The sequence below is a fragment of the Enhydra lutris genome, unplaced genomic scaffold (assembly GCF_002288905.1).
Source record: "Enhydra lutris kenyoni isolate GAN:26980312 unplaced genomic scaffold, ASM228890v2 scaffoldscaffold8, whole genome shotgun sequence".
Classification (NCBI taxonomy): Eukaryota; Metazoa; Chordata; class Mammalia; order Carnivora; family Mustelidae; genus Enhydra; species Enhydra lutris.
The window spans coordinates 2,044,173-2,113,788 of record NW_019154092.1 but is presented as its reverse complement, the minus strand read 5'-3'; the positions used below and the strand labels follow the sequence as shown (position 1 = coordinate 2,113,788).

At 53.1% G+C, this 69,616-nt stretch overlaps 3 protein-coding genes across 3 annotated transcripts in view; 1 reads left to right on the top strand and 2 right to left on the bottom strand.

The window, feature by feature from the left end:
- LOC111142396 (phosphatidylinositol 4-kinase alpha) overlaps positions 1 to 5,538 on the top strand; it is a 118,299-nt gene extending 112,761 nt beyond the window's left edge. Inside the window, exons 48-55 of the mRNA XM_022495456.1 lie at positions 377 to 486; positions 911 to 1,015; positions 1,113 to 1,238; positions 1,669 to 1,789; positions 2,272 to 2,431; positions 3,228 to 3,317; positions 3,817 to 3,900; positions 5,036 to 5,538. Coding sequence (XP_022351164.1) covers positions 377 to 486; positions 911 to 1,015; positions 1,113 to 1,238; positions 1,669 to 1,789; positions 2,272 to 2,431; positions 3,228 to 3,317; positions 3,817 to 3,900; positions 5,036 to 5,087 — 848 coding nt within the window. The 3' untranslated portion in view covers positions 5,088 to 5,538. The remainder of the gene's footprint in view (positions 1 to 376; positions 487 to 910; positions 1,016 to 1,112; positions 1,239 to 1,668; positions 1,790 to 2,271; positions 2,432 to 3,227; positions 3,318 to 3,816; positions 3,901 to 5,035) is intronic.
- Positions 5,539 to 16,228: 10,690 nt separating this feature from the next.
- On the bottom strand, positions 16,229 to 18,579 carry LOC111142375 (transmembrane protein 191C). The gene is made up of 10 exons (XM_022495397.1): positions 18,425 to 18,579; positions 18,035 to 18,158; positions 17,857 to 17,907; positions 17,631 to 17,708; positions 17,413 to 17,469; positions 17,228 to 17,287; positions 16,986 to 17,050; positions 16,829 to 16,901; positions 16,540 to 16,580; positions 16,229 to 16,433 (listed from the first exon to the last, which is right to left on the bottom strand). Exons 1-10 carry the CDS (start codon positions 18,577 to 18,579, stop codon positions 16,229 to 16,231), a joined length of 909 nt encoding a protein of 302 aa, XP_022351105.1.
- A 16,082-nt stretch (positions 18,580 to 34,661) lies between these two features.
- On the bottom strand, positions 34,662 to 39,270 carry LOC111142594 (HIC ZBTB transcriptional repressor 2). Its single transcript, XM_022495889.1, has 2 exons — positions 39,245 to 39,270; positions 34,662 to 37,465 (listed from the first exon to the last, which is right to left on the bottom strand). Exons 1-2 carry the CDS (start codon positions 39,268 to 39,270, stop codon positions 35,641 to 35,643), a joined length of 1,851 nt encoding a protein of 616 aa, XP_022351597.1. The 3' UTR covers positions 34,662 to 35,640.
- Between the last annotated feature and the right edge of the window lie 30,346 nt (positions 39,271 to 69,616).

Below are 69,616 nucleotides of genomic sequence, written 5' to 3'. Positions count from 1 at the left end.
AGACCTTCCACGGCCTTCCCTGCACTCTGGCCCCCAAGTCCTCCCCGGTACCCTAGGGTACAGATACATGCACTCCTGCCCCCTAGTTCCCAGTGCCCACCACTGGTCCTGGACACACCTGGGTCCCCTCTTCCTGTGAAAAGGGGGCTCCATCTTCAGTTCCATTTAAGCCTAAACATTCTTTGGAAGAGACCCCTGACCCTGTGGCTCTCCCTGACTCCAGGTGCCTGCCGGGCCTCTTTGGTCTCCTTAGGCTTTGCAGAGACAATCCCCAAGGTTCCTAGGGTCCTGGGCCTGTGAGCAGGGCTTGCCCCAACCCCCCCAGAGGGCATCTCCCTGCCTCCAGGCTAAAAGGCTGCCTTTCCGCCCCGTGCAGGTCTGCGGTGCCGCTCAGACTCTGAGGACGAGTGTGGCACGCAGGAGGCTGATGGCCAAAAGATCTCGTGGCAGGCAGCCATCTTCAAAGTGGGAGACGACTGCCGGCAGGTAGTGAACGGCCGGGCCTGCCCTCCCGGAGGCTGCAGGCATGCTGCAGGGTTCTTGTGCACAGAACCAGATCTTGGCTTCCCACATTGGGCGGAGGTGCCACAGAGGGAAGCAGGGCTTTCTGTCTAACCCAGGGGCCTCTCCAGTAGGTCCCACCCACTGTCCATCTCCTGCCACCCAGAGGGAACTGCCCTGGGACAAAGGCACCCCGATCGCGTCCCCCACTAGACAGCGCGGCCTCAGTTCAGCCCAGTGCTTGATGGTCCTGAGAGCCCAGCCCAGCATGAGGGGCAGTGAGGCCAGACATTCCAGGCTCCTGCCTGGCCATGGCCTCCTTCCCGCCGCCCTCCTCACTGCTGGGGGTCAGGTGGACTAGAGCATGGCAGGTGGCCCGCTGACCACCCCATGCCTCCCTGGTCTCCAGGACATGCTGGCTCTGCAGATTATTGACCTTTTCAAGAACATCTTCCAGCTGGTTGGCCTGGACCTCTTTGTTTTCCCCTACCGGGTGGTGGCCACCGCTCCTGGGGTAAGTTTCCTGTGCAGGAGCCCAGGGGGAGCCCCTGATGCCTCAGGCCGAGAAGAGTCCCACCTGCAGGCCTCGGCACCTGGCCCTTCCTCCCCAGTGCGGAGTGATTGAGTGCATCCCCGACTGTACCTCTCGGGACCAGCTGGGCCGCCAGACGGACTTTGGCATGTACGACTACTTCACGCGCCAGTACGGGGACGAGTCCACCCTGGCCTTCCAGCAGGTGAGCGGCAGGGCAGCCCCAGAGCTGAGATGGCTTGCACACGCCATCCCGCCTACACCCAGCACTGCGGGTGGGCCAGTACCCTGCTTTTCTGAGTCTTTATACATTTGGGGGTAAAACCAGGGTACCCCATAACCTTCCTTGGGATTCAAAGGAACCTTGAGATAGACTCCTCAGGAGAAAGCAAGTTCATGGGTGTGGGAGAAAGGGTTTGCTGCTCCTGAACCCCCAGATGCAGTCACTTGTCCCTTCCGTTTCCAAGATCTGGCTTGCTGATTTGGTCTCTGATTGTAAGGCTGGGAACAAGAGCCCAGAGAACAACTCCCAAGCCTCGGGGTCCCAGGCAGGGAGGCAGGAGAAAGCCCGCAAGGCCCCGGGAGGTGCAGCCCTGGGGGGACCATCTGTGAGCACGTGGGCTCTCTCCACGCAGGCGCGCTACAACTTTATCCGGAGCATGGCTGCCTACAGCCTCCTGCTGTTCCTGCTGCAGATCAAGGACAGGCACAATGGGAACATCATGTTGGACAAGAAGGGCCACATCATCCATATCGGTCAGCTGGGCCCCAGTGCCGCCCTCTTCCTCTCCCTTCACCCCTTAGAGGCCAAGGCAGGACAGCAGTCCCCACCCCCACAGAAGAGCCAGACATGTTGGGGTCACCCAGCCAGGAAGGGCCCGGGCCAGGGTTTGAGTTTAGCTCTAAGGCCCAAGCTATTGGCCACCAGGCTGTGGGGGCAAGTAGCAGCAGCAGGACTGCAGGGCGTGGAGTGCTCTGGGGTCAGAAACCAGAACCAGGCAGAGCACGGCTCACCCAGCCCCAGGTCCAGCGTTTCTGCTCCAGCCTGGCTCCCCAACTCCACTTCCTCTTTTCTCTCCTGCCTGCTTGCCGCAGCCTGCCCCACCTTCCCCAAGAAAACACAGCCTGGGGCCAGCTCATGGGGTGTGGGAGCCAAAAACTCCACCCCGTGGCTGAAGCATGCCCACATCTTGCCCTGGCACCGGATCCTATCAAGAATGGCTTTGGGGGTTTTGCAGACTTCGGCTTCATGTTCGAAAGCTCACCTGGCGGCAACCTTGGCTGGGAACCAGACATCAAGCTGACCGATGAGATGGTGATGATCATGGGGGGCAAGATGGAGGCCACGCCCTTCAAGTGGTTCATGGAGATGTGTGTCCGTGGCTACCTGGCTGTGCGGTGAGCCCCAGGGAAGGGCCATTGGGGTTACCAAGACCACAGGGAGGAAAGTGGCAGGCTGGCGCTGATCCTAGTTGCCACTTAATCCCACAAGGCCAGCCTTTGGAGGTCCCATGGGCCCTTCTCAGGCCCCTTTGTGGATGGAGGGCTGCAGTTCAGCAGAGCAGGCCAGGTGCTAGGGGCTGCCTATTGGCCTGGGCAGCCTGGGCCTTGCCTTCCTATCGCTGCTCTGCTCACGTGTGCCAGTGGCTTCTTGCTCTGAGCGACAGTGTCCTGCCATATTCTATAGTCTCCAGGCGTGGCCTTGCCTGCCAGCACCTTGGGCTCCCTGCTCTGAGTACCTCATTCACCCCTTCACCCAAGCCTGAGATCTGCCATCCCCCGGGCTACATGCTGAAGACTTAACTGTCCTGGCTTCAGAGTATCACATGGCCAAGGCCACCCAGCAGTGTTGTGGCACCTGAACTCCAGTCCTGAGTCTGTCGGAGCCTGCATCATGGTTGCTCAGAGGGTCAGGCTGTGTTCACGCTGCACGCCTGCACTTCCTTAGCCAGGCACAGAAACCACGGCTGAGGCCTGGGGTGGGCGGACCAAGGCACGAGGCTCAGCCCAGTCCAGGGTGTGTGGACAACCCCCGCCCGGCCACCGCGGGGGCTGCCCCACTGAGCCGCAGAGGTGTGGGTAGGTGGGCCGCTGTGTGCGGCTGTCATGTGCGGGCTGCGCTGCGGGACGGCGGTGAGCAGGGTCAACCTGCTCAGGCCAGCCTTCTTTCCCTTCCTTCCCTGCCTCTCCCCAGGCCCTACATGGATGCAGTCGTCTCTCTGGTCACTCTCATGTTGGACACGGGCCTGCCCTGCTTCCGTGGCCAGACAATCAAGCTTTTGAAGTAGGTCCTGGGCACATGCGCAGGCCATTTGGGGGGCAGTTGTCCCCTCCGGGTGGGAGCCTCCTTAGTGCTGGTGAATGTGATCATTATCAAGGCCACGCACTCTCTTGGGAACCCCAAAGCAGACAGGGTTCCTAGGTAAGGCCCTCTCACCACACCGGGGCTGCAGACATCCCAGGAGTCCCTTCATTTCTCAAGAAACAGGGCCGGCCCTGCCCCCAGGCCTGAGGCTGCAGTAGCTTGGCCTTGGGCTGGTCCTCCCCCAGTGCAGGGGCCACACAGCTGAGGTGGTGCTGGGGAAGGGGACAGGCCCTCCAGAAGCAGCTGGGGACAGTGTTCATGCCCCTTAGAACTGTCCCCAAGAGGGAGCATTCCCTGGGCCAGCCCTCACCTGAACAAATTCCCACAAATGCTGAGTGCAGTCTCTTAGCAAGCCCTCATCCCCACGGGGAGGGTGGCCTCGAGGAGGCGGCAGACCTGACACGGCCCTGGCCCCCAGGCACAGGTTCAGCCCCAACATGACTGAGAGGGAGGCTGCGAACTTCATCATGAAGGTCATTCAGAGCTGCTTCCTCAGCAACAGGTGAGTCCCCTTTCCTCTCCTCTCTCCAGCCTCCTGCCGCACAATAGTGCTCTCTGGGCACCTGTGCAGGGCCATTACGCCCAGGCTAGGTGGCAGGGATGCTGCTGTCCCAGGGGACTCTCTGTCCCACAAGTCCTGAAGGGAGTCCTTGCAGAGTGACAGGGTGCTGGGAGAGGGGCCAGGGATATGCGGAGGGGAATACCTAGCAGAGGCCCCAAGGCCCAGTTTCCTGTCTGCCACCCAGCCTGTGAGGCCGGGCGAGCTCTGCGTGCAGAGGGCACAGGGGGAGTAGGGAGGTGAGCACAGCCCAGCAGGCTGGATGAGGAGCAGAAAGAGCTCGGGGGGGGCCTCAGCCCCACCCCTGCTTCCCCACACCTTCCTCAGGCTGCTGCCTGGGCCCCAACAGCAACCCCACACCGTCCTCAGGCCTGGGGGCAGGGGCTGGCCAGTTGGCCATTGTGACAGGGGAGTGGAGAGAAAAGGTGGTGGTTCTGAAGGCAGAGCGGGGGCTGAGCACCTGGGCGGAATTGGAGCTGAGCTTCCCCACCCTGACCCCCTGGAGGGGCAGACGTGGAATCTGAGAGGAATGCTGAGGGCCGTCCAGGGTGGGCCTGATGGCCGCAGAGAAACAGGAAGTGGTTCAAGGGCAGCATGGGGACCTGACCAGAGGGGTTTAGAGGGCAGGACAGGGGAAGTCTCTTCTGATTGTTTTGTTGGCAGAGTAAGGCATGTGCTGGGAAGGATGACAGGGGAGGAGGACGGAGTCTCACTTGTGTACCACAGGCCAGGCCAGGGACCACAGTGGCCCCTGACACAGGGACAGCTCCTGTCGTTGGATTCCCAGGCCCAGGACAGAGGGCAGGCATCTAGCTGAGGAGGCTGGGCAGGAGACAGAGCAAAACGGGACTCACACAGCCTTGGTCCCTGTTGGGGGAAGGTGTGTCCCCTGCAAGAGGGGCTGGCAGGAAGGCCAGAGGGTCTTCGATCTTGCATTTGCACCTTCAGGGAGGGGAAAAGGGACACCTTCTAAATGCAGCTTTCCAGGCGGTGGTGAAGGACTCGGTGGGGTGAAGGGGCCCAGAACTAGGGGTCTCCTAGAGCCTCCCTCCACTCCCTCCCTCTGCTGTCCTTCCAGGAGCCGGACCTATGACATGATCCAGTACTATCAGAATGACATCCCCTACTGAAGGAGCGGCGGACCAGCGGTTGAGGCCACCCGCCCCCCCCGCCCCGAAGCCATCTTGCGGTTGTGGAGCTGAGCGAGCACACCCCCACACCCCGGCTGCTGCGTGTGGTCGAAGGGAGTGAGCTGCCGGTGGCCCCGTCATTCCATCCATTGGAGTTATTTTTATAGGATAAATAGGACAAATGTACACCATGCAGAGCCTGGCAATCTACTCCTTCCTGGCATGACCCACATGTGACATGTGAGGCTGGAATGACAATCATCTGAGGACACCTTAGGCATGGGTGTGAATACATTTGCACTGGACACATTCCCAGCACATTCCCTACCTGTCTTACTGCATAGGTACATGAAGTATTTTCCTGTGTATAAAAAATTGTATTCAACTTAAGATTTAACCAATGTGAACAAAATAAAAACCAGCAGAAGTGTGGTGTCCAGGGGCACGTTCAGCCGAGGGGTGATTCCTGGATATGCTGGGAAGGGAGCACGGCAGTATAGGGACAGGGGGATGAGTGCGGCTGGCCAGGAAGCCTCTGGGGGCCCAGGCGCACCAAGAACACTGTTCCAGCTTTCCCACCTGCGTCTCCATCTCTCGTCAGCACAGGTGGGGCTCCGTGTCCTGCCTCTGCTCCGGCCTTTTCCTGTTTCCAAGTACTCTGCTCTGAGACTCCGAAACCCTCGTGCAGCCACCCCCAGCGGCTATCTGCCCCCACCTACCACGGCCTGTAGTCCCTTCAGCGGACAGGAAGCAAAGACCCCAAACTAAAACAGATGACACAGAGCAACTAGAAAAAAGTCACCAAAGTTAAAAATGCAAAAGAGCAGTTAAATACAGCAGATAGAGGTGAAGAGAAAAGCAACCGAGAGAACAGAAGTACCAAAAATGAAGCAAAAAGGAAAGTTGAAGGAGAAGCCCCAGTCAGCTTCCAGCAGGATTCCAGAGGTGATGAGAAACACGAACACTCAGCTTCAGGAAGCACAGCTGAGTCCTGAGCAAATACGAATACAAGTAAGAACAGAATAAAGAAGCCAAGGGGGCCAGGGGACGCAGTCAGTTGAGTGTCCGACTCTTGGTTTTGGCCCAGGTTTTGATCTCAGGGTCTGGTCGTGGTCTTGAGCCCCGAATCCGGCTCTGCGCTCAGTGGGGAGTCTGCCTGAGGATTCTCTCTTCTCCCTCTCCCTCGGACCCTCCCCCTGCCCATGCTCGCTCTGTCTCTCTCTCGAGTAAATAAATCTTAAAAAAAAAAAAAAAATTTTTGTATCAACATGGACGGGACTGGAAGAGATTATGCTGAGTGAAATAAGTCAAACAGAGTCGATTATCATATGGTTTCACTTACTTGTGGAGCATAAGAAATAACACGGAGGACATGGGGAGCTAGAGAGGAGGAGAGAGTTGAGGGAAATTGGAAGGGGAGACGAACCATGAAAGACTGTGGACTCTGAAAAACAATCTGAAGGTTTTGAAGGGGCAGGGGGTGGGTAGGTGGGGGAGCCTTGTGATGGGTATTAAAGAGGGCATGTATTGCATGGAGCCCTGGGTGTGGTGCATAAACAATGAATTCTGGTACATTAAGAAGAAATTTTTTTAAAAAGCCAGTATGTAAGTTTAAAAATCCAAAAGAAAATAAAAATAATTTTTTTTAAAATCCCAAAGAAGGCAGGAAAGGAAGAGGAAGGAATAACAGATGGGACAGAGTCCTCCTGTGACGGCCGACCTTAGTCTAGTTGCATCTTTAATTATGTTACATATCAAGGGACTAACCGCTGCAGTTAAATACAGGATTGCAACGTGGACAAAGGACGAAGAACCACGGAGATGCTGACGAAGAGGCACTTTGACTCTAAAGCCATACCCCTAAGGTGAAGAACACCAAGAAAAAAGGATTTACTGTCTACAATTGTGTGTACAAGTTTATGAAGGAAAATCTGACAGAATTCAAACAATTCTACAGTTAGAGTTGGAAATTTTAACAGCCCTCTCTCCACAGGTGATAGAACTGGAAAGAAAGTGAACATAGGAGATCTGAACATTCCTCCACCTGCCTGACCTGAAGGCCATGTGTAAACCCCACTCCAGCCCCAGCAGCAGGGCTCCAGGGTCCCCTCCGCCACCCCAGGCTGGCTGCCTGCTGAGCCTTAAAGCAGCTCTGAGCATCCCACAGCACGTGTGTGTTCTCTGGTTGCGTGGAATTGAGTTAGGGATCAGTAACCATAAAGTTCTCTGGAAGAACCCTCAATAATTTAGAAATGTAAAGAGTAGAACTAAAATGCAAAGTTCATGGAAGATTCGAGGCAATGACCAGAGCAGCAGGCTTTAAGGCAGTGGCTGGGGTGGATGGCAGAGCTAGCCAAGTTCAAGCAGAAGAGATACCAGAGGGGCAGCTGGCTGGCTCAGCCGGTACAGCATGTGACTCCTGATCTTGGAGTTGTGAGTTCCAGCCCCACGTTGGGCCTAGAGCTTCCTTAAGGGGGGAAAAAAAAATACCATAAAATAGGGTATAATTTGGGGGAAGATCAAACAGAAGATAAGGGTGGGGAGAGCATAGAAAAGGCAGGATAAACACATTATAAAATGGTAGAAATATTTTCAAACACAGCAGAAACGTTTCCAAACCACAATCCTTAAAAAGACTTGTCAAATCGGCATTAAAAAGGAAGTCAGTCAGATGCTACATACAAGATTCTGGCAATATGGCAAATAGTGTATCTGCAAAAATTAGAAGTGCTGTTTATAATACTGGGGAGAAAATTGAAATCTATGAGCTGACAAGAAGATAAGGTCCATTTAGAGACTAAAGACAATGTGAAATTTATTTTTTTTAGAAGATTTTATTCACTTATTTGACAGTGAATGCAAGCAGGGGGGGCAGGAGCAGAAGAAGCAGGCTTCCCTCGAGCAGGGAGCCTGAGTGGGGTTCGATCCCAGGACCCTGGGATCATGACCTGAGCTGACATCGGATGCTTAATGACTGAGCCACCCAGGTGCCCTGACAAAGTGAAATTTTAAAAAAGAACAATAACGTTCCTGTTTTGATGACAAAAAAAATGTTCCTGTTGGTGACAAAAGACCAAGAGCCTGCCTCTGTGGAGCTTACTAGAGAAGCTTGGTCTATACTCGGTGTCGGGTGTACTAAAAATAAAGCCATCCCCAAAGTGCAGAAACTTCCTTGATACATTGCAAAACACCCATCATGCTTAAAGGTGAGATATCAAAGAACAAAGTCTACACGTGTCTGCTCTCATGGCCTCTGCTCAGCTTTGTGCTGGAGGCCCTAAGCAGCCCTGCTGAGCAGTAAAAGGAAACGGTTTCAGAATCTGGAATGGAAGAAACAAAACTCAGAAATGGTATTTGTGTACATGAAAATCCAGATAATCCATAAATACGATCTCTAGTCAAGGTGATAGGACACAGATTCATACAAGAAAGTTAAGTTGTGGATGTATGTGTACTACATGTAGCTCACAACGACAAACAAAATATCATTTACAGTTGGATCCTAAAACATCAAATAACAAGAAATCTGATGAAAGAGTCTTAGGAAATAATGAAAACTACCAGTGTTGAGAGAAGATCTAAACAAACAGTAACATATTCATGGATTGGAAGACAACATCATACAGAGGTTTGTTCTCCCCAGACTGATCTGTAGTTTCACTCTAAATGCCGATCGAAATCCCAGGAAGTTCTGTGGTGGAAATTGACACATCTAAAATTTATAGTCCGAGGGGGCATCTGGGTGGCTCTATGGGTTAAGCGTCTGCCTTGGGTTCAGGTCATGATCCCAGGGTTCCAGGATAGAGCCCTGCGGCGGGCTCCCTGCTCAGCAAGGACCCTGCTTCTCCCTCTCCTACCCGCTCCTGCCCTCTCACTATCTCTCTCTCTCTCTCTCTCTCTCTCTCTCTCCCTCTCTCAAATGTCTTTTAAAAGAATTTATAGGGGCATACAAAGGTCAAAATACAGCTATTTTGATTATAAAGACCGACAAGCCTAAATATCAAGATATCCTCAAGCTACACCAGTTAAAACAACGTGGCTCACGACGGAAGAGAAGTCCAGGAACAAACCCGTACACAGAGACACTGCACGGCGGCAGGGGAAGGATGGTCTTTCCAATAATGGTGTTGCATCAGCTGGATACCACTACAGAGAAACAGATACAACCCTGCCTACCTCACCTCAGACATAAAAATTCCATGGACCAAAGAGCTGTATGTTCAAGGTATACTTTAAAGACTTGGGAGAGGGGCGCCTGAGTGGCTCAGTCGGTTAAGCATCTCCCTTCAGCTCAGGTCATGATCTCAGGGTCCTGGGATCTGTCCCCGTGTTGGGCTCCAAGTTCAGCAGAGAAGCTGCTTCTCCCTCTCCCTCTGCCCCTTCCCCCAAGCCTGTTCTTGCTCTCTGTCTTGCTCTGCTCTCTCCCCTCTCTCTCAAATAAATAAAATCTTTTAAAAAAATCGTAAGAGGAAATACATTTGCAATACTGTACGGTATGTATCAGTAAAGATCTAAGTAGATCTCTCTCAAAATCTTTAGGAAAAAAAAAGACCTTTAGGAGAAGATACAGGAGAAAATGGTTTGATGACCTTGGGATGCACAAAGATTTCTTAGAATCAAAAATAGCGCTAGTCATAAAGGAAAAATTAGTTTCAACTATAGGAAAAGGCATGACAGGGGCTACTGGCTGACTCAGTCAGCAGAGCATGTAACTGTTCATCTTGGGTTCATGGGTTCAAAACCCACATTGTGTGTAGAGATTACCTAAAATGAATAAATAAGCTTTTTAAAAAATATGTGTTGTGGGGCACCTGGGTGGCTCGGTCGGTTAAGTGTCTGCCTTCAGCCCAGGTCATGATGCCAGGGTCCTGGGATCGAGCCCCCCATTAGGCTCCCTGCTCAACGGAGAGTATCCTCCCTTTCTCTCTCCCTCTGCCTCTAACCCTGCTAATGCTCTCTCTGTGTTCGCTCTCTCTCAAATAAGTAAATAAAAGGGGCGCCTGGGTGGCTCAGTGGATTAAGCTAAGCCTCTGCCTTCGGTTTGGGTCATGATCTCAAGAGTCCTGGGATTGCGCCCCTCATTGGGCTCTCTGCTCAGCTCCCCCCTCTCTGCCTGTCTCTCTGCCTACTTGTGATCTCAATCTCTCTATCAAATAAATAAAATCTTTTTTAAAAATAAGTAAATAAAATCTTAAAAAAAAGAAATATGCATTAAGGCACCTGGGTTCCTCAGTTGGTTGAGCGCCCAAGTCTTGATCACAGCTCAGGTCTTTGATCTCAGGGTCATCAGTTCAGCCCCACGCTGGGCTCCATGCCTGCACATGGCACCTACTTAAAATGCGTGTGTGTATTAAAAACAAAAGGAAAAACAGCATGCCACATCCCGGGAAGATATTTGCAATCAGTTAAGGTTCAAGTGACTAATACAATAGACAAAGTCCTGAAGAGGCATTTCACAGGACGCCTGGGTGGCTCAGTTGGTTAAGGGTCTGCCTTAGGCTCAGGTCATGATCCCAGGGTCCTGGGATGAACTCTTTGCTCAGGAGGAGCCTGCTTCCCCCTCCTTCTCTCCCTCTGCCAGCTGCTCCCCCTACTTGTATTCTTTGTGTGTGTGTCAAATAAATAAAATCTTAAAAAAAAAAAAAGGCATTTCACAAAACAGACTACCCAGAGCCGATGAATAATAATAAAATGTGTTCAATGTCATCAGTCATCATGAAAATGCAAACTGAAGCCACAATGTGTCCCCTCCTCACCCGCCTGCATGTCTGAAGCATAAACAGATAGACAGCAAGTGCAGCCGCAGGGACCCCCGGAAGCTGCGGGTGGGTGTGTAAACTGGTTCAACGCTTTGGAAAACCGAAGCGTTCACTAAAGCTAAGCAGCTCCTCCTTTCTGCCCCAGTAATTCCACTCCCAGATGGGTACCCAACAGAGGTACAAAATCTGTGCACCGAAAGACACAAACAGGAATGTTGTGAGGCACATTATTCATAACAACAGAAACCGTAAGTGACCAAGATGCCCTTCCCACAAGAGACAAGTAACCATGGTTACTCATGTTACTCATGTGGCAGAATAAAATGCAAAAGAAGTAAGTGCGCACAGCAGCGGGCAGTATGGACTACTCTTCCCGTGGGTTTTTTTTTTTTTTTAAGATTTTATTTATTTATTTGTCAGAGAGCACAAGCAGGCAGAGGCAGAGAGAGAAGCAGGCTCCCTGCTGGACAAGGAGTCTGATGTGGAAATTGATCGCAGGACCCTGGGATCATGACCTGAGCTGAAGGCTGCGGCTTAACCCTGAGCCACCCAGGTGTCCCGTACTCTTCCCATGTTTAGCAAAAGAATCCAGACACAAAAACATACATACTGTGTTTTTCTTTTCTTTTCTTTTCTTTTTTTATTTTATTTATTTGTCAGAGAGAGAGAGAACAGAAGCCAGGGAAGAGAGAGCCAGAGGGAGAGGGAGAAGCAGGCTCCCTGCTGAGCAGGGAGCCCAATGTGAGACTCAATCCCTGGACCCTGGGATCACAACCTGAGCAGAAGGCAAACGCTTAATGGACTGAGCCACCTAGTGTCCCCATACTGCATTTCTCGATTTGAAGTTCAAGAACAGCATAATTATTGATGGTATCCAATGTCAGGGTAGTAGTTACTTTTGGAGGGAGCAAACTAGGGAGGCATGAGGGAAAATGAAGGCACTGGTTAACATTCTGTTTCTTATTCTACAGAGCTGTTCCCTTTGGGAAAATTCACTGATGATTCATACAATTCTCTGTGTTAACAACAACAATTATTAGGGGTAATTTTCCCTTTCATCATAAAGCCAGGATGGATCTAAACATTTAAGGAAGAAAAATGCCAATGTTACACACTTTCCCAGAAAATAGAGAACACCTCCCCAAATCATTTTTATGAGGGTAGCATAGCCCTAAGACAAGAATATTCTGAGAAAATATAATTATAGCATGGCGTCTCTCTCCTTAACATCCAGCTTCTTAAGAATGCCTTTCCTGGGGCACCTGGATGGCTCAGCGGGTTAAAGCCTCTGCCTTCAGCTCAGGTCATGGTCCCAGGGTCCTGGGATTGAGCCCCTCATCGGGCTCTCTGCTCAGGGGGAGCCTGCTTCCTCCTCTCTCTCTGCCTGCCTCTCTTCCTACTTGTGATCTCTCTCTCTCTGTGTCAAATAAATAAAATCTTAAAAAAAAAAAAAAAAAGAAAGAATGCCTTTCCTGGGGCACCTGGGTGGCTCAGTCAGTTGGGCATCTGCCTTCACCTTGGGCCATCATCTCAGGATCCTGGGATTGAGCCACATGTGCAGGAAGCCTGCTTCTCTCTCTCCCACTCCCCTGCTTGTGTTCCCTCTCTCACTGTGTCTCTTTCAAATAAAAAAATCTTTTCAAAACACGTGTAAGACTTCTACACTAAAAAAATACAAATAAATGAAAACCAGACACTGACATCATGTTTGAGGACTGGAAGACTAAATTCCCTGCAAATTAGTCTCTAAATGCGCTGTACTCACATTCCCGTAAGAATTGACAAGCCGAGTCTAAAACTACTACCTACAGAAGTGGAAAGGATCCTCACATCATAAACCATGGTAAGTCTAAAATAGACTAGAGGTTGAAATGTGAACTAAGAAACCATGCAAGGGGCACCTGGCTGGCTTGGTCGGAAGAGCATGCTACTCTTGATTGTGGGGTGGTGAGTTTGAGCCCCACTTTGGTTGTAGAGATTACTTTAAGAAATAATAATGGGGGCGCCTGGGTGGCTCAGTGGGTTAAGCCTCTGCCTTCAGCTCAGGTCACGGTCCCAGGGTCCTGGGATCAAGCCCCACACCAGGCTCTCTGCTCAGCTGGGAGCCTGCTTCCCCCTCTCTCTCTGCCTGCCTCTCTGCCTTCCTATGATCTCTCTCTGTCAAATAAATAAATCTTTAAAAAAAAATAATGAAATTATGCAAATGTTAGAAGAAGAGGTGGGTGAGTTTCCTCAACAACCACTTAGAAGTGAGAACTTTCCTACCAAAATCCAGAATCAATACAGGAAAGTAAATTGTTACAAAACAATGTATGGATGGCAAAAGAACACCATAAACATAGCACAAGGCAAACAGTAAATATTTACAAAAGATCTCAAAATGCCAACTGAGGGAGAAGAAAACCCTCAATCCTGTATTTTTCAGATAAGCGAATGATATTTACAGAAATAGGCAACTGGCCGTGAAATATGAAAATATCCTTAACCTTGATCATAAGATAAATGTAAATGGGAAGTACACTCAAGGGCCGTTTCTCACCCATCAGACTCCCAGGGTGACAATATGCACCATCGCCCAGGCTGTGGGGAAAGGGGCCATTGTATCCAGTGATGGTGGGAATGGAAAACAGTCCAAGCAGGAGGAGGACCTGGGCAGTATCTAGTGCTATTGTTTGTGAGATTACCCTTTGACCACAATCCAACTTTCAGGAATTGATCTCAAAGACTGGCGAAATGCAAAGAAGGTGTTTGCAGAAGGCTCTTTGTTGAGATACTGCTTGGTTTTTGTTTTGTTTTCTAAAGATTTTATTGTTTAAGTAAACTCTACACCTGATGTGGGGCTCAAACTTACAACCCAAAATCAAGAGTCACATGCTCTACCAGCTGAGCCAGGAGCCCCAAGATACTGTTTTTTTTTTTTTTTAAGATTTTATTTATTTATTTGACAGAAATCACAAGCAGGCAGAGAGAGAGGAGGAAGCAGGCTCCCCGCTGAGCAGAGAGCCGGATGCGGGGCTCGATCCCAGGACCCTGGGATCATGACCTGAGCCGAAGGCAGAGGCTTTAACCCACTGAGCCACCCAGGTGCCCCCCAAGATACTGTTTGTAATAGCAAAGCGTGGGAATCCACCGCATCACTGCAGCTGAGTAAGGACACAGCTTCTCTGACACTGCTCAGAGCCCCGTGCTGAAAGGGGAGCAGAGAAGTCCAGGGGGTACACCCGTGTTCATCTAAGAAACGGAGGAGGTCCTCACTGTATATTTCACTTAGTTAAGAGGGAATAAAGTAGAGTCCATTGCAACAACCTAATGTTCTTTTTTTTTTTTTTTTTTAAGATTTTATTTATTTGAGAGAAAGAGAGAGAGCATGAGAGGGGAGAAGGTCAGAGGAAGAAGCAGTCTCCCTGCGGAGCTGGAAGCCCATTGCGGACTCATGACCCGAGCAGAAGGCAGTGGCTTAACCAACTGAGCCACCCAGGCGCCCCCTAATATTTCTTCTAAGGGAGTGCAGGCAACAGGGTAGAGAGAGCTGGGATAAAAGCTAGATGTCCCTAAAATGTCTTAATTCACAGATTTAATTTTGTAGTTATAGAGTATAAAAAATAAGAAATTTAAATAAAAACTTGGAAGAAAAAAAGTAACACAATGCCTGGGGCACCTGGGTGACTTGTTTGAGCACTCGACTTGGTTTCAGCTCAGATCATGATCACAGGGTCCCCAGCACACAGTTCGCTTGAGATTCTCTCCCTCTCCTTCTGCCCCTCCCTGTTCCTCCCCCAGCTCATGCTCTTTTCACTCTAAAATAAATAAAAATAATCTAAAAAAAAAACCCAAAGTTAATCCAATGCCTAAAGATTGAAAGCAAAAAAAAAAAAAAAAATCACACTCGTGAAAATGGCTATTATTTTTTAAATTTTTTGAAAAATGAAACGGGGGAGCCTGGGTGACTCAGGTTAAGCATCTGATTCTTGGTTTCAGCTGGGGTCAATCATAGTCATGGTGATTTAGTAAATAAAATCTTTTTAATAAAGATTTAATAAAATCTTTTTAAAATAAATAAATAAAAACAGATGTTGGTGAGAATTTGGCAAATGAGAGCCCTTTTGCACTGCCCTGGAGATGTAAAACGTGGAATGCAGTAGAGCCCTTCCTCCTCAAAGCATCAAACACAGAAGTACCAATGATCCAGCAGTTCCAAGTCTGTGTATTTACCCAAAAGAACAAACATTGATACACCAATGTTCACAGAAGCATTATTCACAACAGCCAAAAGGTGGAAACAACCCAAATGCCCATCTATGCATGAAACCATAAAGTGGTTAGCAACAAAATGTTATAATGAATGTATGAACAAAATGTTTACACCAACTAAAGGTATTTACCGTATGTGAGTATTACAATTTCTAGACTGAAATGGATTTTTATAAGGACACAGCACACAATTTCTAAATTTGATGAAATTTTATACACAGGATTACATAAACAAATTTAACCCCAAAAGGACTTTAATACCTACATATCAATAAGAAAACGATTGTTTGGAGACCACAGCCAAAACCTGTGTGTTGCGGGGGGCGGGGGGGGGGGCGTGTCGCTGGGTGTGTGCACGCGCGCCCGCAACAAGGAGGTACACGGAACAATTTCACTACCAAAAAACGTAAAGAATAAAAGTAGTATTTGTATCAGACCCCCCCCCAAAAAAAAACCCACAAAACTCAAGGTTCATCATTTCCACTAAGCAGAAAAGTCTACCTAAATAAAAAGACGATTCCCAACGAAGACCGCAGTGGGGAGCGCGCGGCGCCAGCAGAACCAGCACGTTCCACAAGGGGACCACGGGAAACCAATGCCCAGGCCGGCGCCCTGAAGAACCTGCCGCGAGAAAACCAAGGGATGCTGCGGGGATCTCAATAACCCCCCACGCAGCCGGGGGAACCACTGACCTCCACGGAGAAGACCTGACCCGCCTGCTCCCCCGTTCCCCCCCACCCCAGGCTCACTAGCAGGGAAAAACCAAGTTTAGCAAAAAGATACTGACCAACTTCCGAGATGGCTCTGGTGCGGCAGCAGGCGCTGTAGGAAGAGGGCTCCCGGGAGTCCCTTGGTGCGAACCCCCAGCCCCTACCCCAAGTCGCGGGTGCCGGAAGAGGGCGCGCCGGGCTCCTGCGCAAGTCGCCGGCTCTACCACCTGGAGCCCGGGGCAGCCTCTCCAAACCCAAGAACCGCCTGGAAGGCCTTGCACCCGCTGAGACCAAGATGCCAGGACCGCTGGGCCAAGGGACACATGACCCACCCCCGAGAGTCTCCCCTCGGCCTCCACCCAGGCGCCCAGAAACCACACGGAGACAGAGGTGCAAGCGGCCGCGGCCGGCGTGATGCGCGCTAGGCCGGCAGCAGGCCGCGCGCGCGCAGCTGGAGCAGCGGGGACAGCGTGTAGCGCAGGCGACGGAAGGTGGTGTCCGAGACAAAGTGCCGGAGTCCTCGGCGGAGGGCCGAAGGGTTCACTAGCATCAGGTAGAGCAACGGCAGCACCAGGAAGCCGAGCAGGAGCAACAGCAGCGTCTGCAGCGCGCCCAGCACCCACAGCCTGCGGACCGAAGGACGGATGGACAGACAGGGGAAGGGGGGCGGTGGCGAGTAAGTCGTGGGGTGGAACCGAGCCCAGCGCGCCCGCCGCCTGCCACCTGACTCACCTGATGCCAGCCCTGCCGGTGCCCGTGAAAAGCCGCCTCTCCTGCGGACAGAGGGAGCGGCTTCTAGCTCGGCCCCGGGGCGGGGGCGCCACGAGTTCCGGGTCCTTCATGGAGGGGGCGGGAGTCGTAAGGGACCAGAACCCCCGTCCCCCAGAGTGCGGGTCTGGATGGTCACGGGCCCGTCAGGGGGCAGGCCCTCGAGGGGAGGCGGAGCCCCGTGGGTGCGGGTGGCCCCGGTGCAGAGAGGGTCCGACTCCAGCCCGCCCGCCCCGTCCGGGCCCGCGCTCACACAGTCAGCCTCGGCCACCTCCTCCATGAGCGAGCCCGCGCAGTCCTGCACCCGACGAGGATGGGAGTCGCACCTGCTGGGAAGGGCATCGGGGTGGGCGATCTAACTCAGCCCCACTGCCGCCCCACCCTACCCCCACAGTCCTGGCCCCCCTTACAGCTCCGGGCCGCCGTGCGAGGCGTCCAGCGCAGCAGCTGCCTCCATCACCTTTCCCTGCAGCTCCTGGAGGGAGTGGGAGTGAGGCCTCAGGACTAGGGGAGGAGACCCCCGGGGGGGGGGGGGAGGGGGGGGGGGCGCGGCCCCGGGGGGGGGGGGGGGGGGCCCGGGGGGGGGGGGGGAACTGGGGGTCGCCGCAGCTCCGGGGTTGGAGGGGAGTCGGACGTGAGCGGCTCTCGGTACCTGCAGGACTCCGCTCTGCTCCTGAAAGCTAGCCCAGGCCTCCTCCGTCCGCTGAGCGCCCTGGGATGAGGGGAGCCCTGATGAGACTCAGGGTAGCGCCAGGTCCTCCATCCTCCCGCACCTGCGCACCTATCCACCCACACCCGAAGCCGACCTTCTCCTTCAGGCCCCGGCCCCGCCCTCACCTGCCGCAGGTTCTCCGCCTGCCTGGCGCGCTTGGCCTCCACCAGCTCCAGTTGTTTCTTCAGACGGATCCAAGGAATGTCAGGAATCCAGGACGCCCGGGACTCCCCCGCAAGCCTCCTCTTTGCCCACCCCCGCCCCTCGGGGAGCCTCCGCGCCCCGAGGTCGTTATGGTCCCGCCCGCGCCTCCGCTCCGATCTTGGGGGCCCCACCCAAACACCTGCAACGCCATCAGTTGGGTCCCCAGTCGCTGCTCTGCGCGCTGCTGACTCAGTTGTTCGCCCCCGTAGTAGAAGAGCTAGAGATGGGTTTTGTGAGGGTGGGATTTGCGGGGCTTCGAGGAGCGGGGAATGTCCTGAGAGGAGGGGACAGGGCAAAAGGGGGGCGAGGACGACAGTGGGACTTCCTGGGGGAAGCTAGAGACCGAGGCCGTCTCCTTAATGTACCTGACTCGACAGCTCTTCCCACTGCTCCTGCAGCTGCCGGTTATGTCGCTCCTGCGGAGGGGGTCGAGGAGGCTGCCTGGGCTTCTCCGCAGCATCGAGGCCGGCAGTACCCATCCAGGGCCCCGCCCCCGCCCTCCCCGTCCGCCCCGCCCCGCCCCATCCAGGGCCCGGTCCCCACCAAGTCCTGGTGGCGCCGCTCCGCGGCTTCCAGCAGCCCGCGAGCTCTCTCCGCGCGCTCTCGCGCCACCTCGCGCGCCTCCCCGCGCAGGCTCCGCGCCACCTGGCTTCGCTTCCGCTGCAGGCTGCAGAGGGGAAACTGAGGCGGTGCCACCGCGGAAGGCGGCAGGTGCTCAGGCTCCCGCGGCCCCCGGGAAAGGCCAGCTGCGAATGGGCCCGCACCCTCCCCTTCGTAGGTCCCCTGAGTAGATGGGGATGGGGGTTCGGGCCCCGGCGAAGAGGAATAACCGACGGGCCGGCCGGTGGCTCTGCCCAGGCCCGGGTGCCGCCGTCCGTGGAACCGACCCTCGTGTGACCGCTTCCCCCCCATCGAGCCGCCCTTGCCGCGCACCTGCGCTCGCGCTCGCGCAGGTCCTGCAGGCGCCCAGTGAGGCTCTCGCTCTCGGCCTCCAGCCCGCGCACCAGCTCCTCCAGCTCCTGCTTCCGCAGTCGCCCGTCGCGGTTGTCCTTCTGCAGCTGCAGCAGCAGCTCCTGCGTGTCTGCCATGGCTCCAGCGGCGGTATCCAGCCGCCGCTGCCGGCCTCGGAGATCCGGCCCGCGGCTGGCGTCACAATGAGCGGCAGGGGGCAGCCGAGCGCAGGCCCCGAGCCGCGGCGGACCGGAGTGGGGCAGGATCGCACTTAGTCCCTCACACACAAAAAAAATGTGAGGCAGGAGCCAAAATCGGATCAGTAAAAGGTTAATAAAATACTAATATCTGTGGGCGCCTGGGTGGCTCAGTGGGTTAAGCCTCTGCCTTTGGCTCAGGTCACGATCTCAGGGTCCTGGGATCGAGCCCCGCATCAGGCTCTCTGCTGATGATCAGTCTGCTTCCCCCCCTCTCTCCGCCTGCCTCTCTGTCTACTTGTGATCTCTCTTTCTCTGTGTCAAATAAATAAATAAAATCTTTTTTTAAAAAAATCCACTTGGAGGGGCACCTGGTGGCTCAGTCATTGAGCATCTGCCTTTGGCTCAGGACATGATCCCAGGTTCCTGGGATCAAGCCCCACATCTGGCTCCCTGCTTGGCAGGAAGCCTTCTTCTCCCTCTCCCATTCCCCCTGCTTGCGTTCCCTCTCTCGCTGTCTCTTTATTTATAATAAACAAAATCTTTAGGGGCGCCTGGGTGGCTCAGTGGGTTAAAGCTCTGCCTTCGGCTCAGGTCATGATCTCAGGGTCCTGGGATCCAGCTTGGTGTCTGGCTCTCTGCTCAGCAGGGAGCCTGCATTCCCCTCTCTCTGCCTACTTGTGATCTCTGTCAAATAAATAAAATCTTTTAAAAAATAAATAAATAAAATCTTGTTTAAAAAAATCCACTTGAAACAAAAAGATACCGTGGACAAATGTTACAAATGGGTGACAGAATAGGAAAAGATCTTCGCAATCTTTGTAATCAGATGACTAGTAACTAGAATACATGGGAAATCCAGGGGCCACCATGAGAAAGACCAAATATCAAACATCAAAGGGCAAAGGGTCTGCTGGGCATTGCCCAGAGGGGAGAACTGGAACGCCCAAGAAGAGTCTGAAGAGACACCGCATTTTCCATCAAGCAGAGCAGCCAACAGAAAGACGGTTGGTTGACATCAAATATAAGCAACCAAGTGAGGGAGAAGGAACCCTTGTGCCCTGCTACCGGCACCATCTGTGGGTCATTTGGGGGAGCCGCTGGGGATGAACAGTGACTGGGCATGTTGGTCCTCCATGACCCACAATTTCACCACGGGAGTACACTTCCCAGAGGAACTTTCTTCCGTGTTTGCAAAGCATTAGGAGCAGTGTAAGTGCGCCATTAACGTGTAATTAAACACTGAAATGTAATATATGAGACAATTGATAAAGGAATCCAATGAAGCACTTAAAATGAGCTAGGATCTTCTAAAATCAACATGAAGAGACCTGAAAATAATGTTGATGGAAAAAACAACAACAACAATAACAACAACAACAACAAACCAGCAAGTAGAATGAGATGTGCCCATGATAGTATTTACCTAAACTAAGTATGCAGGGGTGAGTCCCAGGGGATGAGGAGGATGAAGAGAAGGGGGTAGGGGGTTGCAGGGGGAGCTGCGCAGGGACCTGGGCTGACAATGAGGGCAATTCCTGCTACGCCCCAGTGGGAAAGCTGAGAGTCACCAGGAGGCGACACCTTTGCAGATATCAGGGGGAGCTGGGTTGCTTCTCATTAATTCTGAGAAATGTGAGCAAGACTGAAGTCATTTCGAGTTACTTACACAGTAGATTAAAAATGGCCCTGGCTTCCCTGCAGGCCTGCCACCAGGAAGCGGAGCCTGCCTCTCTGGGCCGTTAATCCTGGAGAGGCCATGGATTCTAGCACCAGGGTGGGCCCTGAATGGGGAGAGATGGGGGCACTGAAGAGAGCCTGGGACAAATCACAGGGCCACACGGGGGTGAGGCATCAGTTGGGAGAGTGGGGGTGCCTCTCGTTGGCTGTCTGGCTCGGAAGCCTCTCCCGGGCTGGGGCTTTGGAGAACTGACCGAGCAGCGGTGGCAGTGGCATTGGAGCAACCTCGGGCCATGCTGCCATCCGGCCCTGTACCCTGACCCTCACGTGCCCAGCCTCCCCTACACCCCTTGCAGCAGCCAGCCAGCCAGCACCAGCCCCAGCAGGAAGGCTCCCCGGGAGTGGGCGGGCAGCCTGGGTTAGAGCCCATGAGGGGCTGGGGTGGGGTTGGGGAGGCAGGGGCAGAAAACCCTCTGACTCTGGAATGAGAGAGGAGATGCCTGTCCCCTCCATTCAAGAGCCCTGGCTTCCGTCCTTCCGGGTCTGCGACCTGCAACAAGGCTCCTAAGCCCCTGCGTCTCTCAGTTTGTTCACCTATAAAGTGGGGCTTGTTAGAGACTCTTCCTCAAAGGACGGAGGGGAGCAAATGAGTTCACACACTAAGCCTCTGAGCGCTGAGCCTGGCACCTCCCGGTCCGACGGGCCATCAGCTGGCTCTCGGCACTAGGACTTCTGTCTCCACTTTGACACCTGCGGTCCCAGATGGTGGAGGAGCAGCTGACCCACAGAGCCACCCAGGTGCCCCTATATATTGAAACATTTTGAATGTACTGGGTTGGATAAAACATTAAAACTTGATTTGATTGTTCTTTCTACATTTTCCTGTGGCTCCGAGAGAAATATTCTATTGGAGGGCACTGCCTAAGGTCAGTCCTGCTGGACAGCACTCTGTCTCCAGAGTTCCCACATGGCCACTTCTCCCTTCAGGCTTAGCCCGCCCTCTGTCCCCCCCATTGCCCTATAGGGTCCCAGGGATGGCCACCACCTCCACTCGCTAGGCTTCATGATCCCGGTTTATGGATGGGGTAACCAAGGCTCAATGATGACCATCGCCAGGCAGTAGCAGCGACGGCAGCCCCTGTCCCCACCTATGTTCAGGAGGGAAGCCAGCAGCCAGCGGCCAGCCAGGATGGGCAGGTGACAAGGGCCCACTCCCTGGGTTCCCTTTCTGCCCCGCCCCTGTATCAGGACAGGAAAGTCTCGTGGGGGAACACCCAGGATTATGCCTCTTAGGAAACCTAAGCCACATCCCCTCCACAACCTGAAGGTCAGGAAAAAGGCTCGGGGAACCCTCCTGGCCTCAGTTCCCAAGCCGCGCAGGCCACTGGGGTCCAACTCCTGAGAACTTCTCTCCTGCACCCAGGCCCCTGCAGGAAGCACGTGCCTTTCCTCCCCCTCGTTCCATTTGGCCCATTTCTGTCGTTTTCTTAAAACGCGGGTTCAAAATCTTCCAGACCGTGAGCCTTCCTCCTCCACCAAACTGGGTCAGGAGCCACCTCCTCCTTGCAAAGTCCACTTCCGGGGTGGGGGCAATCAGTGCGACACTGGGCAAGTTCCACCCATCCCAAGGATGGTGGCATAGAACGGGAAGGGGGGCTGGCGTGTCCACTGCACACCGCCCTGCGCCGCTCTTGATTTTTCTTAACATTTTGGTACTTTAGAATTTATAGTTGATTATAATCTAGTATGTGTAGGCCCCATTTTCTCCAACATTTACGAGTTTATGCCCATCTCCAAATATGAAACAGCTGGAAGAATTTTAACATGAACCCCCATGAAGACACCCGCATTCCACTGTTGGTTCCTCTTGCTTCCCCCCCTTCCCACCTTCCAGGGGACGCTGCAGTGTCGCTGCAATGTCCCTGGCTTTCAGCTTCCTGGGCCGCTCTCCTCTCCAGGGCTGAACAGTCATTGCATCCAGACGTGCTAGGAGCTCAGTAAATGTCAACTAAGAAAGAAAAATAAGAAAAGCTACATCTGTTGTGCAGAACCCCTTGTTTTATATTTAAAACTTTTATTTTTTGCCCAATAATCGAAAAAGGATGTAGGTAACTATGGTCTATCAAATAATGAAGAGTTTCCATGGAAACAACTATTAAAAAAAAAAGTTAGGTGGTTTTAAGCAGCCACCACCACAGAAAGCATTCCCTTGGAGAGTACAAAGCCAGAAGTGCTTTATGGCATATGATGTCCCCCAGGGCGTGGGTCCTACCCACCGGCCCATGTGAATCCCACTTTAGTCCCTTGAAAAAATCATCTAGTTCGATGTCTGTTTTTCCTATGCTGTTCCCAACACATGGAACAGCCTTCCCTTGAATCACTGCTCTACTGCCGTCCTTTCCTGTGAAGACTTTGCTGACCACAGGGGTTTCTGTGGCCCTCTTTGACCAATTCCTCCCCTGGCTCTTATTCGTGAGGGCCCGTTTTTTTGTTTTTATTTTTGTTTGTTTGTTGAGAGCCCGTTTTAATGGTTAGCCATTCAGTTAGCTGCGATAGCAGTCACTCTAAAAAGACACAGCAATGAGCTTTCTTATTTGCTCCTTTTTTCATATCTGGGTTTTGAGGGTTTTTTCCATGGTCAACCTTTGTTGCCTTTTTTTTTTTTTTTTTTTTTGGACATTTGTTGTTTTTCTAATGAAAAAATAAGTATTTGTAATTGGCAGAAGAAAAGCATTATGGCATGTAAAACAGGTGAAAGCCAACTACAGCCTGGGGACAAGGATGTGCTCTGCCAGCTGAGGCCCAGCGCGGCTGGTGACAGACTCCCAGCTGGTTTCCTGACAGGGCAGTCAAGTCTCAGATGGGCGCTATTCGAAGACAGATACCTGGCCACCACTTCCGAACCATGCCAACCTGCCCTCCGTGCAGCTCACTTGCCAGGGAAGGCCTCCAGGACTCTCCTGAAGCCAGGCTCATTCTGGGATGAGGGGAGTGGCCCGATCCCAAGGGCTCACTCAAGGAAAGCAGGTCTTGGCCCCCTGGTTAAAGCCCCTTCCCTGCACTGGGCTCTCGTCCTTTTTGGTCCCTCTCCTTAGAGCTGTGCCTCTTCCATTCCCTCTCCCCCTCAGAGATCTCATGCAGGGTCCTAGGGTTGAGCCCTCTCCCTGTGGTGATGCTCAGTGACCACCTTGAGTGGTGACCCCCTGCCTGTGGACCATCACCAGGAGGTTCACCCCCAAGGATGCCCACATAGCCTCTCCAATTAGTCCTGCCCCCTCTCCTCCAGCTGTGGCCCTAGAAATCTCGATGCTTTCCCTGCTTTCTTGACCTCTCCCACCCTGAAGTCTGTCCCCAAATACTGGGGGCTCTTCCATGGCAAATTACTGCCCTATCTGTACCTCCATTTCTACTGTGAATGGAGAGACCACCTATCTCATCAGTGCTGTTATGTGGAATAAAGAAGCTGATGTTTGCACAGCACTTAGAACATGTCGGGGGCCCGGTTAAGTGACACAGAAGCGCTTGTTAAATAAGTTTAAATAAAAAAACAAATTTTCAAATTCTGACCTCTAACCATGTTCAATGCCATTGTTCCAGACTGGATCATTCCCAGACTTTCTAAGAAGTCAGCCTGCTCTCACCTCGTCGCCCCACAGAAACCAGAGGGACAACTCCCCCCTCAACCCAACACAGACAGACACACACTCAGCCCTCTGGCAGCTTCCCACAAGTCCACAGCCTAGACTATCCTCCAGGCAACTGGCCTTGAGCCCAGGAATCTGTCTCCTACTGCTCTTTAGACTCACCTGCCTGCCACAGGACCTTTGCACCTGCTCTCCACCCTGCCCAGTCCCTCCCTCACATTCTTCAGCCCAATTCCAGATTCTTTTTTTTTAAGATTTTAAAAAAAGATTTATTTATTTATTTATTTGAGAGAGAGAGAGAGAAAGAGCTGGGGCTGGGGGAGGTAGGGGCAGAGGGAGAGAGAATCCTCAGACTCCCTGCTAAGGCTCAATCCCAGAACCCCGAGATCAGGATCTAAGCCAAAATCAAGAGTTAGCCATTCAACCAACTAAACCACCCAGGCGCCCCCTCCCCTCAATTCCAGCTTCTTAAGAATGCATTTCCTGGGGCACCTGGGTGGCTCAGTAAGTGGGGCATCTGCCTTTGGCTCAGGTCATGATCTCAGGGTCCTGGGATTTGAGCCCCATATCAGGATCCCTGCTCAGTGGTGGGGCTGCTTCTCCCTCTCCCTCTGTGATCTCTCTCACTCTCACTCTCTCTCAAATAAATAAATAAAATTTTAAAAATTAAAAAAAAGGTACTCAAAAAACAAAACAAAACACCTTTCCTGGCGACTCTACCCCAAACTGCAATCCCCTCCCTCTGGCATTTCCCCTGTGTCTGCCAAGCATGTATTACCTACTATCTTTACCGTGTCCCCCACTGGAACAGGAGCTCAGCTAGGACAGGGCCTGGTGCATATAGAGCTGCTGAGTGGACACAGGAACAGCCTGTCTCCACTGCAGAGTCTTATCCAAGGACAGAAGCCACAATCCAGCCGTGACCTAGAAGGGCTAGAATCCAAACGGCTGGCAGGTGTTGCCCAAGACCACATTCTTCCTCTGACCCCACGGCCTTAAACTTGCAGAGCCTGTAGTGTGAATGCAGACAGACGGAGGGCTGCCTGGGACTCCTGTGCACTCAAGGCCTCACGTGGCACACCCCTGTGCACCTCGTTATGGGTGGAGTTGTGCCCCCAGAATCCCTAGGTTGAAGTCCTCAGACTCAGCACCTGCGAATGTGGTTGTATCTGGAGGCGGGGCCTTGAATGAGGTAGTTAGGCTAGTACGAGGCTGTTAGGGTGGCCCCAAGCCAATCCGACTGGGATCCTTCTAAGAGGAAATCTGGACACAGACAGAGAGCGAGGACAGCCATCTATAAGCCAAGGAGAGAGGCCTCAGGAGAAACCACCCGTCGAGACGTGGATTCAGGCTTCGGCCTCCAGAACCCTGAGAACTTCCTGTTAAGCTTCCGAGGGTGTGGGGCTCCGTTATGGCCGCCTGAGCGCACATGCACACCCCTTTCCATCTCCCGAGGAGGGCCCAGGCCCACCTGCAGACAGGGTGCCAGGGGTGGGTGTAGGCCTCAAGGGCAGGCCCCCTTGGGGAGGCAACGGCAGCGGTGGGAAGCTCCCCATGGCTCCTTCAGCGGGGGGGGGGGGCAAGCCCCGGCCCTCTGATTGGGCTTTGGAGGCCCTTCGGGAACTGGCTGGAGTCTGGGTGCTGCTCTCCCCACACACAGCCCTGGCCACAGGGAAGCTGCTTCAGATCCAGCAAGACACCGACTCCTCCCCTGGCCTTCATGTATACTGCTCTGGCTGCCTGGGACAGAACACCTGGACCCACCGCCATTGCCTCCAGTCACAACCCCGGTATGAGTCCTCATCAGATGGCCCTCTGTCCCAGAGCTCCAGAAACTTCAGTGGACAGGGCCCTCCTCCCCTGTGAGCTCCGGGTTGTGTTTCACCACAGACACTCCAGGCGGTCCAACCATGTACCCCCAGGGTTAGCGGAAGAGCTAGTGTGGCTGAGCGCAGAGAACCAGGCTGGCTATGGGGCCTCAAGTCAGCATCAGTGTCTACCTGCCTGCCTCCTCCACAGAACTCAAGGATCTGAGAGGTCAGGGGCCACATTCATGCACCGTCAACAATAGGGCTATCCTGGACTCCTCAGAGATGACCTAGACACATGCCCACCTGACACAGAGAAACCACTCTAGACACCCCTTTGGTGCTGCCTCTGACCTCACATCAGGGACACCTACAGATGGCGATCAGCTTTGTCACCTGTGGCCAGAGAGAATGGCTGACCACAAAATAGGCTACCAGTGAAACCGTTTGGTGACACTTCCTAAACTCACTGGTCAGGGGCATTGGCAGAGACCAGTGCAGGTGGAAGGGGAACTGCGGGATCTCTTCCCAGAAGGCCAAGCACCCAAGACGGAGGGTTCTTTATGGCTGGGTGGTGAAGGGTAAGACTTCCAGCATCTCAGGCCCTGAGAGTGGGCCAGCTTCCTGCACTCAAGCCAATGCCTGTCCCACTGCCGGTCTTTCCTAAGGACTCAGACCCTTTCTCTCCCCTATCTGGTTTTTATAGCATAGAGGCCAGCGTTCAGCTGGTTGGAAGCAAAGGCCATCTAGGACACATGGCTACCTGCTCTCCCAGGGAGCCTGCGTGTGCTCTCTCCACTGGTTGCCCTCCTCTAGCCAGCTGTTAGAGGACTGCTCTCTTCAGGGACAGCCTTCCTCAGTGTGAGGTTCCTGCAGGTCTTAGGTTGAGGGGGTGCCCCACTGCCTCCCAGCAGCCTTCTTCCTCCTCAAGGCCCAGGGTTGTAGGAGGGCCGAGGCTGGCCTGTGCCAAGGGGTGGGCAGAGTGAACCGGGCACCCAGGCCACTCAAGCATTGGTTTCACATGTGTTCTCACTCAGACTCTGGATGTGCACGTCCCCTACAGGTGGCCTACAGAAGCAGGGGTGGCACTTCAGAATTACCAACGGTTAACATTTTGTGGTGTACCTCAGACTTCAGTGACATGCCCTGGCTCTTACCACGTTTGAGGAAGGAGCCATTGGGAAGTTTCCTCTCCATTTGGTATACAACTTGGCAAATGCCCTTGTAGAAGGTCTCATGGGAAACAGTTCTTAAAATATTTAGATACTTCCTCATGCAACGAAGTGGAAACAGCCTCTAGTTCCCTCACCCTGACCTTCTCCTTTTCCCCTCCCTCCTTGTTTGGACACACAAAGCGGACTATGACTCTCACTCACAATTTTGGGCCTAATGACAAAAGAGTTTTCTCCTACTCTTCCCTGTTCCTTGTTTTGGCTCACTCTTGACTACACAGAATTCCTTCACTGCTGTCGACCTCAAGTGGCTTTGGAAAAGAGGCATGTTTTAAACACTTAATGGAAGGAAACAGCAGTGCCCACAACTCAAAATCTTTCATTTCTAACCATGTAACTCCTCCCTAATCTAGCCCTGACTTACAGTCAGCTGGGAATAAGGTTATTTCATCTCACCTTTCACCCTTCTCTAGAAGGCTCTTCAAGCTCCTGGTACTAAGGGGGCTTTTGCATAAAGCCCTCTCTGTCAGAAGCACCATAGCCAGCCCAGCACAGGCAAAAGCAGCGTCTCATCTCCTCCACCCCACACATTTTAGGTGACCACTGGATTGATTCCAAAAGGCTTTTTAGGGTCTCATTCTTGAATATCAGAGCCTGCAAGGTCATCCCACATTCGAGGAAAGCCTTTAAAATTATTTTTTTAATGGATAAAAACTAACCTAATTGGGGATCTAAAAGGGAATTAGATACAAGGAACAGAAGAAAATGTCAAAAAATTAAACTTTCCTTAGAGATTAAGTCTATGAAAAGAGAACAAAATGCAATAATCAAAGAAGGGAAATTAAAAATAATGCTGACACATCTTAAGAATCAGTAAATTTACTGAAGGAACAGATCCCCTGAACGAAACCAATCCATCAGGTGCCCAGCCCCATGAATGGACAAACCACCTGAAATAGAGACAATTCTAAAAGCCTCCAGAGAAGGTTACAAAGGGAACTAGACTTCTCATCACATTGGAAGGTAGAGGCCAATGAAGCAACACTTTCCAAATTCAGGAGGAAAATGATACCCAATCTACAATTCTATACCCAGCCAAACTATCAATTCTGTATAGTTCAAAAGCATTTTCAATGTTCAAAGTTACAAAAAACCTACCTTCTATATGTCCTTTCTCAGGATGGTACCAGAGAAAACATACTTCCCTAACAAGCATGTAACATAAGAAAACACACAGGATCCAGAAAGCTGAGCTTTCAAAGCAGGACAAACAGGCAAGAAAACTTCCCACCCAATCTGTGCAGGAAAGCAGCAGTTTCCAGATGGATGTCCTTTGGGGGCAAAAATAACAGAACAGATAGCATCTGATTCTGTGGAAAACTATACTGGCAAGGATTTCACAGAGTTTAAGTATGGAGGAAGACAGAGACACAAACCAGTCTGAGTAACTCAAAACATAATTGACCTCCACAAGAACAGGAAATGGTACAGAAAGATACACTACACCACTAGGTTCAGCAGTGAACAAAGACACATGGTGATCGTGGCAAGTACGGATCAGGAAACGGCACACTTCATCAGTTCTCATAAATGAAGTTCAATGGAACATAGCCATGCCCACCTGCTTACATTGTTAGTGGGCACTTTTTTTTTAAGATTTTGACAGAGACAGAGATCACAAGTACACAGAGAAGCAGGCAGAGAGAAGAGGAAGGAGGCTCCCCGCTGAGCAGAGAGCCCAGCATGGGGCTTGATCCCAGGACCCTGAGATCATGACCTGAACCGAAGGCAGAGGCTTAACCCACTGAGCCACCCAGGTACCCCGTTAGTGGGCACTTTTGCACTGGGACAACAGGGTTGAGAAGTCATTGCAAAGACTCTATGGCCCACAGAGCCTAGAACAGTTATTATCTGGCTACTTTATGGAAGTCTCCCAAGCTCTAAATTAGGGTTCATTGGAGGGGAGAAGGAGGGGTCTTGCTAAACTGAAGCAGCTTCCCTGTGGCCAGGGCTGTGTGTGGGGAGAGCAGCGCCCAGACTCCAATGGGGAATTTAAGGAAAGTGGAAGAGGGTATAAATGCACTAAAATCTTCATCTATAGGTCCAGATTCTTCAAAGGATGAATTAAGACAGTAGGGTACTACTATTTAGAAATGTGGAGATAAGTACATAAGAAATGCTATAAATTAGAAGTGGGTACCTGCGTATGTTGTGATGGGGTTAAGAGAACAAACTACTGTCTTATGACTTCTTTTTTTGGTAATCACCACACCCAACATGAGGCTTGAACTTAGGAGGCCGAGATAACATGTCACATGGTCTTCCGACTGAGACAGGCCCAGTGTCCCTGTTTTAAGCCTTTTTTTTTTTTTTTTAAAGATTTTATTTATTTATTTGACAGAGAGAGAGTATAAGCAGGCAGAGCAGCAGGCAGAGGGAGAAGCAGGCTCAGGGAGCCTGATGCGGGGCTCAATCCCAGGACCCTGGGATCATGACCTGAGCTGAAGGCAGACGCTTAACCCCCTGAGCCACCCAGGTGCCCCTGTTTTAAGCCTTTTAAAGAAACTTGATTATTTAAGCTAGGGTCACTTACTGCTTTGATAAAACCAAAAAAGTGTTTTAAAAGAGTTGAACAGGGCACCTGGGTGGCTCAGTTGGTTAAGTGACTGTCTTCAGCTCAGGTCATGCTCTGGGAGTCCCAGGATCAAGCTCCTCACCAAGCTCCCTCCTCAGTGGGGAGTCTGCTTCTCCCTCTGACCCTCCCCCCTCTCATTCTCTCTCAAATAAAAAATAAAATCTTGGGTGCCTGGGTGGCTCAGTGGGTTAAAGCCTCTGCCTTCAGCTCAGGTCATGATCCCAGGGTCCTGGGATCGAGACCCGCATCGGGCTCTCTGCTCTGCAGGGAGCCTGCTTCCTCCTCTCTCTCTGCCTGCCTCTCTGCCTACTTGTGATCTCTGTCAAATAAATAAATGAAATCTTTAAAAAAAAAAAAATCTTAAAAAATATATAGAACAGGTGGTACCTGGCTGGTTCAGTAAGTAGAGAATGTGACTCGATCTCGGTTAAGTTCGAGCTCCCAGTGGGTGCAGAGATTACTTAAAACACACACACACATTCAAAAACATAAAAAGAACTGAATGAAACTTACCATGTATTAGAGCAGCGATGCTCTATCCTTCTGGGGTTCTGGGGTCCTGGGCTCATCTGCTGCTGGCCTGGAGCCACTTGGACATCTGAAGCCCACAGTCAGAGGTCTAGGCTGGCTGACCACCCTCATGGCCCCATCCTTGCTCCTCCTCCTGGATCTTCACTCATCCTGGAATTCCCACTCCAGTGGGTGGGTGGGACAGTCCCAGAGGAAACTGGAACCACTGTCCCTGGAGACTAAGATTATCCTTTCCTTCCTCCCCCGCTTGACCTCAAGCAGAACAGGAGCAGTGGGCAGGAGAGAGCCATTGCCCTGCCCCAGCCTGACTCTGCTACTCCAACAGGTGGTCCTGAGCATGGGCCAGACCTCCCCTCATCCAGTCGACCAGGTCCCTGTCCCTGCGACATATCCACTGCTCCCTAAACCCTCTTAGCTTAACCAGGCCAGCATCACCCAAGAGGATGGTGACTCCAGAATACTGGGTCCCTGGACCAGTGCCCAAGCCCCAGATGCACACATGTGGCCTAGCATGGTCCCAGCCCCACCTGAAACCCACTCTTAGCATGGTAGTGATGCCCATCCCAGCTCCCCACCCTTCTAGGTCTTTGAAGTGCTGGACACAGGAAAGCAGTGTGTCATTTAGCAAGAACCACCAGAAAACACAGAAGCCCCACAGAAAGAAGTTTTCAATCAAGCTTTTAATGAAAAGATCATAAAATAACAGTTTCTCATCACTGTACATTAAGACTGCACGCTTCTGAATGGAGAGATCAGTCGTCGGTGAATTGCTTTTCTATGACACTTGAGGGCTGCATACCTGCAGCTCTGACCTGAATTTATCCAAACTCTCAAAGGAAGTGAGCTCGATGTGATGACTGACAGCGGCGGTGGCCAGTACAGGAGTGCGATCACGGTGTCCCTCCCCCTTCTGGGAAGGGAAGAGAGTAGGTCGTGATCCCTCTTCCAGTTTTGATTAAACAAAACAGCTATAATCCCATCCCTCCCCCTCCCTCTCGAGGTATTTGTGAATGGGCAGGCGCCCAACCTGGGGTCCCCTGAAGGGGGAAGGGGGAAAACAAGTGATGGGCGGGATACAGAGAGGTTCCCCTCAGCACCTGGCCCCACGGGGCCCCGCCAAGTGGAGGGGGGGAGCCCTGGGGATCCTCCCTGCCCCAAGTGAGGTCTGTTATGCAGCATTTTTGAGGTCAATAAATTACAGCAATAAATAGCAAGGTGAGGTAGGGGGACGGGTTCTCGGTAGAAAAATTAAAGTGGTGACTGAAGCTGGGTGGGGGGGAGGGGTCCTAGGAAGGGGGTCCTGGGCAGCCTCAATTCCCACAGCGCACATCCACTCCCCAACTGGAATGTCACACTGAGGCTCCGGTTAGGTCCCTCTCCACCCCATCACTCCTGGCATTGGATTCACAGGTTCAGTAACATCTGCCCCAGTGTGACTCTGGGGAAGAGCAAGGGCCTTGGTCCCTTTGAGGGGCACAGCAGGGCTTAGATCCCTTGTCTGTTCTTTGGAGGCCTAGTGCCTCTGCTCCTGCCCCCCTTCCTAGGGGGCGGACGGATGCAGCCAACTCTTCCCTGAGCCCTGCCCTCCTGGCTGCCCAGGCCTCCCCCATTCAAGGACAGCTGTGGGGAGGGCAGTAGGGTCTGCCTGCCCAGCCAGCCCAGCCCAGATCGCACTCCTGCACGTGGGCCAGTCCAGTGAATACTGACAGGGTGGGGGTGGGGGTACAGCGGGACAGCCCAGCTCCCCCGAGTGGTGACGAACGGGAAATACACACATGGCTGCGTGAGGTTCCAAAGTCCGTCTGCATCCAGATTGTTCATTTCACAGGCTGAGGTGTATGGCTATGCTGCGAGTCTCTGAGATTCTTATTTGCTTAAAGGTTCGTCTTTTCTTTTTTACCTTTTTTGCAATCCTGGAGGAGCCCTTGAGGTGGCTCGGTCTGGCGGGAGCAAGCGGTGGCGGAGCCAGCCGCTCACTCACCCCAAGTCTGAGAAATAAATACATTCATCACTGCACAAACATATTGATACAAAAACAACACTGTTCAGAGTGTTTGCACCGTCTGTGTTGGTAAGGACCAGCCCAGTAAGCCCGCCCCCACCCCCACTGCTGGGTGGGGGTAGGGTGTCCCCTGGGAGTGGGGACCCACTGGAGTCCATGGAGCTGTGCAAAGGTCCCGGGGCTTTTTGGCTTGATAGGGACCCTCACATCAACCTACCCCGGAGGGTCGCAGGCAGAGTGGGGGAGGTGGGGGGTGACCCTCCACCCAGGGCCCTAGCCCAGACTCAGGTCCTGAGGCCAGAGCCGACGGCCACCCCGTGCTATGCCAGCTGGCCAGGACCTCCACAGTCCGGCCAGGAGGCCTGGAGACCGGTCAGCACCGGCCCAAGCTCTTTGGTGCCAGCTGGGCTTTGAGAGGCCCGGGGCTGGGGAGGAGGGCTCAGGTAAATCCGATGGGGAGCTCCATGCCAGCGCCAGCCCCACAGCAGCCCCTCTGCCCATGAGCCGACTCAGAAGGGCCTCCAGCGGAAGGTGGGGATTCACTGGGACTGGCCTTACAGCTGCTGAGGTCTGAAACTGTAAAAGTTTATGTAAACAATGAGATAAATATATTAGTATCTTTTTTTCTGAGCCCATTGAGGTTCCATACTCATTCAAAATGTGCTTTGGTTTAAAAAATAGGTTTTGTGAATTTGGGTATGAGCTTTTTTTTTCTTTTTTTTTTTTTTTTTTTTTTTGTTTTGTTTATCCTCTTTCCTACATGACATCTGCTATTTTCTGTTTCCTGTTTCTCCGAAACATTCAGGAATTAAGTGACTAAAGCAGAGAACTGTAAGCCGCCCTTGGCCTCCAACGGCCTAATTTCCTTGTGAGGCTCTTAACACATGTCCACGCACACACTCCCAAGCACACACTCCACATGAAATCAAAGGAAAAAGAAAACAAAACCAAGTGTTGTGTTAATCAGTCCCATCCCTCCCCACAAACCCTTAAAATCTTAAATAGGAAACTAGTGTTTTGCTTTCTTGTTAAAATACAGAAAAGGCTCGATACAATACTCAGGTGGATACAATACTATGTCGCACGAACGTCGTTGAGTGAGGGGCCTTTGCGCCCAGTCCCTGAAGCTCTGCAAATCAATCACCTGCTCTCACGGGCCACCTCACAGATGCAGCCGCCCACGGCCCAAGAGGCCACACACAGGCATGCGTACAACTCCCGTGCTGTACAGACTTTGTGTCATGTGGCTTAAGTGCTGACGGAGTGAGGTGGGGTCGGGAGGGCAGAGACCTGGAAAGAACCCTGCCCACCCCCCCCACCTGACTTCTGGGAACACGAGACCCTGGGTCCAGTGCTCCCTTCCCACCCAGAGGGAGTAAGACCCAACTTGGGGCTTGGGGCACCTTGAGATGGGCTCAGCCAGGAGCCCTCACTTGCAAAACACACCCTGCACCATTTGGGTCCCTAAACTCAGGCTGTTTTCAGCTGGAGAGTCTCTGGAGGGGTGAGGGTAAAGGATGACTCTGGAAATTTTTTGGTCTGAACTTAAGAGTAGAAAGGGAAAAAAAAAATAAAGAAAGAAAAGAAAAGCATGAAGCAAAATGAAGATTCAGCTGCTGGCCCAGCCGTGTGGCTCCAGTCAGCCAAAGATAGTGGGGCCAACCACAGCGACCTTGGTCTGGGGCTTGTGAGCCTGACCCCTGGCCCACAGAAGGGTCCTGAGGCTGAGAGAGAAACCCCACGTTGAGGGGTGAGGGGTGGGGACTCCAGACAGGGCTTAGCCAACTAATGGCATCCAGCCTCTTGCCGGAGCAGCCAGGACCGCCCCAAGAAGGTGCCAAAGCAGGGCAGGCCTCCTCCCTGTCCCCTGGGGTGGGGGGTGGGGGTTTACATCACTTTGGTCAGTGTCCCTCCATGCCTCTGCACTGGCCTGTTGCTCTCCCAAGGGACAGGATGGGGGGGCTCACTTCCACTTCATCCTGGCCCCAGCAAGGGAGCTCCAAGTAGCTGGCTCCAGCGGTGAGGCCCCACGGCCCACTCTCCCACGTGGCTGGAGCATCCCCCCCCCCCCGCCCCTCAGGCCCAGATCAGGGGCACACACAGGCTCCCTGATGCACAGCAACACACTCAGAACACCCACAGGGTGGACACGGCAAGTGGTATGCTCCAGGGAGCAGAGCCCTTCTCTGAGAGCGCTGGGGGTGGGAGTGGGGATGGGGGGGTTGCCCAGGAGGGTAAGCCCAGCTCACTCAAACGCACGTCTTCCTGTGCGCACTAACAGGAGGAAAACAAGTGTCATGGCCTCAGCTGCCAGCCACCGACATACTGTTCTTGTGGATTCAAGAGGTAGCAAAAGGTCAGAAGTCTCTCCACCTTTATCGGTAAGGAAGGAAGGAAAGCTCGATATCTGTCCACATGCGCCACACACACTACATACATACATACACACACACACACACACATACACACACACACACAAAATGATAAAGAAGAGTACCGACGGCTCTGGCATCGAATCCAGCCTCCCCCCCCTCCCCCCACAAATCCCAGACCTTCCAGTTCCAACATTCACATAAACGTTACACTGGTTTTTCTCTTAATAAAAAAGAAGTACCTCTAAACAAAGAATATTCCTCAGAAACTATAGGAAAATCACTCTCTCCTGAGGCAGCCGAGGCAGGGCTCGGGGCCCAGGGAAGCCTTTGGCCAAGAAGGGCTTCTGGGGCCTGGAGGGGTGGGCGCCCCTCAGCCCGCAGCCGGGCAGGGGGCGGGAGGGGCAGCTGCCCCTGTACATTCAGTCTGCAGACCCAGGCTCAGCCCCGAGGGGCCGGGAGGAAAATAAACTCTTGTTGGTTTTGGTTTAAAAAACAAAATTCAAAAAGAAAAAAGGAACAGATCAGTAGGAATAACAGCAACATAGGCCCAGAGGGCTCTTTAGCTGTGGAGAGGTAGGCGGCGGGGGCCCCCTGACTGTCCCAGCGCCAGTGAGCAGTGACCACTGGCTCAAGGAAGGAGGGCTCTGTCCCGTTCCCTCCAGCACCACTCCCCAAAGAGCCAGGGTGGCCCGCACACAGACAAGCACTCGTGCACGCACACAGACAGCGCCCCTGGCCACGGGACAGCCCTGTTCCTCCCCAGCGGAGGGAGGCCCCACGGCCCCCTGCTCGGACCCGGCCTGCGGGAAGGGGGCCAGGTCCCAGCGAGACCCCTGTGACCCACTCCCCCAGACTCTGCAGCGGCCCTCCCGGGGAGCCGGGGTGGAATCGGGAGGTAGACTGCACGCCAGCAATGCGCACTCGGAACTCGGGCCCATCGGCTTCCCTCCTCTCGCTGCCCTTGTACAGACTGTCCATTAAAGCTCTGGGTGTGGGGGGGGGCTGGCTGAGGGTGCCACCAGGAGCCATCCCCATGGGACTTGGGGGTCCCAGCCCCTCCCGCCCGGCCTCCACGCGTCTTCCTTCCTTCGGTGGGCTCCCAAGGGCGGGTCTGCGGAGGGCAGCCTCAGGCCGGGGAGAAGGGTCTTTGGCTTCTAGGAGGGGGAGGTGTGCATGCGCAGGTGGCTGATGAGGTTGCGCTGCTGGGTGAATTTGCCCCCGCAGAGCTGGCACTCGTAGGGCTTCTCACCCGAGTGCACACGCATGTGCTCGGTGAGGCGGTACTGGCGTGTGAAGCGCATGCCGCACTCATCACAGGCGAACGGCTTGAGGCCCAGGTGGCTGCGCATGTGGCGCGTCATGGTGCCGCGCTGCGTGAACATCTTGCCGCAGATGTTGCAGGGGAAGGGCCGCGTCAGCCAGTGCGTCTTCTCGTGCTGCCGCAGCGTGGCCGGGTCCTTGTAGGTCTTCTCACACACCGAGCACTTGAAGGGCCGGGGCTCGGCCGCATAGGCCGCGCTGGGTGCCGACAGGTCCTCGGCCTCCTCCTCGGCACCCCCACTGCCCGTCTCGTAGGCACCCTCTTCCTTGATGAACAGCTCCTCCTCCGTGTGTGTCTCCACGTGGGCATTGAGCTGCTCGGAGCTGGGGAAGCCTTTGGCGCAGGGGATGCACACATATAGGTTGTCCCCATAGGACACGGTCTCGTAGCCCTCCTGCCGGTACATGTAGTGCGTGCCAGCATGGCCACTGCCCCCCTCACTCCCGCTCTGCCCACTGTCCTCACTCCCGTCCTTGCCATTCTCTTCCTCCTCCTTGCAGGGGTATGGGGGCTCCGTGTAGGGCCCACTGGGACCGCCCCCTCCAACGCTGCTGGCCAGGATGCCATTGGGAACCCTGTCCCCTAGCCCCTCGCCCTCTTCCCCCGGGCAGGGGCCCTTGGGCCCTGCTTCCCTCCGCTCAAAGGGGGACCCAACCCTGGGCTCCTTCTTGCTCCACTCCTTCTTGCGGGCCGAGTGCCGTAGGCTCTTCCGGGGCTGCCCACCGGGCCCCTCCAGCAGGCTCAGGTGGCTGTCCTCGGCCCCCTCCAGATCCATGGGCTCATTAGGGGTGCCCCCCAGCTCAACGTAAGAGGCACTGTTGGCAACAGGAGGGGCGGAGGCTGAGAGGGGCGAGCCGTGCTGACTGTCACTCAGCTGGGCCGGGTCGTCAGGGGTCAGGGGAGGACCGGGGGTGGCAGGGGGCAGGGGTGGGCTCTTCTTGGACAGGTCCAGGCCCAGCTCCTGCTCACAGCCCCCGCTGCTCCCATTGGTGCTGCAGCTGCCCAAGCCGGCCTCCCCGCTGGCTGGACAGACGGCCCGGCCCAGGCCATGGACACCCTCCTGGCTGGAGCCTCCGAGGAAGAGCTCATCATCAGAGCCTTTGGCCTGGGGGAGCTCCTGGGGGGTGTGGGCCCCCTTGCGTCCGTCCACGAGCGCTGGATACCGTGCCTGGATGACAGAGGCCGTGGACAGCCGCTGGTTGCGGGGTGGCCTTCCCATGCCAGAGGCGCCCACCCGTCCAGAGCCGAAGGGCTTGCCGGCTCGCTTGAGTTTACGGCGGCAGAGCGCTGCCAACTCGGGCAGCTGGAGGTAGCTGGCGGCAGTGAGGAGAGTGCTGAAGTTGGGCTCAGCCGGCTGGTCACTGGGCAGCAGCTTGCCCGTGTAGATGAAGTCCAGAATCTGCTGGAACACCGTGGAGCTGACCATGTCTGTGTCCAGGTTGATGAGGTTGTCATGCAGGACCAGAGACTTGAAGTAGATGCTGCTGGCGGCCAGGACATTCTTGTGGGCGCGGAAGATGGAGTTCTCCACCATGATGATGACATCACACAGGAAGCCCTTGGTCCTCTGCTGGTTCAGCTGCAGCAGGAGCTGCTTGGAGTGGCTGGGCAGCTCCATGTCGGGCCCCATGTCCCCACGCCCCGCCCACGCGTACCACCTGCAGGCAAGAGTAGGTGCATGGGCATTAGCCACCCGGGAGCCCTAGGCAAGGGCTGACAGGGTGGGGCTGTGGTGGTGCTGGGGGGGGGGGCTCACTGGGCATGGGACCCAGGGAGGGAACTCACACTACCCATGGGAACTCGTGCTGCCCAAAGAGGGTCATGGGCTCTGGTCCCATGTATACAGAAGCAGAGGACAATGATCACGTGATGCTGAGCAGAGAAAATGGGATGTAACTTGGGCTCCATAGCCCAGGGCACCGTCTCCACGCTAAGGAAGTTGGCCGAGAGCCCACAGGGGACTCAAAAATGACAAGCAGTGGACCATGAGGTGCTGGGAAGCAGTAAAAGACTGAGGTGAGCAGAAGTTCCCAGGTGGGCTCACTTCTCACATGGGCATAAACTTCCCAAAGTTTAGGACAAGCTAGAAACTGAGATTTTCAGGTTAATCCTCCCAATGCCAAATAAAGGTCCTTTTTCCTTAAATACCACTTGGGCCAAATCAAATAAGCAGCCTCCACCTGTGACCTCTACCCTGCCCTGGGTGCTTCTCAAACCCTAGTGGCTTCCCAAGCTTTCGGATTTGCCAACGTCACAGTCCTGCCTGCAGACACTGTGGTCCAGCCGCAGTCCCTTGCCAATGCCTGCTTCCATCCCACAAGCGCCTCACCCCCCAGGAGGGCCCTGAGCACCCCAGTCCGGGTCTCTAGATGCTGAGCAGCAAAGTGGGCCTGATCAAGCCCCTGGCACCACCGGGCCCCTGGGAAAGGCAGCCAGCTGGCCTTCCCAGACCAGCACAGACACTAACTGACGTCATTAATAGAGAGAGGCCTCTGACCCCCACAGGAACCGTACAGGTGGGCTTTCTAACAGCATGCACTTGGGTCACTGAGAGTGGGGTGCTCTGACCAGGCACACACCCAAATGAGCAGCGGGACCTGAGGCACAAAGGTGTGGCTCCCTACTCCCTCCAGCCCCTCAGGGGACATGCACCCTCCCAAAGGCAACTCTGTGCCATGCAGCTGACAAGGGTGCTTTCAGGTCCTCTGGCTCAGGGCTCAATCTCTGAAAGTGACTGCTCAGAGCCTTGCCCCACTGGGACCCCCTCTGCCACTACCAGTGTACCCAGCCCAGTCCTGCCTCCCTTGGGGCAGTCAGAGAGATCACACCCTCGCTGTCTTCCGGTAACACAAACACTTCCCATGCCCCATTGCCCCATGCCTGCCCTTATTTGCAAAGACAGAGGAAAACCCTAATACCCACATATACCCCAAAGGCACCCTCAGAACTCACTGTGAACCCACAGGGGTAGACACAGCTGCAAGCTAGCACTCAGGGCCTGATGCTAGACAGCAGGCTCAGAGGCTAGATAGAGCCCGGGTCCTGAGGGAACCTACCCTCTACTGCTCCCTGCCCCTCAGCCAGCCAGGCAGGACAAAGAGTCCGATGCAGTTTCCACACTGGATGGGACACCCAGCCTCAGGTAAATGCAGTGTCAGCCCCACCAGCACTCAGGATACCTGGTACTCCCAGGCTGGCAAGAGGACAAGCCAAGAGCAGGAGGTCCCATTCTCCAAGAGCCTGTGAGCCAAAGCAGCCCCTCCTCTGCAGGCTGAGGGCCGTGGGCTGTGGGCCCTAGCCTCCCCTCCACGCTACCCAACACTGTGTGCACACAAAGGACCAGGCTGAGAACTGCAGGGCTATGAGGGCGGCCCAGCGAGCCCTCCCCCAAGCTCCCCCCCTCCCTCCATCCTGCCAGTTCCCCCTACCCAGCCTACCGGAGTGCCAGAGGCCCAGAAACCATGTGAGCAGCAGCCAGCGGGGGTGGCCTCCCTGGGGGTGCATCAATGCCTGGTCACCTGGGGAGGAGAAGATGGGACAGAGTCACCCAGACAGACAAGGGAGGGTAGGAGGGACAGTGAAGGGAGGGCACCTGGTGGTCCTAGAGCCCTCACTCCCAGGAAGATCTGGGGTCTCTGTGGCTGGGACACCAGGGGCAGCCAGGCAGGGGACAGCAGCCACAGTGCCCAGCAACAGTCAGGCCCAGTGGCAGGGAAGGTCACAGGTCTGGAGAGCTCAGCAGGGCTGACACTGTCCTCCCACCCAGGAGACTTAGGGCACTCTAAGGGCTACCTAGGCCTGTAGGGGAGCTGGTGGCAGGCACGTAATTCCTGGCAGGCAGGCCTGGTGGCAGGAGGCCTGGGCAAGGCCCTTCTCGGGTTGGCTACATTTACATAACAAAAGGTCAAAATTGGAGGCACTAGTGCAATAGGCTATTTATAAGAACCAGTCTCAACCGCTTCTGGCTCTCCTGCCTCCTTCCCTTCTTGATCTGCTCCCGCCATCCCCTCCCTGCCCAGAGGGCCCAGCCCCCTCCTGCCTGGCCCAGTCTCACCACATGGCCTCCCCTCACAGGAGTTTCTGCAGGCCAGGCCTTTCAATACCAGCCCGCCAAAGCTGCTAGCAGCTGCCGCCAGATGCGAAGGGTCTCCTTCTGCCCCCAACCCACCCCAGAGACACAGGTCCCAGAGAGGGCGATCCTGAGGTTCTGGCTTTTTGCACCCCACTGGGCTAGCCTGGGCTCCCTCGGAATGGAGCCAAGGGTGGGGGCGGAGGCCTGCAGCAGCCTGGAGCCCATCCCTGCCTGCCCTTCCCCCACCCCCAGGGCCAGGGAGGCTCAGCAGGTCCCTCAGGAATGTGACCAGACCCGGGGTGCGGGGTGGCTGGGAGGCCTCAGTTCCAGCCTGCCAGCTGTCTCTCTGGCCCCTAGCACAGCTCTCTTCTCCTGGGGCGGCCGGAGGGTATGGTGAAGTGGTGGTGGGGAGAATGGTTGGTCCAGGATCCCCCTCATGACCCAGATGGCAGCAGAACCAGCCCCGTTGGTCCAGAGGCCTGAGAGCATCTGCGTCTGCATTTAATGAAGGCCCAGATCCCTTGCCTAGGTAGAGAGTTCGGGCTCTCCTGCCAGGTGACACTAGAGGTAGCGAGGTGGCCAGCAGGACAGAGTAGAACTCAGGCTAGGAAGGGGTGGGGGGCAGAGACCACCTTAGCATTGGTGAGAGCAACCCTGAAAAATGAACAGGGAGCCACAGCAATGAATTCGAGCTGACCAGATGCCCGCCACACGGCCCTGTGCCCCCTTGCCCACTCCCCACCAGATCTCTGGGCAACCCAATCCCTGCCGGGGCACAGCGTCCACACAGTGGCTCCTGGCTTAGCCCGTACCAGACCCCGCAGCTAGGGATTACCTGCCTTCGTCAGAGATCAGGCCCACAACCACCGAACCACGCAAAGCTAGAGAAGAATAGGACTCGGGGACTTCCACAGGTTCCCACTGCTTCAGCCTTGCCACCCACTTCACCAGCCACTGGAAGGCAGGGTGACTAACCAAGGTCTCCCAGGTTGGATCAGACAGCCTGGGGCCCAGTTTCCCCACAGAGACTCCACAGGACAGGGCAGAGGGGACTTCCAGATGCCCTCCACGGGTGGGGCCACAGCAGGGCTGCCTGCTGGGAGTTCACAGCCAGCAGGATGCCACCATACCTGCCTCCCACCCCAGGCCGGGCCACACGTGGGAAACCCCTGCCACATTCTATAAGTCACAAAATGTTAACCTCCCCACAGGGGAGGGGGCGCCCCACTGCTGCGAGGCCAGGACCCCTACAAAACATTGCTCTTTTCTTCCCAGAAGAGTAACAGCAGGGAATCCTCTGCCCTATAGCTCAACACCGGGTATAGGAGCAAGAGGAGCCAATGCCTGAGAGGCTACAGCCCCAGGGAGGGAGGCAGGGTGTCCAGTAACTAGAAATTGGACTGTGGGGGCTGGCCCCATAAGCTGGCAGCGCAGTGCCCCACTGGGTACAGGGGCTTGGTGCCCAGCCCTGGCAGGAGCCCACAGGCTGGGATAAGGACACCGCCTGGCACCAGCTCCTGGCACCCAGCAGCCCCCTGGCAGCAGGCCCAGGCAGCGTGCCTATCAGCCCCGAGGATCCACACCCAGCTCAGAACCGTTGCGCACTGGAGCGCTGGCTCCAAGGAGCCCAGGATCTAGGACAACGGGATCATCAGGTCCTCCTCTGAGGCAGAGACCTAGCCCATTTGGGTGGGGGGTGGGGGGCAGGGTAAGACCCTAGCTAGGCTGACCCCAGGGAAGGGCAGCAGGAACACAGTCCCTGGGGAAGGCCAGCTCCAGCTTCTTGTGAACACAGAAGCTAGGGAGAACGAACAGACAGACCTGGCTCTAACACCTGGATTCCCTTCCCAGGTTCTTGTTTACAAAATGGTCTACCTATCCAGCTGGGCTACTACACAGAGAACCACACAGGTCTCTGCTGAATTCTCGTGTCCTTCTCTCCCTCTCCAAGTCCCTGCCACAGAAAAGCCAGAGGTGCGTCCCCCCAACACACACTCTGAGGGTGAGGGCAGGTCCAGGACCCAGACACCCCAGACTTTTAAAACACACACCCACCGAGCGAAGGCCAGGCCCACAGAGCTGAGCCGGGACGGCTGGCCGAGCTCCCTGCACCTGTCTACCTCCTCAACTATAGGCATGAAAGGCCCGACCAGGCAACGCCATCCTATGGAAAGAAAGATCTTGGCAGCACAAACGCCCAATCAATAAACGAGATTATCACAGAGAGTGTGGCGTAGAAGTACAGGAAAACTGTAAGTTTCTGTAATATTCAGAATTAAAAATAATCTTGTATTACTTTTAAAATCCTGGGGGAAAAAAGTAGAACTGATGCACAAATATGGTTAAATCTCAAAATTGTGACATTAAGTGAAGAAAACCTTACACGCAAGAGTACAGATGCACAATCCCATTTATTTGAAGCTCTAGAAAAGGCTGAACTAGTCCATGGTAGAACAAAATTAGGAGACCCTGTAGAGGGTGAGGTGAACACTGTTTGGGAAGGAGCATGAGAACTTTCTGGGCTGCACATGGCTCTATTATCTTGGTAGGAGTTTGGGTTACAGCGGATGTCTCGCTGGTCAAAATTCAAGGGGTTACCTGAATCTGGGTACCAAACCAAGTTGCATATAAATTTTGCCTCATAGTGAAAAAAATTCCAACAAAGAGATAAAGAACAGTGGTTTCCACAAGACATGCCCTTCTCAGCAGCTCCCGACCAGCTAACACTCACGTAGCCTGGGCACACAAGAAGAAACTCTCAAGGGCAGAGTGGTCACAACAGGACCAAATCTGTGTCCCTCCTGGTTCCATGCTGGCCTGGCAGCCCTTGTGGGTCTTCAACAGGTAGTCAAAGCCCAAGGCCAAGGATACTCCTAAGATGACTCCACCCTGTCCCCCAAAAACACCCCAGCCGAAAAGCCAATGAGGATGGCAGAGGCACAGACCCATGGCCTCCTGGAACAGTGCCCTATAAGGAGCCGCAATTGCCCATGATCCCAGGCAGTCTACAAAGCTTCAAGGGCTCATGGGAAGGCTAGAACGGGGCCAACCTCCAGGCCCCTTTTCCTAGCATCCCACAAAAAGCAAAGCATGCTCTGGCCCAGCCTTTTAAACACCATGAGAGGTGGTTTTAAAACCAAAGTGATCGGGGCGCCTGGGTGGCTCAGTGGGTTAAGCCTCTGCCTTCAGCTCAGGTCATGATCTCAGGGTCCTGGGATCGAGTCCCGCGTCGGGCTCTCTGCTCGGCGGGGAGCCTGCTTCTCCCTCTCTCTCTCTCTCTGTCTGCCTCTGCCTACCTGTGATCTCTGTCTGTCAAATAAATAAATAAAATCTTTAAAAAAAAAAAAAAACCCGAAGTGATCTTTGGGGCGGGTGGCTCAGTCAGTTGGGCATCTGACTCTTGACTTCCGCTCAGGTCACGATCTCAGGGTCATAAGATCAAGCGAGTCAGGCTCCATGCCATCCTTGGCATGAAGACTACTTGAGAGTCTTTCATTCTCCTCTCCCTCAGCCCGCTTGTGTGTGCTCTTCCCACCACCAAAACAAATAAATAAAATCTTTAAAAAAAAAAAAGAGTTACATAAAATTAAAGTGATTTTTGCTTAAGCAGAGAGCCCAGGAGAACAATTCCAACCACCTATCTGATGGGAACTGCCCGACTTAGTGTGGACACCCACTGTATCCAGAGCCTGGGCTCCAGGAGGCCTGGGCATTCAAAACTGCTCTGTTCCAGGGCACCTGGCTGGCTCAGTGGGAAGAGCAGGGGACTACTGATCTCAGGGTCATGAGTATAAGTCCCACATTGGGTGTAGAGATTACTTAAAAATCAAGGGAAAAAAAAAGGTAACTGTTCTGGTCATTCAACCTCCAGTGGTGCCCTCTGGTGACCAGACTGACAGCCTCACCTCTATGGGGCCTGCATCCCTCCTGGAAACAGAGTAGCATGTTCCACACCCCCCCCCCATCCCACCCCACACCTAGGAGCCAAATCCAAGGTCTGGTGGCATAGGGTGCGCTCCTGACCCTCCCGAGCAGTATGCTCCAGAAAAAATGCTGTCCTTTCTACCCCATGTCTAGCCTCCTACAAGCAGGAACAAGCACCCCTCCCCACTCCAGAGGCAACTGTGGGCACCTTGACTGAAAGACCTCCCAATATCACAAAACTTCTCCACCTTCCTCCCAACCAGAAGGGTGGGCCCTAGGAAGGTGAAGGACAGGGAAAGGGGGCCCACCTGCCTCCCCTCCCTGGGCCAGCTTCTTTACCCAGATCTCCTAGAAACTTTCGCTATCCCACCTCCCTCTCTAGTGGCCCTCCCTGTCTTGAGCAGGACTTCCCACAGGAGTTTTGGAGCTATGTGGGGGGCCCACTCCAAAGCACCCAACAGGACCTTATCTCCTTAAGGACCTCCTCCAAAGAAACGCCTGCCAGAAGTAAGGGTGACACAGGAATCTTGGGCCACCCATCACCCAGCCAGAGCTCCACTGCCAGGTGGGAGACACAAAGCATGCCAAGCAGAGGGGCGGTGCTGGGCAAGGTACAGCCAACCACAAGACAGCTTCCACATCCACAGGGGTTCAGCTCTTCTGTGTCAGAGAGGGTCCTAAACATGCTGGCTACTGTGCCCCCAAGCCTGAACCTGAGGTCAGCATGGGCCCTTAGTCACAGCTGACCTGAATGGTCACCTGGTACTACAGGTATGGCCCTAACAAGTACCTCTTCCTTGAAGGCCTGGCCCCACCCAAGCTGCAAAAGAACAGCTTGAGGGCATGGCAGAGACAACCTGGAAGGTACAAGCAGGATCCAGAAGAACCCGAGGCCCAGAGCCCAAGGCCCAGTCCCCAAGCCACCAACTAGCCCTGTGTAGCCAGAAGCCCAGGACTGCACTCACCTGGCCCAATGGCCTGGAGTCCTATTGTACATCCCTCTTCTCTCTCTCTTTTTTTTTTTTTAAAGAGAGAGAAAGTGGGGAGTGGGGGAGAGAGAGAATCTCAAGCACACTCCCTGCTGAGCATAGAGCCCGGGGTTGGGGCTCCATCTCACGACCCTAAGAGCACGACCTGAACTGAAGTCAAGAATCGGCTGCTCAACCAACTGAGCCACCCAGGCGCTCCCTCTACATCTGTCTTCTCTGTATTCCTCCACCAAGTCTTTCCATCCCCTTCCCTGGGAGCCTCTCTCCCCTTTACCGACCCACCCAGGCAGTACCACACCCTGCCTCAGTCCACCCTCTGGGGAAGACTGAGGTGTTATCTCCACCTCCAGGGACAGTGAGTACTGGGGGTTAAGGAGCTTGCACAAGGTCACAAGAGCAAGCAGGCAGCAGAATGAGGACTCAAAGCCTGGTCCAAAGCTGATGTCAGACCCTCCCTACCCCACGGACCACACACCTCCCATTCCTTGGCAGGGACAGAGACTCCACTTAGAGAAGCACACCCCTCCATGTGTCAGAAAGAGGGTCTTGGTCTCCAGCTCCACCCTCATCTCCCCCTGCCCACCACCACCTGCCCATCACAGCAGGGCCTCAGGTGGCTGCGTTCTCCTTACCTCAGTGTATAAGGTCACCCCAGCTCCTTCATCGCCTGAGACTACTGAGAAGCTTGGGGCTTCAAGTGACAAGGTGCCCCCCACCTCCAGCAGGCAGGCTGCTCTGGGTGCCCAGGCTGTGCCTGCTGTTCTTCTGAGAACATCCCTGGCCTCCATGACCTCTCTGGCCTGTCCCTCCAGGCACTGGCTGATGGTGGGTGGGACTCAGTGCTCTGGGCAAGCCCAGCCGCGTAATCTAGCCCAGACCTGGATGCCAGCCAGCAGCTCCTGGCTCTTCTCCCAGACCATCCTCCTGGAAAGCAACAGGCTCTCCAAATGCCAGAAGCCCAGCCCTCCCTCCAACGCAGCTTCTACGAAATAAACATTTGGGTTCCACTCAGTGCACTGGTGATATAATCATCAGGGACCCAGCGCTGGCATCCTTCTCTGCCCCTCAGGCCAGCCCTGCTGCCCACCCACCGGCTCACTCTGAACAGCAAGGGAAGGTGTATCCACCCCAGCCGGACTCTGAGTCTGTCCTGAAATTGCTTCATGCCCCACAGAAGACCCCATGCTGCCCGTTATGGGCCAGGGTTTACCACCTTCATCTTGTGCAACACCCATCTGAGGGGTGGGCCAGCTCCTGGGTAACCCAACACCATGAGAAAGGGCTGGTGTGAGGAGAACCCTGGCAGGAAGCCGAACACTGAACAGCCTTCAAACCTTGCTTCTCCAGGGCAGCCTTGGGTCTTCTCCCTCCCATCACTCCTGGCTCTGGAGCCAACCAGAAGCAAGATCAAGATGGCCTTGGGGGCCTGCAACTGGACTGGGTTACCTGGCACCAGAAAAGGCACAGGGCAGGGTACCACCAGAGGGCAAGGTCTTCCAAGTGTGCCAGGCCAAGCCATAAATGCCACTGGGGAGAGGCAGGTGAGCGCTACTCTAAAGAAGGGGAATAGCAGTTTAAGATTTTTATTATTACAGGGGCACCTGCATGGTTCAGTGGTTAAGTGTCTGCCTTCAGCTCAGGTCATGATCCCAGGGTTCTGGGATCGAACTCCACGTCGGGGTCCCTGCTCAGGGGGAGGCCTGGTTCTCCCTCTCCCATTCCCCCTGCTTGTGTTCCCTCTCTGTCTGTCAAATAAATAAATAAAATCTTTAAAAAAAAAAAGATTATGATTATTACTACAAAAACTATGCTCACTTCCAGACTCTCTCCCACACTGCCCTCTCCTTGGGAAGGGACTGAGCTACTGGTGAGAGGCTATCTGGCAACAACAGGGCAGGAACCTGGAGGCAAGGAAGCACCCATGGGGAGGGTCGGCCAACAGGAGAGCAGAGCAGGGGATATCTGCCACTCCCATCAGGCAAGGAACCAGGGAAAACCCAGAAGCTACTTCAGTCAGGAGGCAGAGAGGCCCCAGCCCTGAGCCCTAGTTCCCCGAGGTCTGGCTCATCACAGAGCACGGCGCAGGGACCAGCAGCCCCACCCTGGCTCTCGCAGGAAGCACAGCTGCCCAGGCCTCACTCCAGACCTCAAACTAGAACTGGCATCCTAACCTCACTGGACTCAAATGCACATTCAGATCTGGGAAGCGCTAAGGTGGGTTCTAAGCTCTCTACTGCTCCAAGAGCCCGATGCTCTCCAAGTAGTAAACGCTCAGCCGCTGGGTGTTTAGAGGTAGATAGCGCCCAAAGGGAAGACATCGTTTCCCAGATAAACGAGCCCAGAGTGATTAATAAAAATGATGGACCTCGGGAGCACCTGGATGGCTTAGTCGGTTGAGCACTCAACTTCAGCTCATGTCACAATCTCAGGATCCTGGGACTGAGCCCCATGTAGGGCTCCCCATTCAGTGGGGTGTCTGCTTCTCCTTCTGTCCCTTTCCCTACTTGTGATGCGTGCACACTCTTTCTCTCAAATAAATAAAACCTTAGTGATCCGAAGGGGCACGTGCACCCGAATGTTTATAGCAGCAATGTCTACAATAGCCAAACTATGGAAAGAACCTAGATGTCCATCAACAGATGAATGGATAAAGAAGATGTGGTATATATACACAATGGAATACTATGCAGCCATCAAAAGAAACGAAATCTTGCCATTTGCGACGACATGGATGGAACTAGAGGGTATCATGCTTAGCGAAATAAGTCAATCGGAGAAAGACAACTATCATATGATCTCCCTGATATGAGGGAGAGGAGATGCAACATGGGGGGTTAAGGGGTAGGAGAAGAGTAAATGAAACAAGATGGGATTGGGAGGGAGACAAACCATAAGTGACTCTTAATCTCACAAAACAAACTGAGGGTTAATGGGGGGAGGGGGGTTGGGAGAGGGGGGGTGGGATTATGGACATTGGGGAGGGTATGTGCTATGGTGAGTGCTGTGAAGCGTGTAAACCTGGCGATTCACAGACCTGTACCCCTGGGGATAAAAATATATTATATGTTTATAAAAAATAAAATTTAAAATAAGTAAATAAATAAATAAATAAAACCTTTTAAACAACAAAATAAATAAATAAAATAAAAACAAACAACAACGGTGGACCTGGAATGTGAGACAGAGGTGGAGCCTGGTTACCAGGCATCTGCAGAGACAGGACGTGGCCAAAGGCAGGGGGCGCTGGGTTTGGGAGGCAGGCAGAGCCCTCAAGGGAAGAGACGAGCAGCTCGGCACAGTGGTAAAGAGGTGGAAATTCCACCTGCAAGGAGCTAAAAGGGCACCTGGAAAGCCTGGGTAGCTCGCTGCAAGAGACTATCATAGTATCTCACCTGCCCCAGGGGACACCCTTCAGATGAGATAACGAAGTCCCAGAGGCAGAGAGCGGAGTCACCGCTGAGTCACAGTGCTACAACTACCCGCCCAGGGCTCCTATAAAGAAACTCCAACTCCACAATTTCAAAATCAATCCTAGCAATTAACAATTTCTTATGCCAACTAAGGACTCTTAAAAGAATTAAAGCAAAACAAAACTAACTCAAACTCCTACCATCTTCTATCACTGTGATGTCATACAAAAAAATATTAAAATATTTCATGACCAAAAACCAGGAAGAGGGGCACCAGGATGGCGCAATCAGTTAAACGTCCAACTCCTGATTTTGGCTCAGGTTGTGATCTCAGGGTCATTGAGGCTCCCATTTCCGGCTCCAGACTCAGCACAGAGTCTGCTTAAGATTCTCTCCCTCCCCCTCTGCTCCTCCCTGCCTCGTGCTGGTGGGCGCGTGCTCTCTCTCTCAAACATGAACAAATAAATCTTAAGGGATTTTGTTTTGTTTTTACTTATTTGAGAGAGAGAGAGGGGCAGAGGGAGAAGCAGACTCCTTGGTGAGCAGGGAGGTCCACATGGGTCCCAATCCCAGGACACTGGGATCATAACCTGAGCTGAAGGCAGAAGCTTAAGTGACTAAGCCACCCAGTCGTCCCTAAATAAATATTTTCAGAAAGCAGGGGGCAGGAAGAAACACCTCCCAATGTAGGGCAGTCCTTCCCAAGAAAGGGCAGCTGACAACCCTTCACCCACATGGCTGCTGCAGGTCAGTCAGAATTCTCAAGGCAAGCCGGCAAGAAACACTGCCCTGCCCCATGACACAACATGACCCTCCTGGCCAGGGTAACAGCGACAGCACCCAAAAGGGGAATTAGAGAAAAACAAAACCTGATGCCAGACAGTAAAGATGAAGCTTCAATTAGCTGGCCGAAAACTAAAAGAATATTTCCCAAGGAGAAAAGAGAAAGGTAATATTTTAGAATGAAAACATGCAAACCTTGTGGTCCAGAAAACGCATTCCAAGGTATACACCAAAACCCAGGCAAGCATGTGCACAGCAGCCCTGCTCACAGGAGCCCAACACCTACCAGACAGGGGAGAGCTGAAGGTACTGAGGCTGTTAGCCAGCCATGAGCACAACTGATCATATGCACAAGACCATACAAATGTGCCTTTTATAGGTTAAAAATAGCTAATTTTGTTGGCGAGGTCACATAGTTCGATTTACACGCACGTAGACAAGTCTCTTGAGCATACTGCTGACCAAAGAAGCCAGGCCCAAGAGAGACTATGTGATGTGATTCCATTCATGTAAGTTGGAAAGCAGGCAGCACAAGTCCAAGGGCGAGGAGTGGGGGAAGACAGGGTGACTCAACGGACTCACAAGGGGGACCTAGGGTTGTATTTCTCATTCTGGACACTGGTTACACAAGTATGTCCATCTGTAAAGAACCCGCAACTGCACGAGTTGCCTCTGTACGATGTACCTGAATATGATACAGGGCACAGAAACATTCAGGATGGGGAGCAGGGCCCAGTCTTGGTCCTCATTAGCAAGTAGACCCAGGTCAGGAAATAATCTCCCTGAACCACCAACTAATAATAATAATAATCACATGACCAAAAAAAAAAAAAAAAAATCACATGACAAGAAGCAGAGCACTGGGGCACCTGAGTGGCTCCGTGGGTTGCGCCTCTGCCTTCAGCTCAGGTCATGATCCCAGAGTCCTAGGATCAAGTCCCGCATCAGGCTCTCTGCTCAGCAGGGGGCCTGCTTCTCCCCCCTCTCCCTCTGCCTGCCTCTCTGCCTACTTGTGCTCTCTGTCAAATGAATAAATAAACTCTTTAAAAAAAAAAAAAGAAGAAGAAGAAGAAGAAGAAGCAGAGCACTGACAAGACAAAATGGCCACACCCAGAATGGAATGTCCATCTTGGAACAGAGAACTCCGCAGACCAGCCAGGAACCTACAGAAAACCTAGAAACCCCATAAAAATCAGTGTCTCAGGGAGCCTGGGTGGCTTAGTCGGTTGAGCATCTGCCTTCGGTTCCAGTCATGATCTCGGGGTCCTGGGATTGAGCCCTGCAGGGAGCCTGTTTCTCCCTCTGCTGCTCCCCCTGCTTGTTCTGTGTTGTCAAATAAATAAATTAAAAAATCTTAAAAAAAAAAAAAAAATCAGTGTCTGGCACCCAAAATAACAACAACCTGCTAGCTGGTACTTCTACAGAGAGAAGTTCCAATATCAAGCAAGCCCAGAAGAGAAGAGAAAATTCAGAGTGGCAGGTGAGGTACAAACAGGATACATTTCCACCAACGCCTGAGCAGGTCCCACAGCAACCAGCTGGGCACGTCAAAGGAAGGAAGCCAAGGAGAAACCAGACGAGGCCATCCGGAATAGGGGGTCTAAGGGGGCTGCTGCACCAAGGGACAAGCTCCCTTGGCTCCAGTGATAGCAAACCGCCCAACTCTCAAACAAATGGCTCAAGGAACTACAGCCAAAGATCAAAGATGAAAAAAGCAAAAAAAAAATGTCGAGTAGAAACATCATAGGTACCCAGTTGTTTTTAAGAAGCCATTTTTAAGGATAAAATTAGGGAACTTCCATAGAAAACCTCACCTTCTATGCTCCTGTGTCTGAAAAGCCTCCAGGTGTGGCATCTCACAGAAGAGGTCTCACATGCCCAGCGGGGGTATCTTGAAGGGTCTAACAGAGGAGAGGCCAACAGCTCAGAAAGGGAACCAGACAGAGATCCACCCGGACTTGAGGAAAACACTCCCAGTGTCCCTCTACTTTTCAAATGGGAGTCTCGGTGGTACTGGGAGGACTGTGTAGCATTACGAAACCAGCTTCAGAGACAGAAAACAAACTGAACAGGCATGTATCCGGCTGGAAAAGTGGAGCCAGCCGTGTGGTGAAAACAGGGCTCCTCGGGAGCCAACAAAGACCCTCCCCTGAAACTCCCGAACCCCCCGCTAGCAGGCTGGACGATGAAATGGAGGACAGCACCACTTTGGACCACTCCAAGAGGGGACAGGATGGCAGAAACCACAGCTATCCCCAGCACTTCAATGAATCTGAAAATAGAGATTAGTGGCTGATTCTGAGAGCACAAAGGGCAGACTTGGCCAAACCTGGCCAAACCAACCAAACCCAGCCACCCGCTGTTCAAGGATCCCGACAAGCCCAGGGAGGCAACAAAGAAAAGCTAGGGAATGGTTAACCCTCAATTCAGAAGAGTAGTGATTCCTGGAGGGAGGCAGGGAACTAGGGAGCAGCACAGGTGGGTGTCCAGGGGCCACTTCTTTTTTTTTTTTTTTTTAAGATTTTACTTATTTATTTGACACAGAGAGAGAGATCACAAGTAGGCAGAGAGGCAGGCAGAGAGAAAAGGAGAAGCAGGCTCCCCGCTGAGCAGAGAGGCCGATGTGGGGCTCAATCCCAGGACCCTGAGATCATGACTCGAGCGGAAGGCAGAGGCCCAACACACTGAGCCACCCAGGCGCCCCCAGGGGCCACTTCTTACATGGGTGGGGGAAGCCGGGGTGCATGTTGCCCACTGCATCTGCATGTGTGCACAGGTAATTTATACTCTCTCGTTACCATGTTTGTAAATAACCCGGAGCACAATTTTCAAGTCAACCGAGGAAGCTGGCATGCTTTGTGCAGGAGCCCCCAGAAAACAGGGAGCGGTGCCAGAGACTAAAGCTGTGTGACACTCACTTGAGCATCCCTCACATCCCTTGACCCAGAGACACGCCCCCCCCCAAACACTGCAGGGCCGGCCACACAGCTAGGCAAACATGGCAACAAGATGCCAAGAAGGGCTTCAGAGGGTTCAGTCCCATGGGAGAAGCCCAGAAACTATCACTCTGTCCCAGTAAGTAGAAAGCAACAGAAGCAAGGGCCTCCACACCTGGGAGGCCAGGCATGCCTCACCCAACAGGAGGGAATTCCCAGGAACCCTCCAAAGGACTACAGGGGACGAAGGGCAGTCATCGCCACTCTAAGGGAAAATACCGAAGTCTAGCACACATCTCCCCTCTGCAGCCTCTGCTCCAATTCAGAGTCCAATCAACCCTGAGTTATCTTTCTCAAACACTGGTCTCATCCAGTCACTCCCCTGCTTAAAGCTTTCAATGCATTCCCGATGCCTGGATAAAGTCCACACTCCAGCCGGGCCTGCACGGTGCTTCTGCAGAAAATCTGGTCCACCGTCATGGCCGAGTGCCCCTCCCCTGCGAAGCCAGCCCTGCATTTCTCCCAGGACCCCATGTCAGCACCAGCTGTCCAGCTGCTTCCCTCTGTGCACTTCCCCTCTGCCTCAGCCCACAGCGAGCCCCAACCAGGCTCACAAGGTGAGGGACCCTGTGTCCCACCAGCCCACAGCCACAGTGGCACTGGGCATGGAACAGGCCCTGTACATGGTCTATTAAGGTGAGCAAATGCCAGCCAGGCAGGAGCAGTGCAAAGAGAGCGGATAATACGTGAGAGGAGAAGCAGGCGGTGAAGACGGGGTCATGAGAAAGAAGAAGGCTGCCCAGCACTCTCCCCTCAAGCACTTTGAAACTGTTGATCACTTTCTTCAAACTTAGGATGCCCAACAAACTTTCATGCGGTTTATATAGCCCATGTTACTGCTCTATTTAGCACATCAGACAACCTGGTAATTAAAACAGTAACTTGACTTAAAACAGCAGTAAGAAACCCATGTTGGTGGTGCCTGACTGGCTCAGACAGTAGAGCATGTGACTCCTGATCTTGGGGTTGTGAGTTAGAACCTCAAGCTGGGTGCAGAGATCACTTAAAAATTAAAAACAGGGCGCCTGCGTGGCTCAGTCAGTTAAGCGTCCAACTTCAGCTCCGGTCATGATCTCAGAATTCCACATCTGCTCTCTGCTCAGCAGAAGTCTACTTCTCTCTCTCCCTCCCCAGCTCCCCTCTCACCCTCACTCTTTTTTAAGATTTTATTTATTTATTTGACAGACAGAGACAGAGCGAGAGAGGGAACACAAGCAGAGGTAGTGGGAGAGGAAGAAGCAAGCTTCCTGTTGAGCAGGGAGCCCAATTCTGGGCTCAATACCAGGACCCTGGAATCATGACTGAAGGCAAAAGCAGATGCTTAACAACTAAGCCACCCAAGCACCCCAAATAAATGAATTCTTTAAAAAAAAAATTAAATTTCTGGGACGCCTGGGTGGCTCAGTCGGTTAAGTCTGCTTTCAGTTCGAGTTATGGTCCCAGAGTCCTGGGATTGAGCCCCGCATTGGGCACTCTGCTTGGCAGGGAGCCTGCTTCCCCCGCTCTCTCTGCCTGCCTCTCTGCCTGCTTGTGAGCTCTGTCTGTCAAATAAATAAATGAAATCTTTAAAAAAAAAATTAGAAACAAAACAACAACAACAAAAAAAACCATTAACATAAATACCATTTTTTATTGGGGGGGGAAATCCCAAAATTAAAAAAAAATTGAGAAGAGTTTTACATTTTTGCATTTATCTTTTTTTTTTAAGATTTTATTTATTTAATTGACAGAGAGACAGCTAGAGAGGGGAATACAAGCAGGGGGAGTGGGAGAGGGAGAAGCAGGCCCCCCATGGAACAGGGAGCCTAATGTGGGGCTTGATCCCAGGACTCTGGGATGGTGACCAGAGCTGAAGGCAGATGGTTAACGACTGAGCCACCGAGGCGCCCATTTTACATTTTAAATCTCTTTAACATCTGGCTTAATAGAAGTGGCTAGATTCTCTCAGTCGCTTTTTTAAATTTTTTTGTTTTTAAAGATTTATCTATCTGTCAAAGTGAGAAAGCATGCACAAGCAGGGGGACAGGAGGCAGAGAGAAAAGCAGGCTCCTCGCCAACCAGAGAGCCCAATGCGGAACTCAATCCCAGGACTCTGGGACCATAACTCGAACTGAAAGCAGACTTAACCGAATGAGCCACCCAGGCGTCCCAGAAGCAGCTAGATTCTCGTAACTGTTTCTATACTTCGTCTATCAGGATATGTGGTTTTGATTCAAGTCTCTGAAGAAGTGTCTCTTTACACAGATAGAAGAGAGGAGTATTTTTTTTTTAAGATTTTGTTTATTTATTAGACAGACAGAGATCACAAGCAGGCAGAGAGAGAGAGGAAGGGAAGCAGGCTCCCTGCCGAGCAGAGAGCCCGATGCGGGGCTTGATCCCAGGTCGATGCGGGGCTTGATCCCAGGACGATGCGGGGCTTGATCCCAGGACGCTGGGATCACGACCTGAGCTGAAAGCAGAGGTCTTAAACCACTAAGCCACCCAGGCGCCCCAGAAGAGAGGAGTATTTTAATAATCCTTTCAGCTAAGTGTGGCCCTTCTTCATTGACATTACACTGAAATTCAACAAGTGGTGGTCTTTCAAAAGTTACAATGGAGGGACGCCTGGTTAGCTCCATCAGTTAAATGTTGCCTTCAGCTTAGGTCATGATCTCAGGGTCCTGGGATCCAGCTCCCATCAGACCCCACACTAAACAGGGAGTCTGCTTCTCTCTCCCCTTCTGCATCCCGCCCCCGCCCCCATCCCCACCACTCATGCTTGGCCTCTCAAACAGATTTTTTAAATCTATAAATAAATAAATTAATTAATTAATTGCAATAGAGATTCTGAAATCGTATCCATGACTATCTTATATTAAGTTACGCAAAAATCCACTGGTCTAGGCTGCACTCCTAACCACGCAAGGTTGTGCAACATCAAGCACTGGTCATCTGGAAAATTTTGGTTCACTGAGTTGATCAGATCTTCCAAATGTCATCACATTTCATTATAGGACACCAAAAAACTCCACGTATTAGTATCACCGCTGATCTTATCAGTGAAGGCTAAGTCAGGCTCACAGTGATGGAGCAGAGTTTTCCAAAACTCATCTTCCCGTGAGGGTTCTAGCACCAGCAACACACACTGTCAGTTGTTTTCCCTGAAGTGGCAAAGCTCACCACCCGCATCTGACAAAATGTCTGGGTAAATTCTCCAAGTCTGAATAACCACACCTTGTCTGTCAGCCATTCTTTCAACTGAAAACAATGTTTCGTGAGAAAAAGCAGCTAGTTCAGAGTAGAGCCCAAGCAGATGTGAAAGGCTTTCTGGAGACAATGGTTCTGCTTCACGTGAGTCGTGCATACTCCCCATTTTGTCACTAATACTAAAAAGACATGTACCCCAGGGTCTAGATTTACTCCTCAGTCATCTGTACTGCCTCCCTAGGACGCTCAGTAACACTGGCCGTCTCTGTCTGAACACCACCAGTGGAGAACAAACTCTGGGTGATGTGTACCACCCACCATGGCTTTGCACAGAACAAAGGCCAGTCCCTTCTAAGTACTATGAAAAGGGTCCTGGGGACCCCAGAGGTCTGCAAATCACTCTGCAAACAGCTGATATGCACTAGCTCAAATATTTCTAACCACCCATTTTATAGGCAAGGAAAATGAGGCAGAGATGCATTCTTCCCAAAATCACATTTGTTCACCAAATACTCTAAGAGGCAGCAGGACTAAAAGAAACTCTGGAAAGACCTCCGAAGGCCTGCTTACTCAGAGCTGGCAACGCTCTGGAACAAGCTGGGCCTCTGTACGCTGTGGGTCCCCCGAGTGCTGGCCCTGCAGAGGTGGTCAGAGGGGGAGGTGGGGGAGGGGTGCTGCAGGAAACAGGATGTGCAAGCTTGCTGCCTGCTGGGGGCATGAAGTCAAAGTCCCCTCCTGCCCAAAGCAGCTAAGCCAGCCCTGCTGCCCTTATCAGCATCAACACATGCATGGAATGTGGGACTTTGGAAACAGTCCTCTCCCCTGCCTGCACCCCTCTGGTGCTCAGGTTCACCTACCACAGCCAAAGGACAACCCAACTCAGTGTTCAACCCACCTGCACCTAGAGCCTAGTGGCAGGTGAGAAAGGCACCTGCTAGGGGTGGCCCAAGGGCACCTGATGCGGCTATGGCTTGGCCCCTCTCCTCATCACCAAGATGACCCATCGTTCAAGAAACAACCTCACCCTAGGAGGCCACCCTGCCCAGTCCCAAGCACCTCTTATTTGCCCGCACAGTGAGAATACCAAGAGAAGGAAAGGAGCCCAGCTCTGAACCCCCAGACCATCACCCTCACAGATCCTCTGAAAAGTGGTCAACAAAAGCCCAAGTTTATAGTCCAACATGCCAGAAGGGAAGAAGTTGGCACTAGAAGGCGAAGGATGACCCCCAGAGTCCTGACCACCTCCAGACCCCACGTGGAGAAGGGTGGGGAACGGACCTGCTCACCAGGCCTGTAGTGGTCCCTCCCCAGTTTACAAGAACTCCTGCCCAGCTCCAGGCTTTGTCCAAGACAGCCATACTGGTGCCCCACTCAAAATGAAAACTTTTGACTGTCCTTAGGCTCCAGCACAGCTCAGAGGAAGGAGCCCACGCATACGTGTTTGAAGCTGCCACAAACATGTGTGGTTGTATTTAACTTACTCTTAGAACATCTCTAACAGGGGCGCCTGGGTGGCTTAGTCGGTTGGGCATCTGACTCTTGATATCACCTCAGGTCATGATCTTGGGGTCCTGGGATCAAGGGCCACGCTGGGCTCCTTGCTCAGCAGAGAGTCTCTCCTGGGGCGCCTGGGTGGCTCAGTGGGTTAAAGCCTGTGCCTTCGAGGCACCTGGGTGGCTCAGTGGTTGGGCCTCTGCCTTCGGCTCAGGCCATGATCCCAGGGTCCTGGGATCGAGCCCCGCATCGGGCTCTCTGCTCAGCAGGGAGCCTGCTTCCTCCTCTCTCTCTGCCTGCTTCTCTGCCTACTTGTGATCTCTGTCAAATAAATAAATAAAATCTTTAAAAAAAAAAAAAAAAAGGATTCTCTCTCCTACTGCCCCTCCCCACCCCCAACCCTTCACGTTCTCCCTCTAAAATAAATAAGTCTTGGGATGCCTGAGTGGCTCAGTCGGTTAAACATCTGCCTTCAGCTCAGGTCACGATCTCAGGGTCCTAGGATTGAGTCCCACATCAGATTCCTTGCACCATGGGGAGCCTGCTTCTCCTCTGCTCCTCCCCCTGCTTGTATGCTCTCTCTCTCTCTGAGACACATAAAGAAAACCTTTGAAAATAAGTAAAATAAATCTTTTTTAAAAAGAACTTCTTGGGGCACCTGGGTGGCTCAGTGGGTTAAGCCTCTGCCTTCAGCTCAGCTCATGATTTCAGGGTCCTGAGATGGAGCCCCGCATCAGGCTCTCTGCTCAGCAGGGAGCCTGCTTCTCTCCCTCTCTCTCTCTGCCTACTTGTGATCTCTGTCAAATAAATAAATAAAATCTAAAAAAAGAACTTCTTACCAGCTTCCTAGCTACATGACTTGAAACTAACTGCCTAACCTCTCTGAGCCACTTGTACAGTGAAGACTGATAAAATGATTGGCACTTCACAGATTATGTTCCAATGATTAAATTCACAACACCTCCCACAAGGGCTATCACCGGGTAAGAAGAGCCCAAAAGTGAGTCCCTGGCCCTCGTCTTGGACTACTTTCCTAGCATTCTGTCAGGAATTCTGTGGGAACCACCCTTCCTCCCGTATTCAAGCACATCAGCAGTAATGACTGTCAGACACAAACCATCCGTCACTTTCTACCGGAGGGCGGGGGGGGGGGGGGGCAGAGTGGGACGACGAGACAAAAGAGCTGAGGCACGAACCCACCCCTAAGACCACTAGCTCTCAAGACAGAACCAGAGTCCATCCACCAAGATGTGCACAAGCAGAAAAGAACAGAGAGGGGGCACCTGGGTGGCTCAGTGGGTTAAGCCTCTGCCTTCGGCTCAGGCCGTGATCTCAGGGTCCTGGGATGGAGCCCCGCGTCAGGCTCTCTGCTCAGCCAGGAGCCTGCTTCCCCCCCACCCCTGCCTGCCTCTCTGCCTACCTGTGATCTCTGTCAAATAAATAAATAAAATTGTTTAAAAAAAAGAAAAAAAGAAAGAAAGAAAGAACAGAGAGGAAGGACACCCTGCCTGTGCTCAACACCACCCACTTCTTCCTCAACTACCAGCCAAGACTTCTCAACCCCCTCTCCTTCACTGCCCCAGCCCAGGCTGGTCTTCCTTCCCTAATGGACAGCACTTCCTAACCAGGACACCAACCAGAACCACACCAGACTCAGGGGCCTTGCTGCTCACCTCATTCTGAAAGCTGCCCAGAGCAAGCAGCACAGTGGTCTTATGTTCCATCTGCCCACAGATAACGCACAAAACCCCAGGACTGCCCCTTGTTCTCTTCTAGCAAAGAGAGCTGAGCCAGGTGAGCCAGGTCTTACTACCTGAAGCTCTACCTCTAATGCCCTTTCACATCAACCCCCTCCCAATTCTGTTTCCCAGCCCCTTACACACCGTATCCAGATAACAATCCAGAAAAGCAACCTCAGGACCAATCTCTCTCTCCCGGGGACCTTGAGGTCAAAGAGAAAAACAGGGGCTCAGGTCCCAGGAGTCCCTGGCTACGGCCACAGTGGCTCATTAGGGAGCCACAAGGATCCCAAATGTCACTAGGTCAGGCCCTGCTAGGGCACAGAGAGGCCAACCAGGGCCCACGAATGCACTCACAAAAGCAGAACACGGAAACTCTGAAAACCAAGCAGGACAAAGAGCCCTGGGTTCAAGAGCAGCAGGTAGCACTCCAGAGACCCCCTAGTGCACACTGGCCTGGGGTCTCTCCCACTGCCCCCAAGGAAGAGGGACCATGAAAAGAGTAAATGCCTTCTGTGTTCTGTGTCTGGTGCTTCTCCGAGACTCTGGTAACTAACAGAATCAACCCAACTTGTTCTGTAAATTTGATCCCACTGGGCCATCAGAGTAAAGCATTCATGACACCCCAGATCATCATCCACTGGTCGATGGGGACTCACCACTTGCTTGATTCTATTATCAACATAGATTCATCACCTGCTAAAGCAGTGGTTCCCGACCTTGGCTACACATCAAATTCATTTCCACGTCTTAGGAAACATGGAAGTTAGAAACAGGCCAGGCTGGGCCAGCCTCTACCAGCAACCAGGTGCTCCTCACGTGCAGGGATGGGAACTAGGGCACCAGCAGGCAGGCCTCCTCCCGGCAGCACAGTAACAGCACGTACTCAACGGGTCAATGCACTCATCACAAGGAAAGCACCATGGTGTCCACAAAGGGCAAGGCCACTGAGGCCTCAGACCCCACATTCCCAGCCATCAACCCTACTCTCGCTTCTCATTCATTTCAGGAACAAGAATCCACCCAGATCTTACGATCTTCCAAAGCAGCACAGGTGAGGGAACTACAAAGGCCACGGGCATTTCTTCTCCTTAAAGGGCCTGTAACCAGGCTGATGAGGCAGCCGAGGAAGCTCAGACCCCAGTGTGGTCTGGTCTGATGAGAACACCTGGGGGGGGGGAGGGCGATGTGGGGGTAGTTACTGTTCTCAAGACACTGGAGTGGCCCCTCCCAATACTCACCTGAGAGAACCCACCCACCCACAGGTGCTGCTGGGAAAGAAGCCTGAGGCCACCGCAGCAGCCTGGAACGCGGGACAAGTCTGCACAGCGGCCACGCCCGTGCCAGAGCCAGCAGCCCTTCCATCTCCTCAAGAGGCCAACTCCCCACCTGGAAGGGGCCCCTAGCCAAGCCCAAACACTGCCTTTCCTTAGTGGCCCTTGGAATTGCCATGGAATGGACAGGAGAGCTAGAGATACATGCCCTCAAAGACTGGGCCACGTGCCTTTCCATGCCCGCCTCTTCCACCCCAAGTGCCCATGGAGGTAGATTACCCTCAAACAGGAAACGGGCACCCACTCTGGGCTACATATCTCAGAAGCAGTAGCAAAGCCCTTTGGCGTATGTATATGGCTATTCTGTCCCTTCTCACCCACAGGAGGACCTGCTCTCACCCCAGAGCCACACTCACCCTCTCCTCCACCCAGGTGGGACATTACCATGAAAAACATGAAAACTGAGCAGTCTGAAGGAGGGGCTCTGAATCCCTTCCTGACTGTCCCAGGGCAGGTTCTTGGGGTCACTCTCTCTACCAAGTCCAGCCACACCCTCTTTCAGCAGAGGCACCCCAGCCTGAGCCCTTCCCTCTTGGACTGTGACAGGCCTGGAGTTGCCTCCTGGCTTTCCCTTCCTTATCAAGCTCACTGGGGGCCCACATACAACCCCAACCCCCACCTGCTTCCCTTGTTTTGCCTTGCTTAGCCACTCCTGCCACTCCAGGGTATAGGAGCTCTCAGAGACCTCTCCTAGCCCAGGTCCCTATCCCTCAGGGCAAGGCCCCTCCCAGCAGGAAGCACAGGCTGGTCGTGCCAGGCAGAGTCAAACTGGCCTGGCTTGTTTGGAAACCCCTAAGCCGGAGCCAAGATCCTCCTGGGGAGGGGGCTGTCTGTTCGCCTCTCCCTGCTTGGATCTCAGACCTCGAGACTCCACACCACACGGGTCCTCACAAAGCCCAGGAGTCAAAGGCATTTTACCCTCCAGCCCCAGCCTAACCAGTTGCTTACTTGCAGCCCCACAAGTTATGTAATCTCCCAGTTGAGTCTCATTTACCCATCTGTAAGAGGAGACTATCCGGCGGGCTGACCTGGAAGGATTCCGAGAAAACCAAGTGTGCCCCATCTCCCAGCCTAAGGCTGACCACTTGTTTGTAAGGCTGTGAAAGTCAGAGACCAGCATGATCCAGTGGAGCTGCAGGGGCTGGGCATTGCACCCCTGTGTCTGTTCTCAGAAAATCTTGAAGGAATAAAAAGCTTGCCAAAGAGCCTCACAGGTGCCTGGCATGGAGAGGGTGCTCCTGTGCTAGCTTCTCTAACACACAGCATCTGCAGGCTCAAGCTCTCACCTCACTGCTCTATCTCGCCTGCCACACTCCACACGGCCACTGTCTATGCGCTCCGCCGTAAAACTCTCCTCCAGCCAGCTTGAACTTAGCATGCCATCTGTGGCTCTCCTCCAGCCTGGAGCCGGCCCCTTCCTCCACAGCTCAAAGCTACAGCCACCATCCACGGTGCCCTCTGCACCACATAACAGCACCGTGCCAGCCCTTATCAGTCTATCTTACAATCGTCTGTTTGCCTGTCTCTAGGCTAAGCTCTGGAGGGCAGCGATATGTAATGTAAACTCAAGTTCTGCTCCCATTTTAGACATGGGGACACTAAGGCTCAGAATCAATCACTGTCCAAGGTCACATGGAGAGTAAACGGCAGACCCAATGTCACACTCACTTCCAGACTTTCTAAGTCCACTTCCCTCTCACTGCCCTCCCGAGACAGACTCCAAGGCCCAGGAGGGCAAGAACCTGACTGGTTGTTTCTTCTCCCACGTGGCAGAAACAGGAAGAGGCCCCACTCTCCTAGAGATCAGGTCCTGGGGGCAGTAGCCCTCAGCCCCAGTGGGCAAGGTGAGCAAGCATTGGGTGGGGCTGACAGCTTGAGGCCAACAGGCCAGTAAAAGGGCAACACCACAGGTCCCCTGGGTAAACTGAACTTTATTCCTTCCTCACTCCTCCAACTCTCCAGAACTGCCCAGCCAGCCCTTCTCTGGGGGATAGTAGCTGATTAAAAGGCACTGCCCCCACGCCATCCACACCCACCCCCACCAGATCTGACCCTGACACACAATAAGGACTCTGGGAAGGCAGCAGGCCTGTCAGCTCAATAATGCAAAACCCTGTTGCTCCAAGTCCACGACAGCTGACTTCAAGTGGATCGGAGGCTGTGCTTATTAACCAAATGAGAAATCTGATCTATGGAAAGAAAACACTACGTGAGGATTAATCCAGGACTGCAGCTTGTGGAGAAGGCTGGGCTACTGGCCAAGATCAGGGAACGAAGATGGGATCCTGCCTACCTGTCCCCAGAGCAGGTCCTGCGCCAGGACAGGACACAGTGCCTCTGCCCCACCTGTGCTGCTGCTTCTCCTTCCAGCAATTGCAGCAATCATTTCAGTTTTGCTTTAATTAAAGACCTGGCTCCCTCGGGCTGCTTCTTCCTCTATGCAGAGCCAGCAACCAGAGGGAGATTTTTCTTTTCAGGAATCGCTTGTAAAAGCTGAGTGACTAATCTACAAGTCCTAACAACTGGCAGGAAAACACTGCAGGGAAATTCTGGGCACACACCAGCACTCTGAGTCGAATGGCCAGAGAAGCTGGGCAAAAGATATTCAGCAACTCCCCCAAAACTGGTCTGCAGAAAGCCAGAAGTCAAAGGAAAGCAGACCAACCTGGGAGTTCTGACCACTAAGGCAGGCAGGCAGGCAGGTGGGGAGCCCCCTCCCAGCCTTCTGAGTCTACTGCGTGCCCATGGGACCCAGACATTTTCCTAAGCCCAATTGTACAGGACCAAAGGTTCTCTCGAAAGCAAGGCGATCTACTCCTGGGCCAAAAGCCTCAGTTCAACCCCCAAGTATCAGCTTCCCATCCCCCCCTTGGTGCTAAGAGCCAGCTAACCAGCAATCTCACCACACAGCTTTGTCTCTGGAGGCCAGCCTGAGGCCGGCCCATCTGCTTTTTTTCAGACCACTCCAGCAACCCTGCTAAGTGTACACTCTCTCCTTGAGCCAGGGCTACAGACCAGCCACATGGCCTGAGCTCCTGAAAATGTCTGCTAAGAGGGCCAGGGAGTCCAGAGTTCGCAAATGGGAATGGAAGAGAAAAAGTAAAGCCAGGAGCCCGGAAGCAATAAATGCTAGCTTCAGAAAGGTCCTGGGTTTGGGTGACCTAGCTCCATCACTCCATCCAAAGTCCCTGGAGAACAGCCCCAAGTTCAGCCTAGAAGCTCAGGAGGCCCCTCCACTACCTGCCAGCTCTCCTCCTCCCCCAAGCACAGAGGCACAGCAATCCCCACATCAGTCAACAATCCACCGCCACAGGATTCCTATGGGCAAAGCTCTACCCCTCCCCCCCCACCACATATGTCAGAGGGGTGGCCTCTCTGGGTTACACCCCTCCTGCAGAGGGGGATAGGGCCGGGAACCTAGCTTTCCAGATGTGCTTGGCAATTCCTACTGGAAAAGACACTGGGGGTGGAGGGAACAGGAGAAGACACGGATAAATAACTTCAAAACCGTTCCAACCCATCCGGATCAGCACTGGGCTCCCTTCCCCAGGCAGTCCCACGCTGTTCTGGGTGGGGCCGCTGCGCGCATTATCTGACCTCCTTCCCTCCTCTCCGTAAGTCACTGCCCCCCAGGGAGAGGCATCCCTGCCTCACCCCCCCCACCCCACACGCACCAAATAAGTCCGTGTGAATATGAACCATCTCGGTAGATAAACAGAGAGTGACAAGCTGGAGCCCTTCAGCCCCCTTCCTCTGCCAGCCGGTCCCCTCCCACTGCCAGCAGACCCCCTCCCCCAAGCCCATCTCTCTTCCTGCCAAGTGGCTGCCTACAGGAGAGGTCTGGGGGCAGGGCAGCGAGCCCACCAGCCGCAGGGCCCAGCCTTCTGGAAGCGGCCCCTCCAAGGCCAACCCTGCCCCTGCCCAGGCCGGTCTTCCCACGGGGGGGGGGGGGGGCAACAAAAAGGGACCGCAGGCAAAGGGTCGCAGTTCTGGAAATAGCAAAATCCCCCTATGAGGGGCGGCCACAGGCGCTGGGCCGTTTGCATAATGGAAGCCCGCCCGCCTGTCAGGCAGCGCAGCTCGCCCGACACTGTTCGGATTAGATTGCTAATGAAAAGGCACAAAGAGCCGGCGCCCGCTCAGCCGCCGACCCCCGCTCTGCAGACCCGCGCCCCGGCCTGGCGCGGCCCCTGGGCTTTGTGCCCAGGGTCCCCCGCCGCCCGCGCCCTACCGGGCACCGGGACCACAAAGCCAGGGCAGGCTACGTCGGGCCGGGGGTCCCGCGTGCGCCCCCGCCCAGCCCCTGCGGGCGCGCGCCCGCCCACGCCCCTCTCCCCGGGGGCGCGCCCGTCCGCGGCCCCCGCCCGCGCCCCCCTGTTGCCCCAGACGGCCTCTCACCTCGTGTGCGTCGGCGGCGGCGCTCCGCCCGCCGGCCGGCCGGCCCTGCCCGCGGCGCCCCGTCCTCGGCGCCCAACTCGCGCCGCCTGCGCCCGCCCCGTCCGCCCGCCGCCGGCCCGGCTCGGCTCCCCGCCCAGCGCGCCCTGAGCGCCGCTCACAGCCGCCCGCCCGGCGCCATCTTGGAAGCTTGTGACGTCGGCGCCGCCCGCTCACCCCTGACCCACATCTGAATGGGCGAGCGGTGGGGCGGGGCCGGAGGCGGGATGGGGGCGGGATCTTGTGGTGGGCGGGGACTGGTGGGGGCGGGGCGGAGGTGGTGAGCGGTCCAAACACTGGGCGGGGCGGGGCGACGGGCCTGCTGGACGGCGCCGTGGGGGAGGGGCGCGCGGAGAAGCCGGACCCCGACCGTGGTCGCCCCGCCAGACCCCGACCCCAGGTGCAGGGGCGGGGCCGCGACCGCACCCCGAAACGCCCGCACCGCCCACCCACCACCCCCAACCCCGGGAAGAGAACTCTGGACCCCCACAGGCCCACGCCCAGCCTGCGCCCTCAGAGCTGACCCCCTTCGAGCCTGAGCCTGAGCCTGACCCCTCCGAGTTCCTCATCAGGAACCCCTAACGACCCGCGTGCGCCCCACCTCCAGGACACCCTCGCACCCCGGCTCTGTGCTGCCCACCGCAGGGACCCCACCGTCAAAGGCGCACCCTCCCGGGGACTGGAAGCCGCAAGCTCTGAGCCCCCGAGGAGGCCCAGATCGGGCCATTTGGGTCCGGAGGGGAAGGGAACTCCCTGACCCCTGGCCCCAGCGCCCCTTCGGGTCCCCGCTCCTAAAGCCCCGCGGGCTGGCCTTACCTGCTCAAAGGTCGCGGAGATCGCGAGCACGCGGTGCTCAGCCAGCCCCTTCCGGTGACCGCAGCCCCTCGCAGGCCCCCGGGGGTCAAGCGTCGCGCCTAAGCTGGCCCGCCTGGACCCAGGCTCGTGGCAGTCGTTCTCACGGCCTGCTGAGGGGCTGTAGCTTGCCCTGAGCCGTAGCCACTTTCTCTAAGGAGTTACTTAATGGACCTCTTTCTACTTTGAACACCGAACATACGAACACACCACTGTCAAAGTCTGAGAAGAACCCAGACTTACCATGCAGGGAAGTTGTGCCCTAGCACTAGTCAAAACAGAAAGCCAATTCAATAATTTCCCTCAGGACGGCTAGTTATGCGACCATTCTTTCCAAATTAATGTATAAATTTAACGTATATTAAATGTAAATGTATACTGAATGTAATGTATAAAATAATGTAATCCTAACAGGACTTGACAAAATTCTAAGTTCACCAGCAAGAATAAATAACCAAAAACAGCTAACATTTCTCACAAATGAAGGTGGACTTGCTGTAATAGATACTTAAATTATAAAGCTATTGCTGTCAACCCAGTGGGGTACAAACCAAGAAAAAAAAAAGCCCTAGAAACAGATCCTAAAAATGTTAAGAACATAATAAATGAAAAGAAAAATATCAAGGATTTGTAAGGAAGAAAAGGCATATTCCATGAATAGAGTTTAATAGAGAACTTAACTATCTGAAGAAACTACTGAGGGCACCTGGGTGGCCCAGGCAGTTAAGCGTCTGCCTTTGGCTCAGATCATGATCCCAGCGTCCTGGGACTGAGCCCCACGTCCGCCCCTTGGTCAGGGGGAGTCTGCTTCACCCCCTCCCTCTATTCCTCCCCACCACTGGAGTGCTCTTTCCCTCTCCGTCTCAAATAAATAGATAAATAAAATCCTTAAAAAAAAAAAAAAAGAAAAGAAACTGCTAAAAAAAAATGTCAATGTTCCAATCACCAAAGACATGCAAATTAAAACTACAAGATGACTGAGGGGTGGGAGGGGTGGCCTGTGTTTTGTTTTGCTTTCTACCAAATCAGGAATTGGTTTCCAATGATAACCTTCAAACCCCAGGCAGGGGTCTGGTGGGTAATCACTGTCCTAGATTATTGGAAGTATACAAATTGCCTCAAAATTTCTGAACGTGAATTTGACAGTACAAGTTAAGAATAAAAATCTTTTACAATGATCAGTACCTCCTCGGAGTAGTAATAATCCATCTTCTGGATTCTGTTTTAAAGAAATTAACCACATTTGAAGACAATATGCTTGATGATCTCTCTTTGTAACCAGACCATAAGCTTGGGCCCCCAGTGCCCAGAGCACTCAGTAGTCACTTGTTTCATTTGCATTTGAAAATTATTTGTACAATCATATTTTTTCAAGTGTCATTTATAATTATGAAAAAACTCATACACAGCATAAATGTCTGACAATAAAGGATTGGTTAAACAGCTCACCACGTGATAAAATGTTAAGCAACCACTACAAGCAGTGTTTATTTATTTTTTTTTTAAGATTTTTTATTTATTTATTTGACAGACGGAGATCACAAGTAGGCAGAGAGTCAGGGAGAGAGAAAGAGGGGGAAGCAGGCTCCCTGCTGAGGGGAGCCCAATGTGGGGCTGAGGCTCGATCCCAGGACCCTGGGATCATGACCCGAGCCGAAGGCAGAGGCTTCAATCCACTGAGCCACCCAGGCGCCCCTACAAGCAGTGTTTACAAAGATGTTTTATGACCTAGAAATGTGGAAATGATATTAAAAGAAAAAACTGTGCAAGTATATACAAAATACAAAATATTGATTCATGGAGAAGCAAAGGAGGAAAATACACCAAATTATTTACAGAGGTTCTCTCTAGGTGTTGTGATTTTTTTCGTACACATGTGTAGTTTAGTATTTTATTAACAAAAGTAACATTTCTTCTAGGAATAATTCTAGCCAAAATACATTTTTTTCAAGCTCCTACTTCTTCCTCCCCACTCCCATCTGTCCTCTGAAGTAACATTAATGGTTTGACATGTACCTTCACTCCTTTCTCTGACATCAGCATGTACCTGTTCACATGTTACAAAAAAGACCTACCTTTATGGAAGTATAAAATAATATACTATATAAATTCTAAGTCACTTTAGAACTTATAAGACATTTGCTCTTTGTCCCTGAGAAGCTATCACAGATGTCTTTCTATTCGTATCACATAAATTCACTTTTTTTTTTAAAGATTTTATTTATTTATTTGACAGAGAGAGAGAGACACAGCAAGAGAAGGAACACAAGCAGGGGTGTGGGAGAGGGAGAACAGGCTTTCCGCAGAGCAGGGAGCCCGATGTGGGGCTCGAACCCAGGACCCTGAGATCATGACCTGAGCCGAAGGCAGATACTTAACGGACTGGGCCACCCAGGCACCCCTAAATTCACTTTTTAATAGCTGACAGATTCCAGAGTATGAGGGTTTTATAAACACTTGTCTTAATCATAGCTATTCAGGATACTTACAGTTTGATGCTTTAAAAAGACAATTTTTTAAAGTCATTGAATATATAGCTTTATGTTCTCCTGCCTTCACTTGGGCAGAATAGTTTACTAGAAATAGAATCTACAGGTTAAATGATATGTGGGCATTTTCAATTTGCATAGGTCCTGCCGAGTATTCTCCCTCCAAATCATGTACCAATTTATATCCTGCCAGCTAAGGTTTTGTTATTCCTGCGTCTTTAACTTTCCCTGACATTCCAAGTTTTTCATACTTAGTACATATTCCCTTTAAAATTAGGCAGAGGGTCACCTGGCTGGCTCAGTGGGTGTAACATGGGACTCTTGATCTCAGGGTTGTGAGTTTGAGCCCCACATTGGGTATAGAGATTACTTAAAAATAAAATCTCTAAACAAACAAACACAATCAGAAAGAAAAAAAAGGTTGGGGGGATTTCTAAATCATATTGAGCTAGACCCCCACCATCTCTGTCCTGAGCAGGCTTGCATGGTCTCTCCCCACCTCCAGTGCTCACTCTCAAGCCCATTTCCTGCCAAGCACTTTACAAAATCCAAGCATGCTTCTAGTGCAATAGTTCAAAAACACTTAAACTTTGTAATATGGGGGAAAGTTTTTGATATATTAAGTAAAAATAGCAGATTTCAAGATTTTGTTCACACTGATAGCAACCCTGTAAAACTCTATTTGGATGGAAGGTAATAAGGAAATATAAAAACCACAGAGGGGCAGGGATAGGAGAGCCATTGAGAACTAGGTGTATTCTGGACTGCAGCTCCCTCTGTGTGTTTAGCACCGGAGCTAACCTCTCTGATCTTTCTTCATCAGTCATTTGAGAATCATAACAGCACCTACCCATGGGGCTCCTTGGAGGACTGATGAAGATGAAACTGGCAGATAGAGTACACGGAATCAGGCTCTGGAAAGCTCTAGCTAAAGCAGCTGTGATTGTTATGTCATGTAGTACAGATCAAGTAAGGACAGTAGAGCTGATTTGCCACTTTTACCATCATCTTTTCTCAATTAAAACAACAACAGGGACGCCTGGCTGGATTCAGTCAGTTAAGCAGCTGCCTTTGGCTCAAGTCATGATCCCAGGGTTCTGGTATCGAGCCCCATATTGGGTTCCTTGTTAAGCAGGGAGCCTGCTTCCCTTCTGCCTGCCCCTCTCCGTGCTTTGGTGCTCGCTCGCGCTCTCTCCCTGTGTGTCAAATAAATAAATAAATAAATAAATCGATCATCTTTTAAAAATAAATAAATAAGCAGGAACGCCTGGCTGGCTCAGTCGTTAAGCGTCTGCCTTGGGCTCTGGTCATGATCCCAGAGTACTGGGATCAAGTCACACTTCTGGCTCCCTGCTCAGCGGGATGCCTGCTTCTCCCTCTCCCATTCCCCCAGCTTGTGTTCCCTCTCTTTCTGCATCTCTCTCCATCAAATAAATAAAAATCTTTATAAATAAATAAATAAATAAGTAAAAATAAAAAACAACAACAAAAGGAAAACAAATGATACAAAATATCCCCAAAGGGTAAATCATAGCTTCTTAAATGACAGGCAGATTTAACAAATATAAAAAAATACAGGCTGCCTAGTTAAATTTGAATAGTTGAACAACCAGTAATATTTCAGTGTATCTCCCATGTAAGATCACGTCTCACCTCCCCCCACCCCAAGCTCAAGCCACAAGGGCAAACTCTCTGCTCCTGTACATGCCAAGATTTTTCCTCCCACCTCTGGGCATCAGTGCCCAGGTCTCCTCCTGCCTGCATAACCCCCCTCCTTCTCCCCACCTCTGCCTGGCCAACTCCTACTCAGCTCAGACATCATCTCCCCTGATCCCAGGCTACTCACCCTGATACGGTCCTGATGCCCCCAATGGGCAGTTGTCATGACAACAAGAAGACTTTGTCTTGTTCATTCTTGTAGACCTAGTACCCACCTCATGCCTGCCATCGAATAGGTGGTCAACTAAAAGGTCAAATGAATGAATTTCCTCCCAACCCCCAGCCTGTTCTCTCCCACCACAGAGCACCCCATCTGCTGCTTCCCAAGTCATGTGGGTTTCATTCATTCCTTGTCACAAAGGGTGTTATGTGAGTGGTCCACACAGGA

Bases quoted from the DNA above. Each gene is read 5' to 3' on its own strand.
- LOC111142375 (XM_022495397.1), bottom strand. From the start codon at position 18,579: ATGGCAGACACGCAGGAGCTGCTGCTGCAGCTGCAGAAGGACAACCGC. The intron at 17,908-18,034 runs GTGGGGACCGGG...CCCCCTCCGCAG, and splicing joins AGCGGCGCCACCAGGACTTG to GAGCGACATAACCGGCAGCT. The intron at 17,470-17,630 runs GTGTTTGGGTGG...ATCCGTCTGAAG, and splicing joins CCCAACTGATGGCGTTGCAG to AAACAACTGGAGCTGGTGGA.
- LOC111142594 (XM_022495889.1), bottom strand. From the start codon at position 39,270: ATGGTTTCTGGGCCTCTGGCACTCCG. The intron at 37,466-39,244 runs GTAGGCTGGGTA...TCTTGCCTGCAG, and splicing joins TCTGGGCCTCTGGCACTCCG to GTGGTACGCGTGGGCGGGGC.